The sequence below is a fragment of the Erpetoichthys calabaricus genome, chromosome 1 (genome assembly GCF_900747795.2).
Source record: "Erpetoichthys calabaricus chromosome 1, fErpCal1.3, whole genome shotgun sequence".
In the NCBI taxonomy this organism is placed as follows: Eukaryota; Metazoa; Chordata; class Cladistia; order Polypteriformes; family Polypteridae; genus Erpetoichthys; species Erpetoichthys calabaricus.
The window spans coordinates 167,114,146-167,173,642 of NC_041394.2; the positions used below are offsets into that span (position 1 = coordinate 167,114,146).

General features: G+C 40.9%; 1 protein-coding gene across 1 annotated transcript; it reads left to right on the forward strand.

Moving 5' to 3' along the window:
- The first annotated feature begins 15,636 nt into the window (after window positions 1–15,636).
- LOC127529184 (tetraspanin-8-like) lies at window positions 15,637–56,604 on the forward strand. Its single transcript, XM_051932111.1, has 7 exons — window positions 15,637–16,021; window positions 17,793–17,855; window positions 34,145–34,261; window positions 35,399–35,479; window positions 48,014–48,115; window positions 50,765–50,854; window positions 56,234–56,604. The coding sequence occupies exons 1-7, from the start codon at window positions 15,962–15,964 to the stop codon at window positions 56,285–56,287; spliced, it is 567 nt and encodes a 188-aa protein (XP_051788071.1). The 5' UTR covers window positions 15,637–15,961; the 3' UTR covers window positions 56,288–56,604.
- Window positions 56,605–59,497: the final 2,893 nt, after the last annotated feature.

Below are 59,497 nucleotides of genomic sequence, written 5' to 3' on the forward strand. Positions count from 1 at the left end.
TTGACAGCTCCACATGGAACACAAGATCACCAGATGGTCACTGACTCGATGCCTGGATCAGTTGTGGTTCCTGGTGATGTTTTTCATTTATCTCACAAAGGTTATCATGAGGATCGGTTATGGATTATTCTGTAGATAGATCATTCCACATTGTGTAGTGGGAGAGAGAGAGAGAGTTGGGGTTGGGGGGGTAGTTGGGAGCACTGATAAAACACGTAGCTGCACCCACTACAGAACGAATATAGGAGGTATTTTCTGCAAAAATGAAAATGCAATCTCTCTTTTGAAATTTATTTTTCAAAGTCTGCACACAAAAATGTTGCAAAAATTTAAATTAAAATGAAATACCATCCATCCATCCATTATCCAACCCGCTATATCCTAACTACAGGGTCACGGGGGTCTGCTGGAGCCTATCCCAGCCAACACATGGCACAAGGCAGGAAACAAACCCGGGGCAGGTCGCCAGCCTACCGCAGGGCGTGCACACAAACACACACCAAGCACACACTAGGGACAATTTAGAATCGCCAATGCACCTAACCTGCATGTCTTTGGACTGTGGGAGAAAACTGGAGCACCTGGAGGAAACCCACGCAGACACGGGGAGAACATGCAAACTCCATGCAGGGAGGACCCGGGAAGCGGAAAAATGAAATACCCCCATCTGCAATTTCATTTTCAAAGTCTGCGTGCAAGAATGTTGCAAAAATTTAAAATAAAATGAAATAACCACATTTGCAATTTCATTTTCAGCCTAAGGGCGGCACGGTGGCGCAGTGGTAGCGCTGCTGCCTCGCAGTTAGGAGACCCGGGTTCGCTTCCTGCGTCCTCCCTGCGTGGAGTTTGCATGTTCTCCCCGTGTCTGTGTGGGTTTCCTCTAGGCACTCCGGTTTCCTCCCACAGTCCAAAGACATGCAGGTTAGGTGGATTGGCAATTCTAAATTGGCCCGGGTGCATGTGTGTCCTGTGGTGGGTTGGCACCCTGCCCGGGATTGGTTCCTGCCCTGTGTTGGCTGGGATTGGCTCCAGCAGACCCTGTGATCCACAATGATGCTGCAAAAATGATTAGTAAAATGCATTTTCATTTTCAAGTTCTCAACATGCAAATAGTGTGGGTCAATGTAGGCTTTGTACCTCAATTCACACAATTATTTGTCCTTTTAACTGTATAACCACTTCGATCGATAGAATACTTCTCACTTTGATTGTGTTTAATTCACATAATTTTGATCTTTTCATCCCCATACTGCAAGCTTCACAGTGAAGCTGTCACACAAAATTCGAAGACCTTGAAATAACTGTAGTTCTTCTGAAGTAATAAATGTGAAGGACAAAAAATTGTGGAAAACCACCATCTCTGGCCATTGATCCATGCTGTTTGTACTTTGAGGACTTGAAAATGAAAATGTAATGTAGAAAAATTAAAATTCAATGAGCAGCAGGTGGTGCCCGTGTTTATTTGCATTTTACTTTTCATTTTTGCAGCTTCATTGCATTTTAGGCTGAAAATAAAATTGCAAATGGAGTTGCAGTAATTCCTCGCTATATCGCGCTTCGACTTTTGCGGCTTCACTCTATCGTGGATTTTATATGTAAGCATTGTAAATAAAAGCCAAGACACGCATAAAGAGTTGGGGTTTCTGGCCCCATATACTGTCAAAACTATAAATCAAATCAATTATTCTTTCAAACATGCGTCCAAACCAAGAACATCATCCCTTCGCAGAGGGGAACTTAAATAAGGTGGGACCGGAAGCTGGTGACTGGAATGCTGGGAGGAACCGAGGTGTTTTATGGGTAGGTGATGTCATCAGGTCAGGCCAGAGGAAGGGATGGAAATGCGGAAGTGGTTACAGGTGGATTAAACGGCATCTTGAGAGCGTCTGGCTTTCTGCGGGAATAAGAGAAAGAAAGGTTAGTGCCCCGTCTCCATCCCCTGGCAGACTGTTGTACGCTGCTCATCGGGTCTTTCCGCGGCTCCCTAGACGCACGTGCGTGACATGACCCCCCCTTCAGCCCAGACCCGTCGGGTCGGGCGGCCTGAACCGAGAGGTCATGGACCCAGGAGAGAGCATCAGCATTGGCCTGCAGGTTATCCTGACGATAAGTGACAGTAAACTTGTAGGGCTGAAGAACCAAAAACCACCTGGTGACCCGGGGGTTTGTTTCCTTGTGGACAGCCATCCACTGGAGGGCGGCATAGTCCGTCACCAGGGTCAACTCCCAACCCAACAGGTAGTACCTCAGGTGAGTTACCGCCCACTTGATGGCCAAGGCTTCCCGCTCCACCGCAGCATATCTCGTCTCCCGGTCCAACAGTTTCCGGCTCAGGTAAATTACAGGGTGCTCGACACCGTCGATGCTTTGGCTCAGCACGGTGCCAAGACCTGTGTCCGAAGCATCGGTCTGGAGGACAAAAGGGAGAGAAAAGTCAGGGGTTCTTAATACTGGTGCCGTGGTCAGGGCCAACTTTAGGTCACTAAATGCTTGTTCGGTTAGGTGATCCCATACCACATGCAAAGGGGCCTTCTTCTTTGTCAAATTGATCAAGGGTGCGGCCCTCTCGGAGAAACGAGGTACAAACCGGCGGTAGTAGCTCGCTAACCCCAAGAAAGCTTACACCTGCTTCTTGATAGTCGGACGGGGCCATTCTAGGATGGTCTTAATTTTAGAGCATTGCAGTTTTACCACTCCTCTGCCCACCAGGTAGCCTAAATATTTGGTCTCAGTTAATCCGAAGCAACACTTGCGCGGATTAATGCGGAGGCCGGCTTTTGCTAGCGTTAAGAGAACAACATAAACCTGCAGGATATGTTCCTCCCAGGTGCTAGAATAGATGACCACGTCATCCAGGCAGGCAGCACAATAGGGCTGGTGGACTCTTAGCAGTCTGTCTACCAGATGTTGGAAAGTCGCTGGCGCTCTATGCAGCCCAAATGGGAGAACCTTATACTGCCAATGCCCACTAGGGGTGCTGAAGGCTGTCTTTTCCTTGGCAGATGCCGTCAAGGGAATTTGCCAGTACCCTTTCGTCATGTCAAGGGTAGTCAAATATTGAGCTGTACCCAGGCGCTCTATTGAGCCGTACCCAGGCGCTCGATGAGCTCGTCTACACAAGGCATGGGGTAGGCATCAAACTTGGAGATCTGGTTCAGACGTCTAAAGTCATTACAGAATCTCCATGAACCGTCGGGCTTAGAAACGAGAACGATGGGACTGGACCAGGGGCTGTGACTTTCCTCAATTATATCCAACGCAAGCATTTTTTGTATCTCCAGCTCCACCTCGGCTCGTTTTGCTTCCGGGAGTCTATAGGGGCGTTCCCGCACTACCTTCCCCAGGTCAGTCACGATATCGTGCTCAATCAGCGAGGTGCGTCCTGGTGTCTCACTGACTACTTCCGGAACGGACAGGATGGCTGACTCCAGCTCCTGTCTTTGGGTGGCCGTCAAATCAGGTCCGAGGTTAAGGTCTACTTTTTGTGAGAAAAGTGAGAGGGCGTTCCCTGGTAGAGGATAGTCTTCCCTGTCTCTCCAGGGTTTCAGCAAGTTGACATGGTATATCCTCTCGCTCGGTCGACGATTTGGTTGTTTCACCAGATAGTCGACGAGCCCTTTTCTCTCTTTCACCTCGTAAGGGCCCAGTCTATGAGCCAACAATTTAGAGTGGGAAGTAGGCACCAGTACCATTACACGATCCCCCGGCTGGAACTCCCGAAGGGTGGTGTTTCGGTTATAATGACGCACCTGCACAGCTTGAGCTTTTGACACGTGTTCTTTTAACAGAGGCTGGACCTTCTCTAAACGTTCGCGCAGTTGCGCGACGTATTCCAAAATATTGGGGGTGGGAAGTGCCTCGCCTTCCCATCCTTCTTTAAGTAAATCTAATATTCCCCGGGGTTGGCGTCCATATAACAGCTCAAAGGGGGAATATCCCGTAGAGGCTTGTGGCACCTCCCGGTAAGCAAACAGGACCAGCGGTAAAAGTTGATCCCAGTTCCTACCGTCCGCGTCGACTACCTTGCGGAGCATCTGTTTAAGGGTCTGGTTAAATCGTTCCACTAACCCATCCGTCTGAGGATGATACACAGACGTTTTTAGATGCTTAATACGGAGTAACTTGGCAACCTCCCTGAACGAATCCGAAGTAAACGGTGTACCTTGGTCCGTGAGGACTTCTTTAGGTATACCTACTAGGGAAAAAATGGGCTACCAATTCCCGTGCGACATTTTTCGTATTCGCAGAGCGCAATGGAACTGCTTCTGGGTACCGAGTCGCGTAATCTACCATGACTAATATGTATTTATAGCCACGGGTTGAAGGCAGCAGGGGCCCAACAAGATCGACTCCGATCCTTTCAAACGGGATGTCAATAAGAGGAATCGGATCGAGAGGAGCACGGTCCCTTCGGGGAATCTGCCGTAGCTGACAATCCGGGCAAGATTGACAGAAACGATGGACCTCCTCATTAATTCTGGGCCAATAAAACCGGAGTTTAATTCTCTCCAGTGTTTTGTCGGCGCCGAGGTGGGCGCCAAGGAGGTGGGCGTGTGCCAGTTCACAAACCTCCCGCCGGTAGGTTTGTGGCACTAGCAACAACTTCCGTACCTCGCCTTCATGATCCGCAACGCGATACAACAGATCATTTTCTAAAACAAAGTAGGGTCCCGGTGGTATGGGAACAAGCGGCGTGTTGCCGTCAACCAAAACAATAGCATGCCGGGCAAACTTTAGAGAGTCATCATTCCACTGCTCTCGTTTAAATGAGGCTGGGGTGGCTTTAAACTGATTATCCACCCAGCACAATGGATCCAGGGGGCTGACGCTGACCTGCTGTGCCTGAACTTCCGGGCCAGGGTCCGTCACCAAAATATCTCCCCCCCTAGAGTCTACATCATCAGTAGTTGCCGCAGTGCATGGCGTGAGAGCCGCGGGGACGGCAGCCTGGCCGTCCATAATAAGACCCAATCCGGCGGTGGGAGTGGCGACGTTCCTACAGCAATTGCTTTCAGACCAGTCTTGTCCTAATATAACTGGAAAGGGGGGATCAGGAAGCACGGCAACTCCGAGCCGTCTCAGTTCGCCCTTCCAGGTAATAAAACAGTTAGCGGACCTGTATGACTTGGTCTTGCCATGCACACACGTAACTTTCACAAACCGGGATATCCACTGTCGCGGTAAGACAAAATGGAGAGCAACAATGGTAATGTTACTCCCGGAATCGAACAGTGCCATCACCGAGTGCCCATTAATTAACACCACTCCCGTGTTTGGAACAGCCAAGGGATTAGATAGAGCACAATACCTTTCTCCTTTAACCCAGGTGCAGTCCATTGGCTCCACATTTTGAGGACAGGCAGGCAGGGTATGCCCGGCTTCACCACACTTGAAAAAGCGGGGCAAAGCCAGGGGTCTCTCTTTTTGCTTACCTGGAGGCTCCGCATTGCTACGGAAGGGCTCAGGGGTAGCGACGCGTCCCTGTCGGGCACCATGAACAGACCTCTCCACCGCCCCGCCTCGGTTCACCGCCAGCTGACACTCCAAGACATCCAGGAGGCTTTTCATATCACTGAACGGGTGTCGCCGGACCTGCTGGGCAAGATAATCTGGCATGCCATTAATAAAGCCCTCACAGGCTACTTGCTCGACTATGTGTCGGTCCTGATTGACGACTGGCCGTAGCCAGTGTCCCATTTTGCTCCTAAATTCGAAGCCCTGGGCTCGGCCTGGGCGATCGGGGTCATACCTCCAGTGCTTCTACTCACTCGCCTGCTGGTCCTACGTAATGCCATATCGGCTTAGTATATCAGCCTTTAGGAGGTCATACTGGGCGGCTTCCTCAACGGGTAGGTCATGATAAGCCTTCTGCGCGATCCCCTTCAGGTACGGCGTCAGTATGGATGCCCATTCCGCGCGTGGCCACTGGTTACGAGAGGCAGTCCTCTCAAACGTAGAGAGATATGCCTCGATGTCATCTGCATCAGTCAGAGGCACAATAGGAGGAGGAGGAGGCCGCGCGGGCTCCGGTCTAGCTGCTTCGGCTGCTGTGAGTCGGGACTGGGTATCTGCCAGCTCCTGCTCGGTGGCGGCTTGTTTCTGCTGCAGGGCATGCAGCTGGTTCGCCAGGTTAGTCAGCACGCTATTGAGGTCCTGTCCTTCACTCATTTTTCGGACTTCTGTATCCTGCCGACTACGCAACTGTAAATAAAAGTCAAGACACGCATAAAGGGTTGGGGTTTCCGGCCCCGTATACTGTCAAAACTATAAATCAAATCAATTATTCTTTCAAACATGCGTCCAAACCAAGAACATCATCCCTTCACAGAGGGAAACTTAAATAAGGTGGGACCGGAAGCTGGTGACTGGAATGCTGAGAGGAACCGAGGTGTTTTATGGGTAGGTGATGTCATCAGGTCAGGCCAGAGGAAGGGATGGAAATGCAGAAGTGGTTATGGGTGGATTAAACAGCATCTTGAGAGCGTTTAAGGCGGCGCTGCGTCTGGCTTTCTGCGGGAATAAGAGAAAGAAAGGTTAGTGCCCCGTCTCCATCCCCTGGCAGACTGTTGTACACTGGTCATCGGGTCTTTCCGCGGCCCCCTAGACGCGCGTGCGTGACAGCATATTTAAATATACTGTATATCACAAATTTTTAGCTGGTTCGTGGGTTTCAGTGGACAATTTCATTTTCATTTTAATTTCTGGTACATGCTTCCTCAGTTGGTTTGCCCAGTTGATTTCATACAAGGGACGCTATTGGCGGATGGTTGAGAAGCTACCCAATCAGAGCACGTATTACGTATTAAATAAAACTCCTCAAATATATTGTGAGCAGGGGGGCTGTTCGCACCCCTAGAGGATACAGACGCTCCTCAAAAAACGCTGATAGACTACCTTCACATTGCTCCCTTTCTTGCTGGGCTTACTTGCGGCTGCTTTGTCAAGCGATATGCTTCCTGCACGGTGCTTCACATACTTAAAAGCCCGAACAGCTTTTTGATTGTTTGCTTTTCTCTCTCTCTCTCTCTCTCTCTCTCCCTCTCTCTGACATTCTCTGCTCCTGATGCGCACTCCTTTGAAGAGGAACATATGTTTGCATTCTTTAAATTGTGAGACTGAACTGTCATCTCTGTCTTGTCATGGAGCATGTTTAAACTTTTGTAAAAGAGACAAATGTTTGTTTGCAGTGTTTGAATAAAGTTCCTGTCTCTACAGCCTCCTGTGTTTATGTGCAAATCTGTGACCCAAGCTTGACAATATAAAAATAACCATATAAACATATGGTTTTTACTTCGTGGATTTTCACCTTTCACGGGGGGTTCTGGAACGCAACCCCTGCAATTGAGGAGGGATCACTGTATTCCATTTTCATTTTTGCAGCATTCTTGCACACAGACTTTGAAAATTAAATTCCAAATTGGGTTATTTCATTTTCATTTTGATTTCTGCAACATTTTTGTGTGCAGACTTTGAAAATGTATTTTCAAAAGAGAGATTGAATTTTCATTTTATAATTTTAATTTTCATTTTAATTTTTGCAGAAAATACCTCCTATATGATGAACCACCTCAGGATCCCAAATTAGGACCTGAGTGCATTTGTGCAACGGGTGACTCCTCAGTTTTCGTAATCCAGACTGTAGCCATAGGGAGCCAAATTTTTTCCACAAACACTGAATGAACTTGGGCAGAGTTCTAGCCTAGTGCAGGGCACAACTACACATACTGTGCCCACACTCAGCTTGCTTCAAACTAATATAGAGTCATTTATTTTTCATTATTTAAGACAGATTTGTGCTATGGTCTGCATAGTGAGATAGAGTGTGTTGTATAGAAATAATTATAAGGAAACATTAAAAGTAATAAAAAATTAAATTAACAACAACAACCCAGTGATAGCAGTTTATCACTTACTTAGGCAGTCTATAGTCAGTAGGTCATTTCCAGGTCAAGAAGCACGTTTAAAGATAGCCTAGTGGTGTGTGCTTCTGTTTCAAACTTCTTTGCTTTATGATTAATTCTTATTTTGTATGCATTCCACTCTCTGCTACATGCTGATTGGCCAGTTCTTAGAATGTCTGACCTCAGTCAATGTCTTGATCCTACCATTCTGGCAAAATAGGAGAGTAATGTGTTTGTTATCATGAGAGTGTAAGAGGTTCATACTTTTAAAATATTCTGAACAGTAAGCAGAAACTAAAAAATTTGAAAACTGTTCAACTTAAAAGAAGAAAGAACTAGAAGTCGACTCTGTTGCTTTAAACCTTAAGAACATATCCAGAACACCCCTCACCAACAAGAGCTGTCCCAGAATTACAAAGTTTTTTGCTTAATCCAACTTGTCCCATTCCAGATGTGGGAGAGCAAGGTAACAAATACTCTGATAAAGTGTTTTGGGGGCAAGGTTGGGCAGGTGAGTTGGTAGCCAAGCAAGCTGTCATTGACTGTAGGCAGTAGAGTTGGTGCTTCTGTGAATCATAGCAGGATTCACACCATAGATGTTATTCATACAGACAGGTTGAGCTTTTGAGCTGAACTCATTCCAAACTTGGGAATAATCACAAATCTACTCTTTTTAAAATGAAGCAACAATTCTTTTCTGTACAGTGTTGTTATGAGCTTGACAGTATAGTGAAATTTCCATCCAGTGAAAACCCTGCCTGACCAGAAAAAGCTCCTCCAGATATTGGTAAATTTTCATCTTTGTACTTCTCTTATCTTTTTCTAATTAATTTGTTTTGGTTAATCATTGTATAATATTCTGTCTTGCCAGTACTCACTAGCGTTGGATATTTAAATAAAACAAAACAGATTTTCCTTTTCTTGAGTTCTTCCTTTGTGAATTTTTTTATAGTAACACAAAGCAAGTACAGAAACACTTCCTAACATTTGTTTCTTTTCTTGGTATCCTCATGTGGCACTTGCTGCCATTGCTATACTGGCAAGTTGTTTGCCTGCCTATGGAAAAGTAATCTCAGATAAAGGAGCACTATAATCATGTGGTAGAAGGGTCCCTTTAGATCAGACAGGCTGGCCCATCACTGATTCAGCTGTAGAATGGCTAGTAGAGGGGAGGCAGCTAGTTCACTTAGGTCTCCAGGACTCTGTGTCTGGCTTGTCTGACTCCTTTCCGACACTCTGGCTGTGGTTCTACTACTTTGTTAGTTTCTACTTTGTTTTTAATGTATTTGAACAAATCTGTATCCTCATATGTGATAGTTCTGTATTTAGTGAGTGATATAATCTATTCTTGCATTATTTTTGCCTTGAGTTTTGTACTATTGTACTGTGTTTCCGAGGTGTCAATGACAGATTGTTCATCTAACTATGTGAAGAGGATTACTTGTGTTCTGTTTTGTGTATTGTATTTACCCAATTCTTTGACACCCATTACATGCCAAGCCTACTCTTTGAATTGCCTTTCCCAAGAGTTCTTCCATTTTTTTCCACAAGAGTTTTTTGGGAGTTTTTTCTTGTTCTCTTAGGGCATCAAGGCTGGGGGACTGTCCAAAAACAGGGCCTGTTAAAGCCCATTAAGGCATTCCTTGTGTGATTTTGGGCTATACAATAAATAATTTGTTATTGTTGTTGTAGTTTTGCTCCAGATATTTTGCTTTTCCTTTCACTCCCAAAAGGCATGCACATTAGGTTGATTGGGGATTAAAACTGGCTCTGTACATGCATAATGTGGTCTACAATGAACTGGTACCTTGTCCATTTCTGGTTCCTGCCTTGCACCAAGTGCTGCCAGGATGGGCTTCAGTCCTCTTATAACTTGAAGTGGATTAAATGGGTTTGAAAATGTTATATTAGTAAGCTCTTGCTTCTTTTCATCGTTGCAAATATAACATTTATGAGAATTTGCCTCAGTATTTTAAGTTTAAATTATAAAAGGTAAATTACTAGCCTACAGGGAGTAAACCAAAATAAAGTTGGCAATATACTATAAACTGCTTAAAGTAAAAGAAACCTAGTTAAATCCTAGAGATGGAATGAGTATAAAATAAATGGGTAAACACACTATTTATAAAAACTAGCAAAATCAAAAAGTTGAGGGTGGGGTGACTATTTTCATAAATGGAACTGGAATTATCATCTAGTATGGCTGACAATCCACTCTCTTATGTCAAAATTAGTGAGTGCAACTATCTTACTTTGAAACTTCTGGATTTCCCTAAATCTGCATTTGAATATTTGTGTAACTGAACACAAATACATGAAACAAATATATTATTTTACTAGCAAAATACCCGCGCTTCGCAGCGGAGAAGTAGTGTGTTAAAGAGGTTATGAAAAAGTAAAGGAAACATTTTAAAAATAACGTAACATGATTGTCAATGTAATTGTGTTGTGATTGTTATGAGTGTTGCTGTCATATATATATATACACATACATACATATACACACATACATGCAGTTACAATAACATAGAAATCAATATAAACAACATTAACATCATTATCATATGAGAATATGAAGTAATATATAAGAAGCACATTTCATATAAATATAAATTATTAAACAGTAAAATCTTCTTCTATAATTTGCTACCATGGCTATTCGTTTGTCTGTCCAGGATTTTAAATCACCTGTAGCTCGCAAACCGTTTCACCTATTGACTTGAAATCTGGTACACATATAGTACGTCACGTCTGCTATCCGCTTTATGGGTGATGATTGTATTACTCTTTTTATCTTTATTTTATTTTATTGTAGAATCAACTCCTATCTGCGCACACCAGGGCGGCCATGAGCGGAAGCGTATGGTGTATTCACTCCATGTTATCGTGCATTGCGCTGTCACTGGTATTTTGATAAAAGAATTTGAACAACATATAAGAAGCGTATAAATTATTAAACAGTAAAACATTAACATTTAAGAAGTAAAGTTACATTGAGTACTACTGCAGTGTCTTCGGGTATACCTCATTTTTTCTTTGCCCATTACATGCTTAAATGTATACATTTTTTGGTGTACCTACCCGAGAACACGCGACATATAATCGACCGTGGGAGAAGCATGGATTTTAAACACGCGTTGAGTTCATCTGCTGGTCTCCCTCGTGGAATAACTGGTAACGTTTGACTAAAATCTACAGCGAGTAAAAGACATTATCTCCTTTTTTTTTTTTTACGATCTCTGAGATCTTGCTTTTTTCGGTTCAAGGCTTCATAAGCTCTTTTATGTTCCATGGTGTACTTATCCCAAACCATCATCTTTGAATGTTGCAAAACTTTCGCCTTGTATGTAGATCGGGGTAATTACATTCATTGCATTCCTAGTCTGAATCACAATCTGATTGTATGGGTGGTTACCTGGCAGGTAACGCTTATGCTTGGTCATCAAGTCGTCTAACATCCGCTACGTGCCCTCTTTTAATTGCGAGAAGCAGATATATATAGCCAAATTCTCGCGCTTCGTTGCGGCGAAGTACTGCTTTTAATTTTTTATTAAGAAGAAAAGAAAACCTTTTTAAACTGATCGAAAATATACCAATAACAATTTGTTAAGTATCTGTTTTTTTGTGAAGCTCCCGTTTCACAGCTGTCGCGCTACGGCGTGTGTTTCGTTTATTTGACAGTATGTAGATCGTGGTAATTACATTCATGGCATTCGTTTTCTGAATCACAATCTGATTGTATGGGTGGTTACCTGCCAGGTCACGCTTGTGGTTTGTCAGCAAGTTGCCTTACGTCCGCCACGTGCCCTCTTTCTGTTCCCAGAAGCAGATCATAGAATGGTTTTAATAGTTTACTTTCAAATAATACAAAGAGTATGCGACATGTGTTTCTCCCTAATTCTGGGCTCATCAGGCGTACACACTCACTGCATCCCCTCTCGGGAATCGAATCTCTATCGTCAGCGCCAGAGGTGAAGCCCCTAACGTTGCGCTACGTCGTGTGGTTCGTTTATACCTCGTGTCTTCTCATTAAACTTTTATCTTGCGAATATGTTATTGCAATCCGCAGCGGGAGCGTTTCTATAAACTTAATTTAAACTTACGTTTTACACCGTGCTTTTTTCCCTTATGAAGATGCTTGTATGCTTCACTTGCTCGCTTCTTATTGTTTCGCTCCCTTCTCAATTGTTTAATGAATTTTTTGTTCTTCGCTGTTTGCGGCTCATCCTTCATTTCTCCCTACTGCGTTCACAGTCTTTTCACGTGATTACATGGGAGGCGTGATGACGTGACACTCAACTCCTCCTCCCACGGCCATCGAGCTGCCGTCCATTACAGTATATTGTGAAAAAAGAGGTTCCAGTTATGACCATTACGCGTTGAATTTCGAAATGAAACCTGCCTAACTTTTGTAAGTAAGCTGTAAGGAATCAGCCTGCCAAATGTCAGCCTTCCACCTACACGGGAAGTTGCAGAATTAGTGATGAGTCAGTCAGTCAGTCTGTCAGTCAGTGAGTCAGTCAGTGAGTCAGTGAGGGCTTTGCCTTTTATTAATTAGTATAGATTTGTGTTTCATTGTAATAAAAGTTAACAAAACTAGCACAACTTAAACACAATTGATATATAGAAAAAATATTTTGCTCAACATAATAGGTAAATATTAGGAGACACAGTGGCCAGACTATTATCTCTCAAAGGCCTAGACATCTTGCTTCCCAGGTGGAGTTTGCATGTTCTCCCTGTGTTCAGGCTGAGTTTTCTCAACCATCCCTAAAGATTTTAAAGGTGTCTAGATTTAGAAGGTCATTACTGTAACGTGTACAGAGTGCAGTAAACGTTTTACTAGTATATGCTAGATTTATGTGTTTGTGTGTTTAGGTAATTGCTGATTCAAAATTTTCCCCCAAGACTGTTAATGTGGGTGTGCAAATGAGTGGTCCTTACAATGGACCGTCATCTTCTCCGTGTGAACTCAGCTAGAAAATAGTAAAGACAGGGTCCAGACTTTGGAAGTGTATTATAAAACCCCAATGTTGACACTTTAAATTAATAGTATCAAAAAAAGAATGTTTCTCTTTAATTACCTAATTATTAACTGGGAAAACCCAAAGATGTGGGCAGTGATTTTTTCTAAAACATCATGTTAATACTCCAAAGAGACTTTTTAATATTTCATAATAATCAGAACAGAATTGTGTGTATTTTTTGCAGTCCCACTTCATTGTTATTCTAATAAAATCTGTCCAGTTACACCAAATAAAAAATAATGCATGCAATTTAAAATATGTTAAGAAATTATTTTAATAAAAAAACTAGGGTGCTTCACCCTCTGCTCACTTTGCTCACCAACCCCCCCAGCCTGCACTACACGCCAGCCACTTCACATCTCTGCCGCTTGCGTATGTGGGTTTCACTTTCACCAAGAAACAAATCTTTTAATTCTCGCAGATACCTTCTTCATTGGGAAGAAACACTACTTTTCCTTGATGGCAACATGAATTAGACAATCTACAAGTCTCTGACTTAAAGTGTAAATCCGAACAATATATTCGATCTCTTTTCGCTGTTCCATTATTTCACCGAGTAATAATTTCTGTTTGTTTGTGCTAATGCGATCTTTACTAGCATTTTTTTGAGACTTTTGAATTTTAATACTTTCATTATCTCTAACCTGCTCTGCATGTGTATCGCGCCTATGTTTTTTAATACTTTACGACGTTCTACTTTGTCTTTTGCTCTTTGTCTTTTATTTTCGGCCCCTGGTGTGTTTAAATCTCTTGGCACAAAGTCTCGTTTCGTGGGATGTTAAAGTATCTCTCTGAAAAAGTCACGTCTTGTCCCAGGCTAAAAAGTCTTGTCTTGTCCCAGGATTTTTTTATTATAATAGAGAGAAATACTCCGTATCTCACAGTCATTTCAACAAAATATTGAGCATGCAACACAAAGTCTTTGCCAGTGTGGCCAGTGGCAAGGAGGCAGATGGGAGCAGAAAGAAATGTTGAAGTACCACCCCACTAACCCTGTTCAACTGAAATGTAAATGTCCAAACAAACCAAAGCAACATAAAGAATTGTGCACAAGGCTCCAACTGAACACACTGATATCACATTAGTCAGGTATCAATTCTTTGTCTTTTTTCACTCTATCAGTTGCACCATGCTCAATTCCTGATTGGATTGAAAATGCCACCTTTCTGGTGCACCACGTTTTATGATGAAATGACCAGAAGGGCAGGGTTTTTTCAGGATGTCAAGGCCGGTGGCACAAGCCCTCACTGGGCATCTTGGAAGAGGATACAGTTAACAACAGCACCTGCTCTGGAGCAGTAGTGCTTACCTAAGTCAAGCTTGTCTTGGACCCCTGGGTGTACATTAGTGACACTGGCTATGAATGAATGTCTAATCATGAAAGTTCAGCACAGCTCATTTTTTGCAGGTTGCTAGCAGGAAGCATATTTTACTTCTCCCTTAAGCTTAATTTGATTTGGCTGAGGAGCTTTAACATGTCATTTTTTTTTCTTTCAATTAATTTTTTAGTTGGGCTTACTAAAATACTGGAGTGCATTAAGTGGTACACACACACGCACACACACTGGATTTCTTGGTTTATAATTGATTATTATTATCATCTCTATCCAAGGTGACATGCAACATTTGAGAGATACAACTGGTCAGGTCACGCAGTGTCAGTAGAAGGGTTTAAATCCACCATCTCAGGGTTCTAAAGTCCAAAACTTTAACCAATACACCACACCACCTGTGGTTACACTGATAGACATACCATTTTTAAAATGCAGTTTTGTTTCACTTTCTAAATATTTTTTCTTACACATCCTCAGTAATGGAAACAGTAATGCCAAAGAGGATCCTGAATTACCAGCTGATGTCAGTTATAATAGCAGTCATCTGTGCACATACAGTATTGACCATGAAATACTGCAGTGTGGACACCTCGTTCAAATGGGAAGGTTGACTATGACAGACTTAATTATATCTGTTTTTATTGTAAGCCATCCATCCATCCATTATCCAACCCGCTATATCCTAACTACAGGGTAGTTACAATATTTGTAGTCTGATATCTGTCTGTTAGGAAAATAAAACGATTAAATAAGGTTGTTTTAAAAAATTGCAACTAAGTTACCTTGTTTATCCATCCATTATCCAACCCGCTTAATCCGAACAGAGGGTCACGGGGGTCTGCTGGAGCCAATCCCAGCCAACATACGGCAGGAACCAATCCTGGGCAGGGTGCCAACCCACAGCAGGACACACATAAACACCAAGCACACACTAGGGCCAATTTAGAATCACCAATCCACCTAACCTGCATGTCTTTGGACGGAAACCCACGCAGACACAGGGAGAACATGCAAACTCCACACAGGGAGGACCCGGGAAGTGAACCCAGGTCCCCAGGTCTCCCAACTGCGAGGCAGCAACGCTACCCACTGCGCCACCGTGCTGCCCTACCTTGTTTATTCTGTATTATAATATACCAACATCTCTGAAAACAGAGCAAGCTAACGTTAAATATATACAGTATATAAAAAAACAAGTTACCTGATATTGTTAGCATACTAGTGTAAGAAAGTTAACAAATTTACCTTAATTATAAAAGGATTTCTCCACTGAAGTTTTTACAGCCTTTTACAGTCCAGTTGTGGTGCTTTTGTTATGTGGTGCTTTTCAATGATCCTTCTTACTTATTAGAAGTGGAAACAGAGAATACACTCTCAGGCATTGCAGGCAAAATTAACAGGAAAAAGATTTACCCATTAATGTATCACTTTTGAATTCTTTGAAAGGACACATTCACATTCTAAAAAAATCAGTTTCCATGTCTGTCAGTCTACATTGACCTTTAAACTGAAAATGGCACAACAGCACAGTCACAGGGCTAAACAACTGACCTAGATGATTTCAGTAACAACAAAAAAAATAACTAAAAGGTATTTCTAGTTGTTGCAATTTTTTCACTTTTTGTTGTGGAAAGGTTTATTAAATTAGCATCTAACAATTGATTGCAGACTGAACACTGCCTTTTGTGGAACGCTGAAAATGGGTGAAGTTGACCGATTTCTTAAGATCTCCCTGCTGCTTTACAGCACTTTGCTTCTGGTAAGTCACATGTTTCACATTTCCTCCAATCTTCTGATGTGTTAATGATGTAATGGTGTGCCCATTAACATCTTGCCTTTACAGCTATTGGTTCAGAAAATAAAGTGGATAAAAGCACGATAAACATTCTCATTATCTTCTTTGTCCCTGGAAAAAATGTCCTCTGTTTCCATATTCTGTGAAAATATCTTTTTTTCATTGATATCTTTGTGGTCCCTAGTTCATAAATCTTTAGCTTGTATGTGTCCCCTTAGCAGGACACTAAGCTTTTGCAAAAGTCGTATTATTATTAAACTTCATGCTTATATTTTAATATAAAAATTAAAAATACTAAAGGCTCAGTCATTACTGTGATATTCTTCCTTTCATGTACTGGGATGCTGGGTTCAGGCAGTCCAGTTTCAGAAGCTTTTCAGACTCATTTGACCTCCCTGTACTTTTAGAAACTCACATTTTAAAGGCTACTCCTTCACCTCCTACCTGTAAAATTTATGTAATATTCCATATCGAGTACATTTATCACCACTTACTATTATTACTATACTATTATATTTTTGTGCACTACTATTACAGTTTTGCTGTACTCTTTTTATTCTACTGTACAGTATATTTAATATATCAAAAGCAATAAAATGTTGGCATATTGTTTACTGCTAATTCTCTAACATCACCAGTGTCTTGGTTACAAATTTTCCCACAGTCTTCTAAGGTTTTCATGTATTTTTCTGCCTACATTCCAAATATCTGTGAGTTACATTGATTACATTTATTTTGAACTGCCTGGTATATACATTATGATTGTGGGCATGTGAGTGTGCCCTGTGATGAATTGCCTGCCATTTTGGGGCTGATTCCTGTCTTACATGTGATTCTGCCAAAACAGACTCCAGCTTCTTTTAATCCAGCATTAGAATAAGCGGATATAAAAATGAAGTGATGTTTTGTTTTTGCTTTTTGAAATATTGTTTTATCCATCCATCTATTTTCCAACCCGCTGAATCCGAACACAGGGTCATGGGGGTCTGCTGGAGCCAATCCCAGCCAACACGGGGCACAAGGCAGGAATCATTCCCTGGCAAGGTGCCAACCCACCACAGGATAATGTTTTATGTTTTTTCATTTTTTTTCTTAATTGCAACAGGAACATTGTAAGAGTCCATCAGCACACATAGAAGCTGGGGACTAGGAAATACTCCAGCCTGGCCTTACACACACGCAGCCATCCACTGCCCGCTTGTCCAGTCTCTTGCTGCTCTGCACAATGGCACCAAGGTTATTGGTTCATTCGTTCAAGGTTATTGGGAGGTGCAAATGATGGAGAAAATTCCAAGACTGAGACAGAAATTTTGTTATCTAATTAATAATAATTGTAATAAAGAAACGAACCTCTGCTCCAACCTTTCATCCATGTATTCTTCTATTTACCCTATGAACAGTCAACATTTTTAGACATTAAAAAAATTAATTATCATCCAATGTACTAGATATTATTCTCTCTGCTACAATAGAAATTGGTGTGTCTGGTATTTTTACAAGAATCTTTCTCCAAGGAACCAAGACCCTGTGATGGTCTCAATCTAATCTTCGATTGCACTCTGGGCATTTCAAGCCTTTGACCACTTTGCTGATATACTTCTCAACCAATATAAGTGTGAATTTTTTTTTACCAAACTAGAAACCTTGACTTGTGAAGCTCAGTTGGTCACAGTTCAGGTTGTTTGTAGAGTCACAAGAAATATATTTAGATCTTTTTCTTGTTTGTCTTTTACAGGCCTCTGGGTGTGCCATACTTGGATACTCCATAAGAGCAAGAGTAAACCTCAGTGGCTCAAATGTAAGTCAACATTAATACTTAACTCTCTGTTGCCCTACAACTCCCCTGAAGTATTTTGATTTGATGCAGCTGCTAGAAAACATCTATGGATTTGTTTGATCTGAAATACTGCAGTTGTTTGAAGTGTGAGGAAAACAATAAAGGGTTTACAATTAGTGTTTGTCCCAAATGTTCTTATTATTACAAATTATTATGTGTATTACTACCCAAATGCTGAATATAAGTCAAGGGATGTTTTGCTACAAGACCACATCTGGAGTATTGTGTGCAGTTCTGGGGCCTCGTGTATAACGCCATGCGTAGAACTCACATTATAACATGGCGTAAGCACAAAAGCGGAAATGTTCGTATGCACAAAAAAATCCAGATGCATAAATCAGTGAGAACGCCAACTTCCACGTTCTTCCGCTACATAAATCCCGGTCAGCGTGAAAAGTAACACACGTGCACGAGCCTGCTGTCCCGCCCCTACTCCTCCCAGAATTACGCCTCTTTGAATATGCAAATCAATATAAATAGCCCTTAAGCTCAGCCTTCTGTGAAAAGACAATGGCAAAAGCACAGGGGGAAATTGAAGAATTTCAGCGAATACCAAGTGGAGGCAAGGAAAAACATACTATTTGTTGGTTTAAACAGTGGTATAAACAACAAAGGGAAGTTGATCGAGTGACATAGAGTGTCAGAGAAACTCGAAAGCTCAAGTTCACAAAGTCACACAGTGCCCAAAATAAAAAAGAAGTTGTCAGATATCAAAGTCGCCGTGAAAAGGCAAGTCGTAGCCCACCGTCTGAGTGTCATATGAAAGCTTGTTAGGGTACAGAGAAAAAAAAAATAGGCACACAGTGGGAAAAAAGCACGAAGTGTCAACTTTACTCTAAATTTCCACTTTAATCATTAAAGTAGGACATCATAAACTTCATCTTACAATTGTTTAATTTACTAGTTTCTCAAATCCCATCGTAACTATAGTAGCACGTTAAACGCTTTGCTTTGTATTTGATCTTCTATGTGCTCTATGTATGTGAATCACTATGTGCTTCTTAAACCAGCTTTCTCTTCCTCCAACAGGACACAGAATCCATTACATTCATGATATTACAGCTCTCTGAATAATTAAAATACTGAGATATATACTTGATATCATTTTCATGATGATAGGAGTTAAAGCATGTTATTAAACATGGGAACCACGGTGGCGCAGTGATTGTTCATGCCTCACGCAGGAACATTGAAATATATTCGTAGTACATGTTAAATCATTATATTCATCCAGTGTCACACCAGTCCTAGCAAGAATACAGTGGGAGGCAGGAACAATCCATGAACGGAGAGCCAGCTCCTCGCTAGTGCTGCAACACTGTGTCCTCACATGTTTATTTATTAACAATATAGATTATTTAAATTAAGTTAAAGTTTTATGTGTATAATATAATAAACATATTTTGCTGCATTTCATCTTAAAAATTATATTGTCATCATATGTTAATACGCGCTTTATAAAGTGGCTCAGGTTGTGCAATATTATAACTGTATCGCAAGTTTACAGTGAGGTAATTGTACTTATAAGTTGTGGACACCAGGGGGTGCTGTTCACCTATGAAACCCAACAGACAGAAGTTCAGGACACACGTATAAAAGCACCAAGTATAATTTTTAATTATTTTCTTGAATAAAGTGCACAAGGCACCACAATCGCCGCAACTCACTAATTCAAAAAATCAATAATCCTCCACTCCCAGCAGCTCTGTCACACACCCTCCCAACTCTGGCTCAGCTTGGAAGTGCTCCTTTTCTTCTTCCAGGTCAAACGCCACATCATCAGTCCTGGAAGTACTGTGGGCTTCTGTCCTTGTGACTCCGAAGTGCTTCGGGGTTGTAGGAAAAGTAGGAGTCCCCAGGTCCTTTATGAGCTCCCCCTGGCGGCACCCACACACCCAACAGGGCTGAGCAAATGGACTCCATGTCCCATGATGCCTTGAGGGAATCTGGGGTACAGTTACCATCCAGGGGAGCTGCCACTTAGCGTCCTGGGGGATGCAGTGTCCTGGAAAGGCTGCCCTTCTCCATACTTCCCGTTCTGGGATGTCATGGCCAGATTGAGCTGCCAGCCGTCTCTCACAAAGTACAAACAGTTCTACAAGGAGCACGATGGACTGATTGAGTGTGTTTAGAGGTCTTGGGATGAAACTGTTTTTGAACTGCGGGGAAAGGCTCTGAAGCGTTTGCCGTGTGAGAGCAGTTCAATAGACAGCATGGCTGAGGCAACGGGTGCTTGATGCTGTATACCGATAATTCTCTTTCCGATCAGCTGCTGTACGGCTATGATTCCCCACTCAGATACAGTGATATAAATACTCTGAGTGGTGCAGTGACATTAATATGGAAAAAGATGATCTACTGTTACGACCCCTAACGGGAGCAGCTGAAAGGAGAAGAAGAAGGTGCAGTGAGAGTAACAACGCTAAAGCAGTTATTGTATTTAGATTAGTTTGACCATTCTGTGGGACCATTATATTGTTACAGGTTAATTACAATCAGATGCATTAAACTAATCAACAATATGTGGTTAATTTCAGTGTATTTATAAAGCCGCGTCAGGAATGTGGATCTAGCAAAGAAAGGGAAACCACACTGGAATAGTAGCACTGCTTTGACGCTGGGTGCCGCCAGTCTGCAAAACAGAGCGGAGAACTTGTGTATGCCAGGGTATGAGCTACCGTGGAAATGTGTGTGGCTTTATGCCAAGTTTAGGTTTTATACAGTACATCGCGATTTGAACGTGGAAACATTCGTACACAATATTTTTGTGCGTACGCACCATTTATACATGTGGCCCCTGGTCACCACACTACAAAAAGACATAGCAGCACTTAAAGCTGTGCAGGGGAGAAAGTAACCAAGTGCACCCCAAGACTTAAGGATTTGTCCTACTCTGAGAGACTTAGAGAATTAAACCTGTTTAGTCTTGAGCAGCGGAGACTTTAGGGGGACCTCATCTAGGTATTTAAAGTCCTGAAGACACTGAAAGAATTGACACTGAAAGTATATCATACAGAATTCTTTCAGCTTAAGGGTAAATCATGTATATGAGGACACCAGTAGGAATTAAGGGGAAATTCATGTAAGACTCAAGCCAGGAAACACTTCTTTATATAAAGTTATACAGTTGCAGAGTTGTGGGACTCTAGTGCAAACTATCAAGACATGCACTTGAAGCAGAAACCTTCACAACCTTTAAGAAGTATATGGAATTTAGATATTGGAAAAGCTTAGCTATTTGCTAAAAAAACAGGTTTATTATTTTTAGTAGTATCCAAAATATTATCTGGGATAGACCTGTTGTTACCACCAATATCAGGCCTCGGCCAAAACATAGCGCAGCTTTATGAGGTGTGTATATGTGTATATGGTTCAGGGGATTATGTTTATGTTAAGGAATTTCCTTACTAGGTGGCATGTATTTAAAATGGCTGCTTTCTTTAGTTTTATGTATGTGTATTGATTTATTTATATTGTTGTCAGTTCTGTGTACATCTGTGTTTCATTTGAGCATGTATTTTGTAAGCTATGTGTATTTAGTATGACAATGTCAATAATATATTATTAGAATTCTAAAAATAGCTTTCCTTAATGCTAGAAGTATCAAAAATAAGGTGAGTTGGAGCTGTATGTAGCAGAGCATAACAGCAATAACGGAAACCTGGCTAAATAACAATGATGGGGATGAGTGAAAGATAGAGGGATACACATTTTTTAGGAAGGATAGACAGAACAGAAAAGGAGGTGTGGTTGCTGTTTATGCCATACAGAATATAAATTTTAAGACCTCTTCAGTTAGATGATGAGCCCCATCTTAGTGAGGATATGTGGCTTTGCCTGGAAAACACCACCAAATTCAGACAGTAATTTCAACACATATCTTTTTAGTAATATCAAAAAGGCAAGTTTACAGGGAAATATTATAGTCATCGAGGACTTTAATTATCCAAATATTAACTAGATAACCTTGCAGATGGAAGAGCACAAGAGCAGGAGTTTTTAGAAGCACCAACATGGGGTGAAGCTTGTCTGGATTTAGTATTTTGTAATAATCAAAATAGAATTGAGGGTGTTGAGGTGATTGAACCACTAGGGTCAAGTGACCATAATATAACACAATTCTCAGTATTTTGTAAGAGTGCCGATGCAAAGACTAAAATTGTTAAGCTGAACTTTGGTAAGATAAATTTTGAGCAGATGCGACAAAGTATAAGGAGGATAGACTGGGATAAGCTTTTAAGCGTGGAGACAGTCGCGGGGCAGTGAAACAGGTTTAAAAATGTTTACACATGTAATGCAGGACAGATACAGTATATACCTAAAATTGGAATTAATAGGACATTTTAAAAAACTCCATAGTGAAATAATAAAGATTTAAAAAAGAAGCTGCAAAGGAAAAAAATTGCTTTATAAGGCATATAAGACTAATGACTGCAAAGTGAATCGTAGAGCATATGAGAACATGAGGGCAACCATTAAGAAGGATATCAGGGAGACTAATAGACAGTTGGAGAGGAATATAGCAGATAAGGCAAAAGAAGACCCTAACAGATTCTTTCAGTATTTTAGTAGTAAAAGAATAGTCAATGAGGAGGTGAAATGCATCAGAAATAGTAAAGGGGAATTAAAAGATACAAATAATGAAATAGCGGATGCCCTAAACTTACATTTTTCTGAGGTGTTCAAAAGTGAGCAAGTGGATAACCTCCCAGAAGTAAACGCGACTACTAAGGAGGTACTGAGGGATTTGGAAATTGTAGAGAGAGAAGTACTGCTCAGATTAAATACTGTAAGTTGAAATCAAACAAATCCCCAGGACCAGATAATATTTACCCTCGAGTTCTTAAAGAGGTATGTAAGTACATATATAAACCCTTATAAACCCTTGATACATATTTTTAGCAAATCACTGCGCACTGGAGAGATTCCAAAGGACTAGAAAGAGGCAAATGTGATCCCATTCATATAAAAAGGGTGACAGGGCAGATCCAAGCAACTGTAGGCCAGTAAGCTTAACATGCATCACAGGAAAATTAATGGAAGGAATTATTAAGGATAAGATTGAGCAACACCTGGCAAGGACAGGAGTTATTCTGAACAGTCAGCATGGGTTCAGAAGAGGGAGGTCATGTTTTACTAACTTGCTGGAATTCTATGAGAAGCCAACAAAAGGATACATTCAAAGTGGAGCATATGATATTATTTATCTGGACTTTCAGAAAGTATATGATAAAGTGCCACATGAGAGGTTGGGCATCAAACTAAAAGAAGTGGGAGTTCATGGTGATGTTTTTAGATGGGTGCAGAATTGGCTCAGACACAGGAAGCAGAGGGTGATGGTGTGTTAAGAGTGATGTTCCACAGGGGCCAGCGCTAGGGCTGCTGTTATTTTTAATATATATAAATGATTTAGGTAGGAATATTAGTAACAAGCTGGTTAAATTTGCAGATTATACCAAGATAGGTGGATTAGCGGATAATTTGGAATCCGTTATATCATTTCAGAAGGACTTGGATAGCATACAGGCTTGGGCAGATTTGTGGCAGATAAAATTTAATGTCAGTAAATGTAAAGTATAGTAAGTAAAAATGTTAGGTTTGAATACGCAACGGGTTGTTGGAAAATCGAGAGTACACCTTATAAGAAGGATTTGGGAGTCATAGTAGACTCTAAGCTATTGACTTCCCGACAGTGTTCAGAAGCCATTAAGAAGGCAAACAGAATGTTATGTTATATAGCACGATGTGTAGAATACAAGGAGGTTATGCTCAAGCTTTTTAATACACTGGTGAGGCCTCATCTGGAGTACTGTGTGCAGTTTTGGTCTCCAGGCCACAAAAAGGACATAGCAGCACTAGAAAAGGTCCAGAGAAAAGCAACTAGGCTGATTCCAGGGCTACATTGAATTATGAGGAAAGATTAAAAGAGCTGAGCCTATACAGTTTAAGTAAAAGAAGATTAAGAGGTGACATGATTGAAGTGTTTAAAATTATTAAGGGAATTAACAGAGTGGATCAAGACTGTTATTTTAAAATGAGTTCATCAAAAACACATGGACACATTTGGAAATTTGTTAACAACAACAACAACATTTATTTATATAGCACATTTTCATACAAATAATGCAGCTCAAAGTGCTTTACATGATGAAAAAAGAGAAAAAAAGACAAAATTAGAATTAAAATAAGAGAACACTAATTAACATAGAATAAAAGTAAGGTCCGATAGCCAGGGAGGGTAAGGGTAAATTTTGCATAAACATTAGGAAATTTTTCTTTACACAAAGAATGATAGACACTTGGAATAAGCTACCAAGTAGTGTGTTAGACAGTAAGACTTTAGTGACTTTCAAAACTCGACTTGATGTTTTTTTAGAAGAATAGTGGACTCTGCCCCCTGATCGCTTTGTTCACCAACCCCTGGGTTTAGTTAACCGGATATACAATTTACAAAGATTATTATTTTCATGGGAATTGTTAATATGCATTATTTTCACTTTTACTTTAAAACTTCAGTTAAAACATCCATCCATCCATCCATTTTCCAACCCGCTGAATCCGAACACAGGGTCACGGGGGTCTGCTGGAGCCAATCCCAGCCAACACAGGGCACAAGGCAGGAAACAATCCTAGGCAGGGTGCCAACCCACCACAGGACACACACAAACACACCCACAGCACACAGCACACACTAGGGCCAATTTAGAATCGCCAATCCACCTAACCTGCATGTCTTTGGAATGTGGGAGGAAACCGGAGCGCCCGGAGGAAACCCACGCAGACACAGGGAGAACATGCAAACTCCACGCAGGGAGGACCCGGGAATTGAACCCAGGTCCCCAGATCTCCCAACTGCGAGGCAGCAGCGCTACCCACTGCGCCACCGTGCCGCCCCTCAGTTAAAACAATATTTGGAATTAACTTTTCTTCAAATTAGTTAAACCAGATCATCTCTCTGAAAGAGACATTGTAACTTCCCATCTTTGTTTCACATAGGGAGACATTTGAGCTGGATCTTCAATACTCTAATCTTTAACAATGAGGCACTTTTAATCAGTAGAATCTCCATTTCTTTTTGTCTTAGACTCATTAGGGCATCAATACTATGGAGATATTTGTGCTGACTCCAGACATCACATGTTCCACTTGTTAGGATTTCTGTCTTTTCTTACTCTTTTATTTCCAGCAGAGGTCAGTTTAGATCGGATCAGATTAGATTAGACTTTATTGTCATTGTACAGGTACAATAAAATGCAGTTTACCATCTAAACAGAAAATGCAAATAGTGCAATAGACAGTGGGTGCAAATAGTACATTAAAGTGCAATTGTCAGTAAGGTGCAATAAGGCAGCATACAAATGAGAAAACTCCCCCAAAGTCCAGGCCTCTATACAATGCCTCTTTCTCTCAGGTCTGCCTCCACTCCTCTCCTCCTGAGCTCCGTCTTCTCCACTCCCAAATCAAGCCATCGAATGGAGGGAGGCGGCCCCTTTTATCCCCACCTGGACATGCTCCAGTTGCCTCCCGATTAGCTTCCGCCGACAATCCCCAGTGTGACGGAAGTACTGGCTGCACACCCAGAAGCACTCCAGGTGTCCCTGGTCTTCTTCCCCCGAGCACTTCCGTGTGTGGCGGAAGTGGTGAGGGCCAGGGCTCCTCAGGTATTGGGGTGCCTCCTGGCGGTGACCACGGGCCCCTATAGGGTTGAGCTTCCAAGCTCAGTTCCCATGGTCCCCAAAGCAACCAGGGCGGTCGCCCCCTCGTGGTCTGGAGGAGGCGTGAGCCCTCCTCTGGTCCTCCCAGGCGTCCCGGCTGGGCACCACCCCCAGCCGCTTGCCACAATATATATATCTTGCCATGCTTGGGTCACAGATTTGCACAGAAACACAGGAGGTTGTAGAGACAGGAACTTTATTCAAACACTGCAAACGAACATGTGTATCTTTCAAAAGTTTAAACGTGCTCCTTGACAAGACAGAGATGACAGTTCCGTCTCACGATTAAAAGAATGCAAACATATCTTCCTCTTCAAAGGAGTGTACGTCAGGAGCTGGACCCCCAACAGGAGCAGAGAATGTCTGGGAGAGAGAGAAAGAGAGAAGCAATCAATCAAAATCCGACAGGTGCTGTTCAGGCTTTTAAGTATGTGAAGTACCGTGCAGGAAGCGTATCGCGTGACAGAGCAGCCGCAAGTAAGCCCAGCAAGTAAGGGAGCAATGTGAAGGTAGTCTATCAGCGTTTTTTAGGAGGGGTTTTTCGAGGAGCATCCGTATCCTCTATGGGTGCGATCAGCCCCCCTGCTCACTATATATATATTGCATTTGTAGTCTGAGTCCCAACCTGATTGTATGGGTGGTTACCTACCATTCGGCAAACATCCGCCACGGGGCCCTCTTCAGTTGCGAGAAACAGATCATGGAATGTTGCATAGTTTACTGTTAAATAATGTAGAGTACGCGACATGTGTTTCGCCCTTATTTGGGCTCATAAGGCGTACACACTCTACTGCTCCCCTTGCAGGGATCGAACCTCGGACATCAGCAAGGTACACTAGTACTGGGCAATTTTCACCACCCGTTGCAGGGTCTTCCGTTCAGCTAGGGAGCAGTTGCCAAACCGCACCGTAATGCAGCTTGTCAATACATTCTCAACAGTACAGCGGTAAAAGTTCAACAGAATCTGAGGAGGCAGGCAGGCTTACTTTAGCCTCCTCAGAAAGTAAAGTCATTGTTGCACTTTTTTAACCAGATTTTAATGTCTAAAAAATGTCCTCAGAGATGTGTGTGATGCTGGAAACACACTTCATCTCAGCCCCATTTATATGGATGGAAGCATGTCTGCTGCCTTTAATTTTCCCGTAATCCACAATGAGCTCTTCAGTTTTATTGTTGAGGGTGAGGTTATTGCGAGCACATTATGTTGCCGGGTGCTGAACATCCTATGTCTCTAAAGACTGACTCTTTATTGTCTTATATCAGTCCAGTTACTGTGGTGTCGTCTGCAAACTTTATGATGGAGTTGGAGCCACATAAAGGGATGCAGTCATGGGTGAAGAGGGAGTAGAAGAGTGGGCTGAGTACATAGCCTTGTGGAACGCCAGTATTCAGGATCAGAGTAGAGGAGGTCTGGGCACTGGGGTCTGTTGGTTAGAAAGCCCAGTGTCCAGTTAGAAAGAGAGGTGCTGATGCCAAGTTTGCTGAGTTTAGTTACCAGATTGGAGGGGATAGTTGTGTTCAATGAGGAGCTAAAATTAACAAATAACATCCTGACGTAGGAGTTGTAGTTATCCAGGTGAGTCAGGGTAGAGTGAAGAGCTGAGTATATAGCATCGTCCGTTGACCTATTGGGATGATAGGCAAACTTGTATGGATCTAGTGTGGGAGGTAGACTGGATTTGAGGAGGGCCAGAACCAGTCTCTCAAAGCACTTTGTGATGATGGGGGTGAGTGCAACAGGGCAGTAGTCATTCAGACTTCCCTGGAGAGGATAGTTTAGGCAACAGTACAATCATTGTGGACATAAGTCATGCAGGGACAACAGCCTGGGCCAAAGACAGATTGAAGATGTTACTAAAGACTTCAGACAGTTGCCCAGTGCAGGCCCTAAGCACACACCCAGGTATGGCAGCAGGACCAGCAGCTTTGTGTGCATTCACTTTACTTAGTGCAGATTGTACAGTGGAGGTGGTAAGTCTGAGGGGCTGATTGCTTAGGGGAGGGGAAGATTTGGTTACAAGTATTTTATTACCCCGATCAAAACAAGCATAAATGTTGTTTAGCTCATCAGGAAGGGAGACATTACTCGATGTTGAAGTAATATTTATCTTCATGTATTTTGTGATGGTCTGCATGCCTTGCCACATACGAATGGGGTTGGACGTTTTGAAATGATCCTTAATTTGTTGTTTGTTTTTTTGTTTGACTCTCCTGATGCCCTTTTTCAGTTTGGCCCTGGATGTGCTGTAGCTCTCAGTGTCATTAGATCTGAAAGCGATATCACAAGCTTTCAGCAGGAGTCAAATTTCTCCATTCAGCCAAGGCTTCTGGTCAGGGAAGGTCTTAATCTGTTTGTGTGTTGTGATTTCATTAATGCATGTATAGATATAATCCAGGACAGAAGAGGTGTATCTTTCAATGTCCACTTCCGAGTCCCAAGTGGAATTGGTGGCAAACAAGCTCCAGTCTCTGTGTTGAAACTTTTGCTGTAAAGTAGAGTCTGCCACTTGAGACCAGACTTTCACCATCCCCACTGAAGGTCTCATGCATCTGATAAGTGGTGTTTATTTAGGGAGGAGGAGCAGGGAGAGGTGATCTGATTGTCCAGGTTTGTGGAGCTTAAAAATTAAAAGCCTTGTAGGTTTCTGCAATTTTTGTATATATGTGGTCTAAGATTCTGTCTCCTCAGGTGGGGCAGGAGTCGTTTTGTGAAACTTGGGGAATACAGTTTTAAAGTTGCAATGATGGAAATCACCCACGGTAATGAAAGCCCCATCTAGATGTGCTGTTTGTTGTCTGCTAGCAGCAGCATGCAGTTCTTTCATTGCAAGCTTAGCTTTAGCATCTGGTGGTACATACACAGCAGTGATAATAATAATCATCAGATATTTAAGATCAGCAGAGCAATGACTTTCAGTTACAACAGTGTCTGCACACCAAGCATTGTTCACATTAATGCACAGACCTCCACCTTCGATCTTACCGGTATTCTCTATTGTTCCATCAGCTCTGAAGACGGTGCACCCCTCCAGCTCAATAGTGACATCCAGGACACAGTCGTTTAACCATATTTCTGTGAAAATCATGATGTTGCAGTCCGTAATACAGTCCGTGAGTGTGAGGTGATCCAGAGTTCGATCATTGACAAGAAAATTGCTCGGCAGAAGCAGATGGTGGGGAGTTTGTTGACGCCTTCACACTTTCCTTTCCTTTGTTTACAATCTCGACGCCACAGCTGGGCTCCTCCTGTCAGTAGAGCTGATTCACTTTACCATGGTGTCTTGGCTATCTCCAGAGGCAGTTGAACATTGTCCAGTGCTGCACTTTTGCAAAGGGAGCCAATATTCAAAAGTTCCAGTTGGCTATAAGACATATTTGCGCAACTGTATCAGGGGAAAATAAAATGAAAATATTAACCATAATACTACTAATTTGCAAAAACTGGGAAAATGCAGGGTGTAACAATGCATGGGGAGTTTCGTTGTCTTCTCCTCTTCCTTTTCACTCTATTGTTTTGTCAGTCTCTTTCATCCATATGAAGGAAGTTGCTGCCTAGTAGGCTACTTTGTCAAGATTTTGGTTACACACATTTTAAATATCTTGTGCCCTGTAAGTACTATGCTATGGGACTAGCTGCTGATCCATACTGCCTTCTTACTTCTATCAACACCCCTGGCACTTTCCCCATACTTTCTCTGTCTCCAAACTATATTATTTCTGTCCAATGGGGTCAATAGGCAATGCACTGTAGAGTAGAACAGATAAGGAAAGCAAGATCATTTCACTCAGAATTTATTTTATACAGCACATTGGTATATAACCCATCCTTGTGCCCAAGGCTGCTAGGATAACCTCTGGCTCCCAGTGGTACTAAATTGGATTAAGTGAGATTTAGAATGCTATCTGTCATGATTAACACCACCTTTATTTATGTATATTCTAATAAATTCACCAGGATTCTGAAATTGGCCTGGGTATTCTGTTGCTGTTTAGGCAACATCAGCAAAATGAAAATTTATTTTGGTACAGTCAAAGTTATTTTTTACAATCAAGATATCCTTACATTTGTGCCAGGAACTTGAGTTGTTAAGTGAAATGACATTTATCAACATAAAATGCATCCCTCTCTAGAAGCTTACAACAGTAGTAAACATCAAACAAAACCCTCAAAACTACAGAATATGATCCAGGGTAATTGAGTGTTTGGCACGGTGGTGATAAAAATAACTTCAACTTCAAACGCACCCTTTAAAGAGAGAGATTAGACTAACAGTGATCCAAACATGGACTTTCATGGATGTTCAGGCTCAGCAGCACCAGTGCGTAAAATAATACCATCTGAGGCAGAGTGCATTATTGCTGTCCATCAGTCATCATAGTGTTGGAGATGGAGGAATGGATGTATGCCCTGAAAATCACTTGTGGCTTCTTCAGCGCAGCATCACTGTGCCTCCAGATCTTATGTGTATCAGGATTGTGGGACTTTTTGTAAAATTATTTACAGGTTATTTTCTGCCTCTGCTATTGAGCTGCATATGGTTATAAGATTTTCTGACACTTAAGTATCTGATGGAAGCATTTGCTTTGCAATACAATGCTGTTTTAAATTTCATTTTTGATTTGGGCCTCTTTCCACCGTCATCCTTTTTTTTTCGTTTCGGCTGTGCTGTTTAGTCAAGATTTGTACAGTAGGGGGCATGTGAGGCGGTCAGTCATGACAAAACAGGGTTAAAGGATCATTTTTAGGTTCACGTCCTTATCTGATTACTCAAATTTTAAAACCCTTCTTTCTTTGTTTTTTTTCTTGAATGTCATGAATTTATTTGGCTTATCAGTCTTATTTCAAGGGCCTAAATATAATTTAAATTGTTACAGTTTATAGGGCTGCATAGTAAAAATTATACAGGTGATGTCACAATCACTGGCAAGCCAGCAGATTAACTAAAGAGTTACCAACACCATAGCTCGTTTATAATGCCTTTCAAAGTCAATGTGTTTTTCATTCCTGTGAAATAGATTTGATCTTTTATAGAAATGTGAAACGCACAAAAAAAAGTCTGCCACCATAGCTCAGTTGCTACATGTTTTCTGCAATGTCTCATTTCAAATTTGTATTTTTCAGAGAGCCACATTCGGCAGCAGTGATGATTCTACTGAAAGCATTTCTGAGCACTTGCTGTCATAAGCAGACCAATTCCTGCACTGGAAATTGTTTGAATTTAGCATAAAGTATGGTATTCATGTTTATTTGGCCACATCTGTCTGATGACTTAATTTTTTTAATTTTGCAGATTCAAGATAGATATTGTTACACTTGAAAAATGGATTTGAGACACCTATCTACAGTTTGTATGTAGCTGGTATAGATTTTTAATTCATTTTTACCATTGTGACTTTTCTATAGCATTGCTCCAGACAGTGTCTTTGGCTATATGTAATCAGGAATCATGTACTGAAATGTGGCTTCAAAATGCATTTTGCATGGACTGTTTTGATTCTTGGATGCTTGCAATGAGCTGAGGTGGTGCAGACTGTGCTGTGCCAAATTCGAAACTTTTAAAGTGAAAACATTTCTCACAATTTTTAATGATGGTATATACAGTACTTGTAAATAAATAAGGCACTGGATGTATGTAATTCTTAAGGTTCATACTTAATTTTTTTGTATTGTTACTTTGTCATTTTAAAATCCTTGTCACCTCACCCCACATGCTTCTGTATACTGAAGTCATGTAAGGCTGGAATGTGTGTTCAGTAACTTCATACAAGTTATGATGCCACTTGGGTGAAAGCGATTTCAGAAACCGATAGGAAAGGAGTAGTATCTGCAGTGGAAACCAGGAAACATATTCATGCATATCTGTTTGTACTGTATCTATTACTAGGCTACAGTGAGTCTAATTTCAATGATATTTTATAAAGAGATGTACTGAAATGATCACTGTTTGGTAAGATATTGGATCATAATTTCTGTGATGATGGCTGTACAGACAAGGCACACCGAAAATGTCTTCTTAGCATGCTTCTCTTCAAATCACTGTCATCTCTCCCCTCATTTTCACTTGCATCTGAGGTGGTCTGTGTAATCGGAACCTTGTTTAAGATCTCTACTCTGAGGGAAGCTATAGTGAGCTGCTTATGGTGGTAACCATATATCTTTTGTGTATACACCAATGCCAATTATCTGACTCTCTACAGAGATGGCTTGAAGAATACTAGAAAGCCAGGAAGGCAGCAGCTACGCTACTGGCCAAAGTGAAAGCTGTGTGTGCTGTGTATTAAGTGATACCAAGCAAATTCAGACAGTGTCTGTGAGGCTCCGGAAGGTCAACATTTATTTTAACTGGTGATATTGTTGGAAAGTGAAAGGAGTATCCTGAGGAACTCCTTAACCTGGTGGACATGGGGGCAGAGTGGGAATTATACAGCAGGTTCATTTCCAGGGTTAAGATCACGTTGAAAGTGATCTGTTGAAGCTGGTGGGCATTGTGATGTTTTGGTGAAACACACCTTTGATGTCAATATGGAATTGACAACTTCTGGAACTGACAGCACTTCTGGATTGGTAAACAGGTGTGATGGTTATGATTTTCAAAGGGAGGCAGTCTATCCAAGATAATGAATGTCAAGATGCTAAAAAGGAGAATCTGATAAACACTTGATTCTGAATTTCAGCAGGGGTAATATGATTTCTTGCCATGGCTGTTAAATGCTGGACAAACTTTGGACATCTGAGTGGTTGTTGGAATGTGCCAATCCTGTCCTCATATGTTTTGTGAATTTGGAGGAGACTTACAAATGTATAACCTATGCTAATAGATTTATAATGGAGCTTTAAATAATGGAGTCTCAAAGCCACAGGAAAGCACTTTTTGGTTGCTGTTGTGTAAGAAATTTGGTAGTAAGTTGAATCTACTTAAAATGATTATAAGATTTCGTTTTCCATTGTATTAATGATTTTCATTCACAGGATATCAAAATGAATATAATGCCTGAGAATTGTCTATTTCAGGAATCTGAGGTTTGTGGTGCAAATACCATTGCTTCCTCTGAATGTGACATCCAATGTACACTAGAGCAGTGGTTCTCAATGTTTTTGGCCTGGGAACCCAGATTTTATGGGCTGCAGCACACAATCAAAATGCCAGGGGGTCCACCCTAGTGTAAAAAGCATAGTGACAAATGGGATGTAATATTGAGGACTTGGAGGGATGACTAGGTTAACAAACACAATAATAAATGTTTATTATGGAAGGTGGGGGTGGAATGCATGAGCTACTCAGCCGCTTAAATGGCTTTACTTCAACTCATAACCCAGTGATGGAGAAAGCACTAATAGTAACATGGTCCTCTCCTGAAAAGAAAAAAGAAAGTCTAGTGTGCCCAGCACACCATTAGGACCCTCACTACAAAATAACATTCTCATACTTACCTAATCCAACTCAGGGTCACAGGAGGTGACTTGCTTTTCCTTGTATTGTTAAACACAAGAGGTGTCAGTCCAGGGTCCACTCATTCCTACACAGGTATGGAGTCAAGTTAGAGTTGCCAATTTGCAGTAGGATATGTAAAAATTCATAATAAGCTAGATAGATAGACAGACAGACTGACTGACTGACTGACTGACTGACTTTATCTTTCCAAGGGGGGAATTTTGCTTTTCACAAAAGCATAACTCCTTGAGGGCTGAATATTTTTTTCAAAAAACAGAGTTTTCTGAAAGCACACACACCAATGGTTTCACAAAGAAATCAACATAAAACATCTGTTGCTACATGCTGTGGGTGCCAGTTGGCCAGGAATGTGCAGCAGGCTGGCTGCTATGCTAGGCTGCCTTTGCGTGGGGCAGCGGTCACAATCGCAATCGCAGTGCATTGCAACCTGGTTTGTATCTCTTGTCGTTGTAAGTGGCAGTCCTCCCCGGCAAATGTTGCCTTGGTTACATGAGCTACATGAAAATGTTGAGCACCATGATCAGCTATGGACTGATCAGATGATACTGGTCCCTCACATTCATTTTCGATTGCTTGTATCAAAATCAAAGTCTAACAAGTCAGAGTCCAATTCAGAGATAATATGCAAAATCCTGTCAACAGAGTGTTTTGCTTTACACATTCGTTTCAATCTCTCACCAAATGTTGTTGCCATTTTTGCTCCTCAATACTCACACGAGCGCAGGGAATCTTGGTCACACCAATGAAGCTAACTTTACTTCAAGCAAAAACACTCCAATTAAAACAACGGTGCGTTTCGTCACCATTTACAGTTGATTACCACTGTCAACCCGTTTTTTTGGCAAAAGTCAATATCCGCCCGGAAACAGTTAAGAAATATTATAACAAACAACAATAACCTCCCCTCAAATACAAGACCAGGGAGCAATCACAATGATGACATATTGCTGTAAGTCCCATCTTTGAATTCTGAGTGATCTGAGTTCTTTACTCTCTGAGCCCCAATCACCTGTGACCACCTACTCTTGCTAAGCCTGGCTCAGAATCCAAAGTAAATGTGTCACTTGTTTCTCTTTGACAGGAATTATCTCAAAGGGTGTTGGCTAAGCTTCTCATCTCAATTGGCTCCATCAACGTGATAGCTGCTGTAATTGCTTGCTGTGGTGCTGTGAAAGAAAACCGCTTGATTCTTGGGTTGGTATGTGATCTGCAAACTTTTGCCAAGCCTTCACTGCATTCATTTTTGTGTTTCCTATCTCTTTTAAAGCTGTTTCTCCTACTTACACCATAATGGCTCCAATTTATACCATAATGGCTCCAGGAAGGTGAGGGCTGCAGACTTGCTTTGTGTATTAAAATAAAGTTCACTGGGATTTGAAACCTGTTCTGGAAATGTAAGATACTAGATAGACATTCAGTCTGACTAGGGGATTAGTAAGCAACCCTCAGGCACATCCCCATTCATCTGTATGTCTGTATTCTAAATCTGCTAAATTCATACTGACCCTATCTAAATAGCAGTACACAGAAGGCAAGAACTATCTCTGCATGTGGAAGCAACACCTTTAAGAGGAACATTAATGCACAGACCTCATTCAGACTGGCTCTATTTAGAAACACCAGCCTACTTTACCTTCACATTTTTGGGATGTGACAGGAAATGACAAAATACCAGAGAAAAGCCCTTGCTGACTTGGGATGAATGTTCTAGATCCTAACAGGCAAGGAGCAGTATAGGGATTTGAATTTGGAGATTTGACCTGAAGTCATAAGACAGCAGGGCTTACGACTTGTTCTTCAGCTCTAATTTAAAATAGGTTTTAATTTCAAATTCTGTTTTCGCTAGCATTCATAGTCCTAAAAGAGACTTTCTCCACTACAATTGTTTGTTAAGCATATTGGTATGGTTATGCCAATGGCATTAGTAATGTAACATTACAATTAGCCAAAGGGCATGCTCTGTGATAGGACCAATAAAGATTCAGAAATTAGGGAAACAACTCACTTCTTACTTGACCATTGACACTCCTCACCCCTCACCCCTCACCCCTCAGAATTAAACGTGTATATTAAATTCTCATTATTAGCACAAGCAATTTGAAAAGCTTAGTCATCTCTTTCTTCACATCTTTTAGTCTGCAATTCTTTCTTTGCACATCTGGTGTTATGGCCTACACAACATAATTTAATTTAAAATTTATTAACAATATTTTTTGTGAGGGCTAATAGAGTTTCAAACACAATATATTTTCATAGATTGGTGAACATTGAATTGAAAAATATCTTTTTCCACCGTTAAGTGCTTTTCTCTCATTTAGTTTACATCTTTTTACAGTTCATCATTGGATTGGCTGGTGCTTTTGTGGTATTGATTGCTACAGGCGTTTTTGCAATTATGACCAAAAATGAGATATTGGTGAGTATTCAGTCCACAAGTGATTTTTTTCACTTTTTAAAAAAATGTCTGTCATCTGGATCATCTGTATTTATAATCTTTCTTCAAAGTACAGTCAATAAGTTCTAAGCCTTCAATGTGGCGCAAGAAGTTATGGAAATTTTTTTGTTGTTGGGGTCCCTTTAGTGCTCCATTTTTGGCTGAACTTTGATCTCTTATTTTGGGTCTGAGGAATATACAATTAGCTCATTTGGTCATCACTTAAGATATGAATATCTTAAATAGACTAATTGCATCTTGCACAAACACATAATCTGCAAGCAAAATCCACACAATCTCATAAATCTGACCAGCTGCATGTGGAACAGTCACTTTTTGAGACACAAATGCAGTTTTGTTCAGAACTGCAAAATTAATCAATTCACTCAGCATAGTGATTTAGTTGAAATTTTATAATTTAGAACATCAAGCATAACACTTCTGCTTTGCTGCGCTCCTATAAAAAGTGTATTCTTTTGGACCACTCTATCAGTCCAAAATGAACATTACAATACAAAAATGTGAAACCATGTCTGTAACTTATTAGCAGAAGTGCATTTTGCATTTTGGGCAGATGGCTCATTACCCTCCTGTCCCAGCAGATGATGCTGTTGGGCAGAAAGACTAAATAAGTAGTAAACTCTTCCTCAATGTGTTGTTAAAATTCTTATAACAAACTCAACTTTTTCATTATATTCTCAATGCAGTTTCTTACAAGAAAAATGCTTCTTTTTGGAGTATGTGAAATTTTATATGTGCTTGGTGCCATTTGCCTGTTTGACTCTACACTATTGCTTCAGGTTATTGAAGAATAGAGCCATTTTATGTAGCCCATTGGTTGATTTCACTGAAGCATTTTAAAAAGAGATGATCATATACACAGGCCCGGTCTTAGGTATTATGGGGCCCTAGGCGAAAGGGGGGGTCCAGAGCCCCCCTGGAAGCTCTGTGAAATGCGTGAAAATTAGACCAAGGAGTCGATCCGGGGCCCCTCGGATGCCGGGGCCCTAGGCGGTCGCCTACTTCGCCTATGCCTAAGGCCGGGCCTGATTGGGACAAATAATGCTGTAGTGTATTTAAGTATATATGACAATTGCTCACTCGGACAATTTGTTTTGGGGGCCCCCAAGAAGGCGGGGGCCCTAAGCTATAGCTTGTGTAGCTTATACGTAAATCCTGCACTGCATATACATCTCACTATTTTAGAGTAGTTATTGTCATTCTTATGAGTCACGCTGATACCTTATTTACAATGTAAGCTAGCACTTGTTCATTGAACAAGAACTGAAAACTAAATGGATATTCATTTGTGATTCTGCGTTTCATATTGACATTGAGACATCTTTTAATACTGTCCTGTTATACAATGGAGCATTAGAACAATCGAAATGAGAACAGGCCATTCAGCCAAACAAAGCTCACTGTTTCAAATCTACAGTATTTTTTAGTAACCAGGGGCCTCATGTATAAACGGTGCGTTTCCACACCACATTCAAATCATGATGTATAAAACCTAAACTTGGCATAAAGCCACACACATTTCCACGGTAGCTCATACCCTGTCGTACGCAAGTTCTCTGCTTGGTTTTGCAGACTGGCGGCACCCAGCGTCAAAGCAGTGCTACTGTTCCTGTGTGGTTTCCCTTTCTTTTTTAGATCCACATCCCTGACGCGGCTTTATAAATACACTGAAATTAACCACATATTGTTTATTAGTTTAATGCATCTGATTGTAATTAACCTGTAACAATATAATGGTCCACAGAATGGTCAAACTATTCTAAATACCATAACTGCTTTAGTGTTGTTGCTCTCACTGCACCTTCTTCTTCTGTCAGCTGCTCCCGTTAGGGGTTGCCACAGTGGATCATCTTTTTCCATATTACTCTCACTGCACCACTAGGAGTATTTATATCACTATATCTGAGTGTGAATCACAGATCTACAACGATTGGAAAGAGAATTATCAGTATACAGCATCAAGCACTCACTGCCTCAGCCATTCGCTATTTGAACTGCTCTCATCCAACCAACACTTCAGAGCCTTTCCTGTACGGACCTCGCGGTTCACAAACAGTTTCATCCCAAGAACTTTAAAGCACTCAATCAGTCCATCAAGTGCTCCTTTTAGAACTGTTTGTACTTATAAGTTACCGTGAGGTAATTGTACTTATGATCCATATTACTAACCGAGAATGGTAAACCGGAAGGCATTGACGCAGGTACACGGCGATGGGACCATGAGACATAGTGCGCAGGCGCCTACAGCGCGCGTCTCATAAACCGCCATCACGAAAACGAAGGAGTCATGATCCAAAAACGAAACAGCTCAACTAACGTGAATGAGAAATGAAGCAAAAACACGCCCATTGCTAACGACTACTGACACAGCCACACAAAAAAGCGGAATCTGCGCTGCACCCCAGAGTCAAATGGAAGAGGCTACGGAGGCCCCACAGGTCCTCAAAGATAGTACGGAAGGCGCGTGAAAGTATGAAAGGCGCATGCGCCTACAACGCGCTTCTGAACTAAACGGCCACACCACACAGCGTGGTCCACTCGCTTCTAACACACCTACGGAGGCCCCACAGGTCCACAAAGATAGTACGGAAGGCGCGTGAAAGTACGAAGGGTGCATGCGCCTACAACGCGCTTCTGAACTAAACGTCCACACTACACAGCATGGTCCGGGTAATAAGAATAAACGAACTCTCCGTATTAAACGTACGGCATCCTCACACGTCCAAACCATATCGCATATGTGAATCACATTACAGTGATGCATTATTAACAGTACAACCACAGAAAATGCTCCGTATTAACAGTAAGTGCAATTATCCATATTACTAACGGTAGACAACGGATAACTAATGGAGTCGCGGTCATGGCTCCAAAATGATCCAGCTCAACTAACGGAGCTACAAAAGCTAGCCCGCATGGATAAAAACAATAGACGTGGGCGCCTACAACGCGCGTCTGAAACCGTGGAAGCAAAACTGTCTCGGCTCCAAAACCAAACAGCTTGACTAACGGAGCTACAAAAACGAGCCCGCATGGACAAATACAATGTTCATAGACGCCTACAACGTGCGTCTGAAACTGCGGAAGCAAAGCAGGCACAAAAGCTGGGGTATCACCTTGGTGACCCCATGTACTTTTGAAACTGTGAGAGGAGAATCGCACGACTTTACAGACAGGAGTCCAATGCAGAACTCTACTTACTTTTTTACTTTGTAAAAAAAATATTATTAACTGCTGATGATGTAGATCGTTTTGTCTGTGCTGAAATTCCAAACAGAGAAACCTATCCTGACCTTATTAAAAAGATTCAGCATATTGGGACTCGCAAGATTACAAATATTGTTTTTACAGAAGTTCTGAAATAAAAGTGAAACTAATGAAATAACAACAATTCAAAGAAAAAAAATCTTAAAAGTGTGTATCCGGAAAACCAAACACGGGGGTTGGCGAGCGAAGCAAGCATGGGGCGAAGCCCCCTAGTACAGTTATAATATTGCACAACCTGAGCCACTTTATAAAGCGCATATTTACATATGATGACGATATCATTTTTAAGATGAAATGCAGTAAAATATGTTTATTATATTACACAGATAAAACTTTAACTTTAACTACATGGTACCGCAGCGCTAGCGAGCTTGAGCTTCGTTCACGGATTGTTCCTGACTCGCTCTGTATTCATGCTGTGGCTGGCGCGACACTGGAAGGATAGATGGATAGAAACATTACAAAGATATTTCGATGTTCCTTAAAAGTTTTGAAGAATTGGCGTTCTAAGCTTACAGATGGCTTAACATCTATTACAGAGCTGATTGTGTGGTGTTCAGCTTGGTTCAGTTTGGAGAAAGAAAAGTAAGGACAGGAATTGGGGGTTACTACGTTTGAAAAAGACAGTACTTCTATAATAAAGCATTTCATCGAAGGTCACGCATGGCGCAGCAAGCATCTTGTGTAAGATATGAACAATCACTGTGCCACCGTGTTCCCATGTTAAATAACATGCTTTAACTCTTATCATCATGAAAATGATATCATGTATACTTCTCAGTATTTTAATTATTCACAGAGCTGTAATATTATGAATGTAATGGATTCTGTGTCCTGTCGGAGGAAGAGCATGTAGTGATTCAGGCACATAGAGCACATATAAGATCAAATACACAACAAAGCATTTAACATGCTACTTTAGTTACGATGGGATTTGAGAAACTAGTAAATTAAATGATTTTAAGATGAAGTTTATGATGTTCTACTTCAATGACAAAATAAACTACATTATTAAAGTGGAAATTTCGAGATTAAAGTTGACATTTCCTGCTTTTTTCCCACTGTGTGCCTATTTTTTTTTTTTTGTCTGTACCCTAATAAGCTTTCATATGACACTCAGACGGTGGGCTACGTCTCGCCTTTTCACGCCGACTTTGATATCTGACAACTTCTTTTTTATTTCGGGCACTGTGCGACTTTGTGAACTTGAGCTTTCGAGTTTCTCTGACACGCTATGTCACTCGATCAACTTCCTTTTGCTGCTTATATAACTGTTTAAACCAACAAATAGTATGTTTTTCTTTGCCTCCATTTGGTATTTGCTGAAATTCTTCTATTTTCCCTTGTGCTTTTGCCATTGTCTTTTCACAGAATGCTGAGCTTAAGGGCTATTTATATTGCTTTGCACATTCAAAGAGGCATAATTCTGGGAGGAGTAGGGGCGAACAGCAGGCGCTTGCACGAGCGTTACTTTTCACGCTGATCGGGATTTATGTAGCAGAAGAACGTGGAAGTTTGCATACGCACAGATTCCTGCATCTGGATTTTTCTGTGCGTAAGTACATTTCGGCTTTTGTGCTTATGTCATGTTATAGTGCGAATTCTATGCATGGCGTTATGCATGAGGCCCCAGGAGACCAAAACTGCACACAGTACTTCAGATGAGGCTTCACCAGTGCATTATAAAGGTTGAGCATAACCTCCTTGGACTTGTACACTACACACTATGATATATAGCCTAACATTTTGGCTTAATGTCTTCTGAACACTGTCTGGCAGGTGATAGTGTTGAGTCAACTACTACTCATAAATCCTTCTCATAAGGTGTACTTATTGATTTTTAGACCTCCCATTGTGTATTCAAACCTAACATTTTTATTTCCTACATGTAATACTTTACATTTAATTACATTAATTAATTTAATTACAATCTGCCACAAATCTCCCCAAGCCTGTATGCTGTCCAAGTCCTAATTATTCAAAGGATTCTAGATTATCTGCCAATCCACCTAGATTGATATCATCTGCAAACCAGCTTGTTACTTATATTCCTATCTAAATCATTTATATATATATATATATATATATATATATATATATATATATATATATATATATATATATATATATATATATATATATATTTTTTTTTTTAAATAGCAGTGGCGCTAGCACTGACCCCTCAGGGACACCACTGTTTAACATCAGCCAATTCTGGTTAGGTTCCTCACATCATAACCCTCTGCTTCCTGTGTTTGAGCCAATTTTGCACCCATCTATATACCATACCTTGAACTCCCACTTCTTTTAGTTTGATGCCCAACCTCTCATGTGGCACCTTATCAAATACTTTCTAAAAGTCAAAGTAAATAATATATGTTCCACTTTGATCATACCCTTTTATTGTTTCCTCATAGTTTACCAGCATGTGACTTCCTAAATATATGTGTCAAGGGTTTATATACACTATACGATCAAAAGTATTGGGACACACGTCTTAATTATTGGATTCAAGTATTTCAATTAGACCCTTTGCCACAGGTGTATTAAATCAAGCAGCTAGCCATGCAGTCTCCATTTACAATCTTTTGTGAAACAAAATGAGTCATTCTGAAGAGCCCAGTGACTTCCATGAGTGTTACTCTGAAACGATGCCACCTTCACAATAAGACAGTTTATGAAATTTAAACCTTGCTTGGATATTCCACAGTCAATTGTAAGTGGAATTATTGGAAAGTGGAAGCATTTAGAAACAACAGCAACTCAGCAACAAAGTGGAAGACCATGTAAAGACACAGAGCAGGGGTCGACAACTGCTAAGGTGCATGGTGCATAAAAGTCACCAATGCTCTGATGTTTCCACAGCTGAGGAGTTCTGAATTTCTATTGGCATTAATGTAAGCAGAAAAACTTAACGGAATGGGTTTCCATGGCCAAGCAACTGCATGCAAGCCTCACATCACAAAGTTCAATGCCAAGCGTCGGATGGAGTGGTAAAGTAAACTATCACTGGACTGTGGGGCAGTGGAAACATGTTCTATGGAGTGACGAATCACGCTTCTCTATTTGGCAGTCAGGGTGTGTGGCAGGGGGCAGGAGTGTTTCTGGGTTTGGCAGATGCTGGGAGGACATTACTTGCCTGATTGCGTTGTGCCAACTCTAAAGTTTGGTGGAGGTGGGGGGGAGGGTAATGGTGTGGGGCTGTTTTCAGGGTTTGGGCCAGGCCCCTAATTTCCAGTGAAAGGCAATCTTAATGCTTCAGAATACCAAGACATTTTGGACAATGCTATGCTTCCAAATTTTTGGAAACAGTTTGGGGAAGGCCCTTTTCTATTTCAGCATGACTGTGCCCCGGTGCACAAAGCAAGGTCCATAAAGACATTGTTGGATGTATTCAGTGTTGAAGAACTTAACTGGTCCACAGAGAGACCTGACCCATCAAACACCTTTGGGATAAACGGGAATGGAGATTGCGAGTGGAAACTGTTATAACTGCAAAGGGGGGACCAAATCCATATTAAAGTCAATGGATTAGAAGGCAATGTCTTTAAAATCCCTATTGGTGTAATGGTCAGGTGTCCCAATACATTTGTCCATATAGTATATGTACTCGCTAACCTCCTTAAGATCTCGATTGCAAATATTATCTGGTCCTGGGGCCTCATGCATAACGCCATGCATAGAAAAGTGGACAAAAGTGGAAATGAGCTACGCACAAAAAAATTTCAGATGCACAAAACCGTGCCTCCATAAATCTTGGTCAGCATGAAAAGTAATGCACGTAGATATGCCTGCATACCCACCCCAACCCCTCCCAGAATTTTGCATATTTTAATATGCAAATCAATATAAATATCACCTTCCCTGCTCAGTGTTTGGCTAAAAGACAATGGCAAAAGCATGCGAAAAAAAGAATTTCAGCAACTGCAAAGTGGAGGCAAGGAAAACATTACTATTTGTTGGCTTAAGAAGTGTATAAACAACAAAAGGAAATTGATCGAGTGATACAGAGTGGCAGAGACAATCAAAAGTTCAAGTTCAGAAAGTTGCACAGTGCCCAAAATAAAAGTGATCAGATATCAAAGTCAACGTGAAAAGGTGAGTCATAGTCCACCTTCTGAGTGTCTTACTGAAGTGTATTAGGGTACAGAGAAAAGAAAAAAAAATAGGGACACAGTGGAAAAAAAAAACACGCACACTTTAATCTCATCGTTTTTGTCATTAAAGTAGAATGTCATAAACCTAAATCTTAAAATCAATGGTAAATTTACTAGAGTTTCTCAGATCCTATCATAACTAAAGTAGCACATTAAATGCTTTGTATTGTATGTGTTCTTCTATGTGCTCGATGTGTGTGAATCATTACATGCTTCTTAAACTGGCTTTTTCTTATGCCGACAGGACACAGAATATATTACATTCATTATATTTCAGCTCTCCGAACAATTTAAATACTAAGATGAATATCTGATATCATTTTCGTGATGAAATGAATTAAAGGATGTATTAAACATGGAGGCACGGTGGCGCAGTGGTAGCGCTGAGCAGAGGCCCTGTCCAGAGATTGTTCCTGCCTTCCACAAGATGTTTGCTGGGACGTGCGCGACCCTTGATGAAATAATTTAATGCAGCAGTACTGTCTCTTTCAAACATAACAACACCCAATTACTGTCCTTCCTTTTCTTTCTCCACGTAAACCAATCATCACACAATAAGCTCTTTAATAAATGTCAGATCATCAGTAAGGTTAGAATTCCAATTCTTCAAAATTTTTTATGTTTGTAGTACATGTTTAATTATTCCATCTATCTATCCATCCAGTCCCAGCAAGCATACAGCGCGAGGCAGGACCATTCCCTGGACAGGGTGCCAGCCCATCACTACCACTGCGCAACAATGCCCATACATTTAACTATTAACAGTATACATTATTTAAATCAAGTTAAAAATATCTGTATAATTTCTCTCTATTATAAAAGGAAATCCTGGAAATCAAAGCTAAAGCAAGGCACGATACGTGATCCTCTCGGAAGACATTTTAAAGACCTGCGAGACCAAAGAGACTTGCCACGGTGCAAGACACGCCCTACTTACAAGATAAGACCATGGGCAGAAAAATAAAATCAGTAGTGTAAAGGCAGTCACACAGCACACACAGCTCCATGGCTCTCAGTGCATATAAAGTGTATAAGGTCAATACAGTAGAAATGAAATGAATAGGGTAGAAATTAAACATCGACGACTAAATGAAGAAGAAAGAAAAACACGGAAAAACACGGAGAAAAGAGACCCAAAAGCGGTGGAAAGAAAAAAATGCTGAAAAGAAAAACAATAATCTAGGTGCAAATTTAGAAAATAAGGAAAGTGATAAACAGCCCGGAACAAGTGGAATTGAAAACAAAGCACATCCAATAGGGCTCAGAATTAAAAGATTAGAACTTCATAAATGGGAGCAGCGTTATACGTCCTGCAAGAAAGAGATTTAACCACGCCCGGGCCAGAAATAAAGGACAATTATTGTTTGTGCAACGTCACACGAAATAAGTCAGTGAGCCATCATTTAAAGCAAGTCCACAGACAGCTAATTAAGCAGTTGTTGGATTGCTTTTGGCAGACACGCATCATGTGCTCCCAGCTCTTAAAACAATGACATGTGACAAGCAGAACAGGCAGCTCGCCAGCAGGTTGAAGCCTTTTTTGTTTTAGGTGACTGATAGGTCCAATTGAGGGGGGCGGAGTACAGCACGGAAGACTGATAGCGGGGTACTGATTGATGCGGTAAGGGTGATTGCGAGACCCGGGGAAGAGGGGTTGGAGAGGGTGCTAGACAGTTGTGTTTGGGGTTACGAAGTCAGAGATTGTTCAAGTAAAACTTTTGTGACACTTTATTACGTCAGTCGCTACAGTATCAAAAAAAAAAGATCTCATTAGTGCAAACAAAAGGTAATTAATCATCAGAACCAGGAGTAATTGAAAAAATAGCTGGACAAAGCAATGTTGTCCCACAACAGTTAAAGCAACGACAAGTTTAATTTCAAAGAATACACAATTCAGTCAGGTGTATATTTATGATGACGGAGAAGCGATGCAAATTTTAACAGGTGACAAGAAAGGTGATGTACACTATATATTCCGCGAATAACATTAGACACCAAAGGAGATCGTGATCGTATTAAAATGTTTACAGTTTACCGTGAGAATAGCTTTTGCTATGACAATTAACAAATCACAGGCACAACCATTAGAAAACATCGGATTATTTATTATTACAGAAACAGAAACAATATTCACTCACGGGCGATTATACGTTGCGTTGTCACAATGTATCTCCAAAAACAGATTTAAAATCTATGCGATCTTGAAGAAAAGGTAATTCCAAATATTGTTTTTAATAAACCTTTAAAGTAAAAAATGCAACTAATGAAACTGAAACATCCATCCATCCATCCATTTTCCAACCCGCTGAATCCGAACACAGGGTCACGGGGGTCTGCTGGAGCCAATCCCAGCCAACACAGGGCACAAGGCAGGAACCAATCCCGGGCAGGGTGCCAACCCACTGCAGGACACACACAAACACGCCCACACACCAAGCACACACTAGGGCCAATTTAGAATCGCCAATCCACCTAACCTGCATGTCTTTGGACTGTGGGAGGAAACTGGAGCGCCCGGAGGAAACCCACGCAGACACGGGGAGAACATGCAAACTCCACGCAGGGAGGACCCGGGAAGTGAACCCAGGTCCCCAGGTCTCCCATCTGCGAGGCAGCAGCGCTACCCACTGTGCCACCGTGCTGCCCGCTGAGGCATCGTGTGCTATAATTGTTCTCCAGGGCTAAATGCTGTATCCCGATAATCCTCTGCGCTCTCGACACAACCCGCAGTAGAGCTTTCTGTTCAGCTGCTGTACAGCTGTGATTCCACATTCAGATAGAGTGGGTTAAAATACTCTGATGGTCCACTGAGAGTAACAACACTAAAACAGCTATGGTATTTAGAATAGTTTGGCCAGTTCGTGGAGCATTTTATTGTTACAGGTTGATTACAATCACATGCCTTAAATTTATAAACAATATGCGGTTAATTTCAGTGTATTTGATAAAGCCGTGCCAGGGATGTGAATCTAAAAAAGAACGGGAAACCACACAGGAACTGTAGCACTGCTTTGATGCTGGGTGCTTCCAGTTTGCAAATCCAAGTGGAAACTTGTATACGCACAGCGTAAGGCTGGAGTGAGAATGTGCGTGGCTATACACCAAGTTTAGTTTTTACACTGTACATCTCGAAGTGAGTTTGGAAATGGGCGTACACAACATTTTTGTGTGTACGCACCATTTATACATGAGGCCCCCCTGGTGATTTGTTCGTTTTCAGCCTATTTAATCTGAGCAGTTTCTTCTCTCTCTACAATTTCCAAATCACTCAGTACCACCTTAATAGTCCCTTCGACCAGTGGGAATTTATCCACTTCCTTCACTGGCCTCATTGATAAAATTTAAGTTTTGTTTGCTAAAACTGCCTTAATGTTTTTATTTTATTATAATTAAATTATTTAATTTAAACTGTGAAACAAAAAAATGAACCAAAGAAAGAACTGCTACAATTATTTCAAACCTTCTGACCTCTTTAATCTCCTATAAAATTCTCCCCCTCTACTGCCTGCTGTTTTCTCTCTTTGTGAGGTTTTTACTTTTCTCTGTCTCTTCTCCTAACTTTGTGCTCCTCTTATTCCTTACTTTAAAGCTCTCCACTTGTACCATTTGTATTCCTTCATATTAATTAACCCTTACACTGTCACCCTCTTAACTGCTCTACTTTCCTGACTGCTAAGAACTGTTCAATTTAGAAAAATTTGCTTACTGAATATCCATCCATCCATCCATCCATTGTCTCCCGCTTATCCAAGGTCGGGTCGCGGGGGCAGCAGCTTGAGCAGAGATGCCCAGACTTCCCTCTCCCCGGCCACTTCTTCTAGCTCTTCCGGGAGAATCCCAAGGCGTTCCCAGGCCAGTCGAGAGACATAGTCCCTCCAACGTGTCACTGAATATCCAGTACTAGTTAATTTCTTACTGTCTTGTATGCTCCTACAGCCGCTTGTTCCCGATTGGCACCTTAACCTACCTGCCTATGTACTGCTGAGCCCTTCACTTTACCTTTTAAAGTCAGCCACTGCCCCCTTTTTTCTCCAAAGGAATAGCTATTTCTGTTACTTATTACGATGCTGGTTATTTACTGCTGCTTACTGCCCTGCCACACCGACACTAGTTTCAATACAAATAACAAGATCAAGTACAAGTAACAAGTAACTTTTCCAAATGCTCCCCCAAACACTCAGCTGCTTTTGCTCCTGTGCTGGACAAAAAAAAAAGCAAAAAGCCCTTCTAACAGGGTAATAAAAGCTTTAAAAATTTCTGCACAGTTCCTTAGCAGCAACCAAAGCTCTAAGTTTTTAAAAACTCTCAATTTCTTCTCCTTCATTTGCAAAGATGATGTCAGCACATCAGTACCAAAGAAACAGAGAACTGTATGACAGTTTGTTCATAGATGTTAGTTTGTGTGATTTTTTTCTGGCGTTAATTGGCTAACATTTTATCCTCACTGAAATGCGTATTGTCTCCCTTGCTCCCTCACGTGTTGTTTACTGGAGGCTTCTGCCTTCTCTGGCCACAATCTACTGCCACTGCTACTTCTCCAATCTTCCACAACTTATACCATGCAGTTCCAATGGTCTTTCTTCTGCTAAATCTACTGCTTGCACGTTCCCACCACCTGCTCCATCTCACATTGCTTACTTTGAGTAAGATCCAAAACGATCTGCACTCACCTTCCTCAATTTAGTGGATCCAAGCTAGGAACCTTTCTGTTGCTTGTTGTCAGCCATGTATCTAAGCCAATGAATTTAAGCAGAAAAGCGGATGTCAAAAATTCTTCTCTTTAAGTGCTCCATCATCATCTCTGTCTGTCACACTCATGCAGACACCCTCTGCACAGCTTCTCAGAATGATTCTGCCTCTTCTCACAGTGTCTCTGTCCTAGGTTTGCCAAATATGCCACTGATTTGCACTGCTAATATGCCATCTTTCAATGTCTACTCTTTTAGCAATACTTTGGCGAAACTCTCAAGAAACATTTAGCAGTTTGTCTTTATTTACTTGTAATATAAGTTATTGACAGATGAGTATTAATAGTCTGCATTTTTTTTTTTTGCTTTGTTTTGTGAAACAGAATCCTCAGCTGAGCTCAGAAAGTGGTAGTGGTGATGGTGCCACTGATACACCAGACCAAAGTAATCGGGTGTTGATTTCCAGGAAATTACTAGAGCTATGGGTGAGTGACAGACATCTTTCTTTCTTGTTACCTTTCTTGTTACACAAAATCTTAATGTCCATTATCTTCATAAAGCAGATTAATGATATCCCTCTGTAAAACACAGCACATTATCAGCGTCAGCTTGAAAGTGATCATACAGTTGATGCATGTGCCATGAATGAGTGCCCTTACTTTGGGGACCATTATTGTTAGTTCCTCCCTTTCCTATATTACAACAATTTTCAAAACTGGGTAGACAAGTGGAAACTTCTATGGCGGTCCTATGCTCATTCTCACCCACTCAAATGTGCTTATGAGAGGCTTCTTGTGATACCAACTCTTGTGACATCAAATCTCAGTCCAGACTCTCCATGTGTAGCACCTGGCTGGTGGAATTCTGACTCCCTCACTGTATTTAATGAAGCATTTGAAGACTCTCTTGTTTGATGATTTTCTGTCTAACTGATATTAGCTGTTAGGTTTTTATTATCTAGGAACTGTAGATCACATTTTATTCTGAGCTCTCCACTTATGATAATCAATTTTATAAACTTGTCTTGTAACACTTGTTCCTGAACAATCCCCTGATTGACGTTTACTTGATTATGTTGACTTCTTTTGTAAGGAAAGGTGGATAAAAGAATCTGCTAAGCAAATAAATGTGAATGTAAATGTAAAGTGCAGTTAGCTTTAGAGAAGTGCCATGTTCTGAACAAAGATAAAAGCAACACTAGTGAAAAATACAAGATGGATGCTTTTGACCTAACAGAAGCAAACCATTTAAAAGATTCATGCATTTACATTGATTCTACATTTTCATTGTCCAGGTAGGATAAACTAAAATGTCTAGTAAAAAGTTAAATTATATTGTAAAAAAAAAAGTTGAAAAGAAATTGGGGGATGTTTTGCTTCAATTCTAAATGTGCTAGTGTCACCACAGCTGAAGTAGTAGTTGTGATAGCATGGAGTACAGGGAAATTCATGCTTTCTTGTCATGTCTGATCAATGTGACTCTCTTGTATCATAATAAGAAGAATGTATTAAAATACATAATTTAATGTTAATTAATAGAAAACTCAAACCAGCTTACCTGATGCACTCCTTACTCCTGCTGCGTGCTTATGTCTTCCTAACTTTTATCCTCAACACAGTAAGCTCCAGTCAGGTTGTGATTAACTCTGTAATAACCCACATTCACCAAACATGATCAATGCCATAATGTATCATAAAGTGATTAACTTAAACAGCAACAGCTGGTTAGAAGGAATAAAACTGGGTAAGGGAAAACACAACTGAAATGGTGAGATTGCATTAGATGTGAACATTTAACCTACAAATCTTACACAACAGCAAAAGTTAGCATATCGACAAGACACAAAATGGTCCTCCTGCATCATCAAGGTCTTTCCCAAGCAGAAATATCACAGCAGACATTTGTTCCCAGGCATGCTGTTCAAGTTCTTTTTTAGAATCACAAACAGGCACAAGGACCAGAAGACCAGAAATGCAGTGGTTGGCCTCGGAAACTGAGTTGGGCAAACAAGAAACGTGCTTTACACGTGCTTCCATTTGAAATCCGAAGATATCCATCTCTGAATTTGCAGAAATCACTAGGAATGTGGTATACATATCTATTTTGTGGAAAGGTCCTATCAGAAGTGGTCTTAATGGAAATGTTCTGCCTAAAAAGCCATTCCTCCAAGGTGGAAATAAAGCCAAATGTCTCAACAACACACAAACAACATTAGAAATGGGATGCAAAAAAATGGCAGCAGGTGCTCTGGACTGATGAGTCAAGATCTGAAATTTCTTGTCCCTAACAAATAACAGTTTTTCCACCAAGGTGCTAGAGAACAGTACTTGGATGAATATCTGCAGACAACAGTAAAGTACAGTGGAGGATCCCTTCAGGTTTGGGGACTGTACTGCCACAAACGGAGATAGCAATTTGATCAAAACAGTTTTTCCACCAAGGTGCTAGAGAACAGTACTTGGATGAATATCTGCAGACAACAGTAAAGTACAGTGGAGGATTCCTTCAGGTTTGGGGACTGTACTGCCACAAACGGAGATAGCAATTTGATCAAAATTGATGACCCCTTCACCACTGAGAAGTGCAGGCAGATGCTCATCCATCATGAAAAATGCCAAGGAGAAATCTGATCAGTCCTAACTTCATTTTGCAGCATGATAATGACTCCAAACACAAAGCCAAGATCATAAAGATCTGTGTTCGGCAAAAAGAACAAGTAATCCTACAACAGATGGTACAGTATCCACAGAGTTAATTGAAAACTGAGAAAGTAACAGCTAAACGAGCAATTACAAGTTAAAAAGTGAGTTAACTAAAATAAAGTAAAAAAAAAATGCCTGAGCAATAATTTGCTTCAGTGGCAATAAATGAACTCTAATTGAGAAACTGAATGAAAAACCTAGCATCACTGTGGTTCCTTCAACATAAGGACCCCATTGAACATACCTCTGCTGAGCCAGACCCTTGTAATACTGCTGTTCTTTTAAGGGGATCCTTCTCATTCTCCAGTGAATGGTCTTCCCCCATACCTAGAAAACAAAAGCATTAATGTACTACCTGGCAACTCACTGCCAACAACAGCAAAATGATGTGACCCTAAGATGTCCAAGATTTTCTCTTTTTCTTCTGTATAGCCTGTAGACCAAGAAGAAGATGTAGTTAATGCAGCAACGATGGTCTTGAATATCATTATAGGGATTGCCTTTGGATTTGCAGTATTTCAGGTAGGAATTAATTTTTTTTTTTGCTTTTAAACAAAATCTCTCTAATATTACCACACCTGCTCAGACTTTCATGTGAAAACTCATGGTCATGTGTCTTCCTTTTGAGGTGGTCCATGTTCTTCTACTCCTCATTGATCAATAATATTCTTTGTTGTATTTAAAATCTTTTCATGACTGGTACAATATTGTTGGTTGATATAACTGGTACCATTTTGGGCATGAAAAGTCTGGTGGGACTTAACCAGAGTGTTCCTTTATGTTTGCAGACTTGTCTAATTTTCACATTAACTGAACTCACACATAATATCTGTCTGTATTTTTCTAAAGACTAGCATGCTGTTACAAGCATGACTGCTGTTCATGTTGCAATGTAAATAAATAAATCAGTCAAGAGGGTTTTGCTCTTGCCTAGCTTGTTGTGGTAGATGTCAGATCATAATGATATCCTCCAGCATCACTGCCACTATCTGACAAAACACAGCAATGTAGATTTACTGTAAATGATACACAAAAAGTGAGAGCCTCACAACCACCCAGGGGCCAAAAAATTATACTGGCAAAGAACAGCTTAAATGGAAATGGCAATACTTCAGGTTTAGACAGGCCCAAATTACTGTGGTTATCTTTAAGGGAGAAAATGGTGCTGGTATTTTTATACCTCTTCATGACCTTGATTAGTAAAGGCTTGAACTGGAAGTGCAAACATGCATTTAAAATTTTAATGATCTCAAATAAGGGACGCTAGTCATCAAGCCCCATCGCTAAACAGGAAAGTTCAGATTGTAAATGTGCACACACATCCAAAGATAGACTGATTAAACTGTAAGGCCAACTGGTCCAGCACCATTAGCTAGAAAAGGACTTGCAGCATCTAGCCTGAAGGCAATCCCAGACACAAGATAGACATTTTTTTCGAAGTTTACCAGAATATAACAGAAATTTGGAAAAATTGTTCAAGAAGACAAACTTGAAACTTGCTATAAACATTTTAATAATTAAATTACTGAGGGAGACTCATTATTAATTTTGCACAACAATTGGCGGGGCTGTCCCCCACTGGCCCTTAATGCAGAAAGACATCCATTTCCTTATTCCATATATTCAGGGCTGGGATGTGAAAAAGCTGAAGCTTATGCCAGCAAACATCGTGTACAAAGCAGGACCACCACCAGTCCATCACAGGCAAAGACACATTGGGGCCACTTTTAATTATCGCTAATTCACATTCTGCATGTCTGAATTGTGCAAGGAAACCCAGACTGACATATTGAGAACATGCAAACATTGTGAAGTGAACACCTCGGACACATGCTTTCGTCTCTTTATTGCAAAGCAGCACCATTATCACCATGCCATCCTAATGCAGAAGTGCCTCTGATTATTTTGTGTAGCTAGTGAAGGCCTAGGATTCAGAGAAATGTAAACTGTAACCACTAGGAAGGCAATTTTTACTGGCTCAGTTCATTAGATGCCCAGGGGCCTCATGTATAAACGGTGCGTACGCACAGAAATGTTGCGTAAGAACGTTTCCACGTTCAAATCGAGATGTAAAAAACCTAAACTTGGTGTAAAGCCACGCACATTTCCACGGTAGCTCATACCCTGTCGTACGCAAGTTGTCTGCTTGGTTTTGCAGACTTGGCGGCACCTAGCGTCAAAGCAGTGCTACTGTTCCTGTGTGGTTTCCCTTTCTTTTTTAGATCCACATCCCTGACGCGGCTTTATAAATACCCTGAAATTAACCGCATATTGTTTATTAGTTTAATGCATCTGATTGTAATTAACCTGTGTCTCAGTTTGAGGTCGCTGTCATCCTCTTGAACCCTCTGACTCGACTCCAGACACCAGGTAAAAGTCCAAATATTACTTTTATTTAGACAATAATGTGCACAAAGCACCCTCCACTCCACAATACTCATAAATCAATAAGCACTACAAAAATCAATCCTCCACACTCCCAGACACTTCGCCACCCTTCCTCCCAGCTCAGCTCAGTGTACTGGTTTCCCGGAGTCCTTTATATAGTCCATAACCCGGAAGTGTTTCTCCCTTCTGTCCATGTGATCATGAACACTTCCGGGTCAGATAAAAAGCTCCTTTCTTCAACCCGGAAGCATGTCGTTTCCTCTTGTCATGTGATCATGACACACCTCCGGGTTATAGGGCAAGTAAGAGTCCGGCAGCCTCCCCACAGCGACTCCTGGTGGTCCCCATGGTATCCAGCAGGGCTGTGCATATAAACTACAAAGTCCATGAGGCCCTGCTGGAATTCGGGGAACATCCACGCTGTTGGGAGAGCTCCACCTGGCGGCCTGGGGGTGAGGGCCGGAATATTTAGCCGGCCACCCACCACACCTGTAACAATATAATGGTCCACAGAATGGTCAAACTATTCCAAATACTATAACTGCTTTAGCGTTGTTACTCTCACTGCACCTTCTTTTTCTTCTGTCAGCTGCTGCCGTTAGGGGTTGCCACAGCGGATCATCTTTTTCCATATTACTCTCACTGAACCACTCGGAGTATTTATATCACTGTATCTGAGTGTGAATCACAGATCTACAGCGATTGGAAAGAGAATTATCGGTATACAGCATCAAGCACACGCTGCCTCAGCCATTCGCTATTTGAACTGCTCTCATCCGACCAACGCTTCAGAGCCTTTCCTGTTCGGACCTCGCGGTTCACAAACAGTTTCATCCCAAGAACTGTAAACGCACTAAATCAATCCATCAAGTGCTCCTTGTAGAACTGCTTGTACTTGCAAGTTACCGTGAGGTAATTGTACTTATGATACAGTTATAATATTGCACAACCTGAGCCACTTTATAAAGCATGTATTTACATATGATGACGATATAATTTTTAAGATGAAATGCAGCAAAATATATTTATTATATTATACAGATAAAACTTTAACTTTAACTACACGGTGCCGCAGTGCTAGCAAGAAACTTGAGCTTCGTTCACGGTTTGTTCCTGCCTCGCGCTGTATTCATGCTGTGGTTGGCGCGACACTGTAAGGATAGAATAATTAAACATTACGAAGATATTTCGATGTTCCTTAAAAGTTTTGAAGAATCGGCGTTCTAAGCTTACAGATGGCTTAACGTCTATTACAGAGCTGATTGTGTGGCGATTGGGTATTTGGAGAAAGAAAAGTAAGGACAGGAATTGGGGGTTACTACGTTTGAAAAACACAGTACTTCTGTAATAAAGCAATTCATCGAAGGTCGCGCATGGCGCAGCAAGTATCTTGCGTAAGACATGAACAATCACTGAGCCACCGTGTTCCCATGTTTAATAACATGCTTTAACTCGTATCATCATGATAATGATATCACGTAGACTTCTCAGTATTTTAATTATATTCAGAGAGCTGTAATATTACGTATGTAATGGATTCTGTGTCCTGTCGGAGGAAAAGCACGTAGTGATTAAGGCACATAGAGCACATATAAGATCAAATACAAAACAAAGCATTTAATGTGCTACTTTAGTTACGATGGGATTTGAGAAAATAGTAAATTAAACAATTTTAAGATGAAGTTTATGATGTTCTACTTTAATGACAAAATAAACTACGCGATTAAAGTGGAAAGTTCGAGATTAAAGTTGACATTTCGTGCTTTTTTTCACACTATGTGCCTTTTTTTTCACTGTACCCTAATAAGCTTTCATATGACACTGAGATGGTGGGCTACGAGTCTCCTTTTCACGCCGACTTTGATATGCGACAACTTCTTTTTTATTTTGGGCACTGTGTGACTTTGTGAACTTGAGCTTTCGAGTTTCTCCGACACGCTATGTCACTTGATCAACTTCCTTTTATATGCTTATATAACTGTTTAAACCAAGAAATAGTACGTTTTTCTTTGCCTCCATTTGGTATTCGCTGAAATTCTTCTATTTTTCCTTGTACTTTTGCCATTGCCTTTTCACAGAACGCTGAGCTTAAGAGCTATTTATATTGATTTACATATTCAAAGAGGCGTAATTCTGGGAGGAGTTGGGGCGGGACAGCAGGCATGTGCACGAGCATTACTTTTCAAGCTGACCAGGATTTATGTAGTGGAAGAACGTGGAAGTTGGCAAACGCACAGATTTATGCATCTGGATTTTTCTGTGCATAAGCACATTTCGGCTTTTGTGCTTACGTCATGTTATAGTGCGAATTCTATGCACAGCGTTATGCATGAGGCCCCAGATCATCTGAATCGGGTGTCCTCAACTTTAATGTCCTTTGCTCTTCACCCTCTTAGAAACAATCCTGCACCTTAATATCATTCCAGCTACTTGTACCTTGCACACTTTTATTTCAATTACTTCTCAAGATCTATAACCATACTGTAGGTGAGAATTTGGACACAGATACGGTAATGAATTAAAGTTGTGTCAGAGGGCTTTGCCATCACTATCCAGAACAGCTGCCATAAACAATCAGCTCTTCCTTTACTAATGAACAGGACCCAAGGTTGTTAAGCTCCCCCACGCTCTAACATGTATTACACATCTAGTGTGCACAACAATTGCTCAGAATTATCTGTCATGAACTATGTGAGTGGAATTGTATATTTGTGGATTTAATACCGCTTCTCCCACAGCACTAATGATTCCCAACCTTTTAAATCCCTACCCCGGATGGTAACATGTAATAAAAATGCAGTAAGTAGCATATTATAGCACAAACATATATAAACCCTAATACAACATGGCTATACAATTAGGTTATAATATTTCTTCCCTATCTTTTTCTCTCCTTAAAATAGTGACTTCCAGAAAACATACTATTTACAATTTATAGGCAAACACACCCCAATTGCAGTTAGAAAAGATATATTGAATAGTTTGAATATGGTTTTTGCCATCAAGAAAGTGATGTACAGAAAGTGAAATACATAAGAACCCACTTGTTATTAGTCATCTGTCCAAATACCATCCACCCAAAGAGTCTATAACATGGCCCTGAAGAGATTACCAACCTTCCTCCAGTTCAAATGTCACATGTGAAGTATGCTATAATTCTTAACTTGTATGTCTTACCAACATGCAGCATGTCACCAGTTTGCAGTGTCATGATCAGCAAGAATTACTAGACAAACTGGTTGCACTAAGGAAATACGTGAAGAATTAATGTCCTTTGTAATTGATGGATAATGTGAAGAGGCTATATAAAGGAAATTGTTTTTATTTCTTTTCAACTTACCTGTATGTGCTCTGTGCTGCATTGGAGCCCCTCTAAAGTTGCTCCCTACCGTGTACCCAAAGCTGCCACAATAGGGCATGTTCACTATAAACCTAAGAAAGGGTTCAGATAGTGCAGGATGACAGGCATGCTATTCAGGATATTAAAGATTTTCACTCTTTCCATTCCTCCAGCTACTTGGGATACTCTGCTCAGTTGTTATGTGCTGCCAGATGTATGCCGAATGAGCTCCAGAAGACCTTAAGGGGAAGACGGTAATATTTGCAGACGTGAGGCATCAATAGTCTGTGAAAGATCATCAGTGGCACCCTTCAGCTCAGTCCTAGCCCAGCTTCCTTGGACAGGTATCTTTAACTTGTGGTGGCCCAACTCTAGCTCTGACCCAACCCTAACCACTGAATCATGCCCCGCACCTCATTCGTGAGATATTATTCTATGAGCTGTTTCAGTATTCTGGTGAACTCTTTGCCTTCCCCTTAACTTGATTCTGTCTGGCATTTACAAACCAGCTCCAACATTGGATTCTCTCTCTCCTAAACTACCAAATAAAGCTTTTTAATTTTGTTTGACTTGTTTCTCTGTTGTCTATTGTGTTTCAGACTTCATGCTTTCTGCAGTGTCTTTGGTATTGTGGATATGTACAATGTGTGAAAATCGTAATTTCTCAAGTCATAGTTGGCAGACCACAAAGGAGAGTTAATGACTTGTAAAGGATCTTAAGACTACTCAGAAAGTATTGTTAACCACCTCTCACTGGGGTCATTTACCTTTTTGAGTCTCATGTTCCTCATTTACTCTGAGGTTGAAATCCAGGATCAGGAAAGTGGCAGTGACACCCTCATCACCATATGACTGGGAACAGCAAGAAGCATAATAACAGTTCATAATGATAATTCATGATAGTTATTTGCTTAGAAGAGCTGTTGAGGGTTGCACAATGTTCGAAGAGTCAAAAAATTATTAGGCTCTCCTGACAATTCAAATGACAATTCTTGACCTGACTAATTTAACAAGCTAAGGCAGACCACACTAATGAACCTGCGAATTCTGAGATCGTACAACTGAAAAGGTGCCAAAACTTTCCCAAATGCCTCACTTACTCTTCAATTTTTTTCAGTTCAAACAAATCATTAAGTATATATTAACATTTTAATTACCATTGACTGCTGTAAAACTTGAATTTACTATGCAATTTGGTAAGGAATGCGGCTAAACTTTTGATTGAAGCTGTATGTACATCTCGGATCTAAATTCTGAGAACAGAGATTCATTGTACTATCGCTAAAGGCTCTGCTTTTTACATTAGTTTTTTTTTTTTCTTTTGGAATTATACAGTGGGGCAAAAATGTATTCAGTCAGCCACCAATTGTGCAAGTTCTCCCACTTAAAAAGATGAGAGAGGCCTGTAATTTTCATCATAGGTATACAGTACCTCAACTATGAGAGACAAAATGAGAAAAAAAAATCCAGAAAATCACATTGTCTGATTTTTGAAGAATTTATTTGCAAATTATGGTGGAAAAAAAAGTATTTGGTCAATAACAAAAGTTCATCTCAATACTTTGTTATATACTCTTTATTGGCAACGACAGAGGTCAAACATTTTCTGTAAGTCTTCACAAGGTTTTCACACACTGTTGCTGGTATTTTGGCCCATTCCTCCATACAGATCTCCTCTAGAGCAGTGATGTTTTGTGGCTGTCGCTGGGCAACACGGACTTTCAACTCCCTCCAAAGATTTTCTATGGGGTTGAGATCTGGAGACTGGCTAGGCCACTCCAGGACCTTGAAATGCTTCTTATGAAGCCACTCCTTCGTTACTCGGGCAGTGAGTTTGGGATCATGGTCATGCTGAAAGACCCAGCCACGTTTCATCTTCAATGCCCTTGCTGATGGAAGGAGGTTTTCACTCAAAATCTGACGATACATGGCCCCATTCATTCTTTCCTTTACACGGATCAGTCGTCCTGGTCCCTTTGCAGAAAAACAGCCCCAAAGCATGATGTTTCCACCCCCATGCTTTACAGTAGGTATGGTGTTCTTTGGATGCAACTCAGCATTCTTTCTCCTCCAAACACGACGAGTAGAGCTTTTGTCATCTGACCATATGACATTCTCACAATCCTCTTCTGGATCATCCAAATGTTCTCTAGCAAACTTCAGACGGGCCTGCACATGTACTGGCTTAAGCAGGGGGACACGTCTGGCACTGCAGGATTTGAGTCCCTGGCGGCGTAGTGTGTTACTGATGGTAGCCTTTATTACTTTGGTCCCAGCTCTCTGCAGGTCATTCACTAGGTCCCCCCTTGTGGTTCTGGGATTTTTGCTCACCATTCTTGTAATCATTTTGACCCCACGGGGTGAGATCTTGCATGGAGCCCCAGATCGAGGGAGATTATCAGTGGTCTTGTATGTCTTCCATTTTCTAATAACTGCTCCCACAGTTGATTCCTTCACACCAAGCTGCTTACCTATTGCAGATTCAGTCTTCCCAGCCTAGTACAGGTCTACAATTTTGTTTCTGGTGTCCTTTGACAGCTCTTTGGTCTTGGCCATAGTGGAGTTTGGAGTGTGACTGTTTGAGGTTGTGGACAGGTGTCTTTTATATTGATAAGTTCAAACAGGTGCCATTAATACAGGTAATGAGTGGAGGCCAGAGGAGCCTCTTACAGAAGAAGTTACAGGTCTGTGAGAGCCAGAAATCTTGCTTGTTTGTAGGTGACCAAATACTTATTTTCCACCATAATTTGCAAATAAATTCTTTAAAAATCAGACAATGTGATTTTCTGGATTTTTTTTTTCTCATTTTGTCTCTCATAGTTGAGGTACTGTATACCTATGATGAAAATTACAGGCCTCTCTCATCTTTTTAAGTGGGAGAACTTGCACAATTGATGGCTGACTAAATACTTTTTTGCCCCACTGTAAGTCCACTTCCATATCAAGACTCCAGTATATACATCTGGCAAATGCATATTTGTTAGTTCTTTAGGATACCTCAATATTTAAAACTGGTAAGGCTGTAGCTTAATAAGTTGCTTCGAATTAAATGTGGTGTAATGTGAAATCTATTGTGTGAATTACAGTTTTGAGCAATATTTCCTGCTATGTTCAACATCTAATCTTCATGTAATTAAACTTGCTTTTAAAATGCCTATCAATTTTTCAGATTAAAGAAGAAACAGGTAAGTACTGTTAATTAAAGGTAACTTTTCACTTTTCCCCATTGAGTCCAACTGGACACAAAAACAAGTTTAGCAATCACCGAAATGAAATAAAAAAATACTCCGGTATGGTGCAGTTTCTAAACTGCAAACCCTCTATTTAAGCAGGACTATGTTATTACACAATAAACTACCCTACCATTTTCTGCAACCGCAATATCAGACAGCGAGTTCCCATGGACAATAACAGAATGTGGCTTCTTACCACTCATT

Bases quoted from the DNA above. Each gene is read 5' to 3' on its own strand.
- LOC127529184 (XM_051932111.1), top strand. From the start codon at position 15,962: ATGGGTGAAGTTGACCGATTTCTTAAGATCTCCCTGCTGCTTTACAGC. The intron at 17,856-34,144 runs GTAAGTCAACAT...TCTCTTTGACAG, and splicing joins TAAACCTCAGTGGCTCAAAT to GAATTATCTCAAAGGGTGTT. The intron at 34,262-35,398 runs GTATGTGATCTG...ATCTTTTTACAG, and splicing joins ACCGCTTGATTCTTGGGTTG to TTCATCATTGGATTGGCTGG.